Source organism: Alnus glutinosa, chromosome 2, assembly GCF_958979055.1.
Source record: "Alnus glutinosa chromosome 2, dhAlnGlut1.1, whole genome shotgun sequence".
Lineage (NCBI taxonomy): Eukaryota > Viridiplantae > Streptophyta > Magnoliopsida > Fagales > Betulaceae > Alnus > Alnus glutinosa.
The window spans coordinates 20,272,714-20,344,802 of NC_084887.1; the positions used below are offsets into that span (position 1 = coordinate 20,272,714).

Sequence of the window (72,089 nt, forward strand, 5' to 3'; positions counted from 1 at the left end):
CGAAAAGATTTATTTGATGACGGGTTTAAAGTTGAAGGAGCAATTAGATAAAATTTAAAACACAAGAAACGATTTGATGCAACCATAAACCACATGAATTACCTTAGCAACTTTTTACTTGGATAAAAGGGATAGGGATTCTCCCCTTCATTTATCCGGTTAGTGTAATTTGAATGGCAAAATTATCCACAAAAATGTGAAAAGATAATTTTATCCTTCACATTACACTAACCGGATACTCTCCGAGGATCCAAATCCAGATAAAAGGCGGTCGTTTAGGAACGAGGAAAAATAATGAATGGAACAAAGCTGCTCCACTGCAACATATCTGCTTCCTATTTTGCACAAGCAGCCTGTATTTTGTTTTTTTCCCAATTCCCCTCTCCCATATTGAATAGAAAAAATAATTTTTTTTTTAAAAAAAAATAGTAATAATAATAGCTTGTATTTTGTTTGCTTGGACGTCTAGCTAGCTGGATGACCAAATTTGACAAACTGGCATCATCAATATTGGCAGGAATAATGCTCTACAAAATGCAATTTTTTGACATTTTGTGATTTTAATAGAATTTGTTTTATTATTTGAGATTTGTTTTGGGCACAATGTTATTCATTTGATGACTGTATATATATATAGTCCATACTCCATAGTTGATAAAGACCTCGTCAATGTCCTCATCTTAATCCTCTTTGCTTGGCTTTACCTACTCTTGATGAAATGTTTAGGTTCTAAAGATTTTGTAAAAATATGCTTAAATCGTGCATTTGATCCATTTAATTTAAGTTTTAGTCTTAATAAATGTTATCGGTAATTAAGCTCAATTATAGTTAGAAGGTCATTTTATATTTTCGCCCATTTAAGCATCTCAAAAGCATAGGTAAATGACTCATAATAGTTAAATTTGACTATTATGGGCAATTTTTCGTCTCCAACAGAATAGGCAGAATATAATTTTTCCTTCTTTCACACACTCTCTCTTCCTCTTTCTTTCATTCTCTTCTACACAAAATAATATTTAAAAAAAAAATAAAGAGTAGAATAGAGAATGTGTCGAAGAGAGTATAAAAAAAAATAGAAGCTAAAGTAGAGAGTTGTAATTTTATTGGACTACTTTGGACCATTCCCCAATAAACAAAATTTTAGGAGTTAATTATAAATTTTTAGAAGTCTCCTAAAGAAAAGTAGTTCAAAAATGAGTTTTTAAATAAATAAAGGGTAACAAAAATATTTTTATAAAATAAATCTTTATTTTCGAAAAAAAAAAAAAAAAAAAAAAACGTTAAGCTTATGAAATAAGAGAAAATTCAATTATGAGATAAGAGAAGGTTTAAAAAAAAGTAAGGCATGCGTAAGGAGGTTTTTGTATATATATATTAATTAGCCTAAGAGATCAAAGAATGCACAAAGTAAAAGTTTATAAGCTCAATTTTATAAAAGAGTTATATGAAATTATTTCCACACTAAACTTAATTAGCATTTTAAAAGATAAAGGTTTTCAAGAAAAATATGATTCTAACCGTTTTTAACTAGCAAGGTAGAGCATTCTTAATAGCCTCACCAAATTTAACTAGCTAAAATAGTTAAAAATCATTTTTCTCTATTTTATACTTTTTTAAATTAAAACACCCCAGGAGCCTCGCTATTTTAGCTACCCACTATCACTATTTTATTTAAATAATCTTTTTCAAAATTGAGGTTGTGTGTGATACATGAAAAAATAAATAAATAAAAAATTAACAAAAAAAAAAAAAAAAGATTAAAAGTTTTAATAGTTTTTTATTGTTTTGGTGAGTGAACATCACTCACTATTATTGGTGAGTCTACTAAATATGCTCCTAGGAACATAACTTACTGAATCTTTTTTGTTCGAGGAATGCTAGAATTCCTTTTAGTGTTCTCTTGATGTCTATCTGAAATGACGTAAATATAATAAAAAATTTATATTTATACCCTTTTAGATAATATAGATATAATTTTTTTATTTTTTTATTATATTTATATCATTTTCAAATGGACATTAAAAAAATACTAAAATTAGCTCTAGCATTGCCGTTTTCACTCACTCATTTTGTTTCTCCCCCTGATTTCAGATCACGAGGAAGCAAGTGAAGAGTCCAGAAACGCAAGTAATTGGGATCATGGTTAGTGCATTCTATTTTATTAATTAATTATAAGTGTATGGGGGCACAAAGAACACACACTCTCTCTCTCTCTCTCCACCATCTTTTCAACAGAAGTTTGTAGCGCCATATGCACCGACTTATATTCAGCAAGAGAACATGCAGCCATGCAAACGGTAAACCAAACCGAGAAAAGAGTGACATTTGGAGCCAAAGAATCAATTTCCAACGGCTGCATGCATGCTCGATCACACTAATCACATTCATCCTTTGAGATGTATCCAACAATAATTGCAACTATAAATACCCTCATTCATTCACATCTTCCCTACCAAAACCATAAACAAAACAAGCTGATCGATCATATATTCCAAAAGCAGCTCAGGAAAAACCAGACGAAAATGAAGGTGAATGTAGCTATAGCTGTCATGGTGGCACTAACAGCGATGCTTTCCGTGGCAATGCCGGCACAGGCCGATGTCAGTTGCGAACAGGTGCGCGGGTTCCTCGCAACCTGCGTACCATATCTCACCGATGGCGGCGACAACGACCCGGCAGAAGAATGCTGCAATGGGGTGAGGAATCTGAAAGCAATGGCGCCGACTACTAACGACAGGCGCGCCGCCTGTGATTGCGTTAAGCAAGCTGCAAGCCGCTACCCAAACATAAACGACGATGCAGCCTCCTCGCTCCCGGCTAAGTGTGGTGTCCAAATAAGTTTCCCCATCTCCAGGAATGTCAACTGCAGGAAGTGAGTTCTTATTGATTCCCCTTCAATTTACTATCTTTTTTTAATTTTTTTGTTTTTTGTTTTCTTGTTTCCAAAGTTTAATTTGGCGAAACTTCACTTGCCTCTCAAACTCAAACTATCAGCGTTTTTGCAATCACGACTTCAAACGCTGATACTTCGAGGGTATGTGAAGTTTGCCGAGACTTTCATCTTCAATGGATATTAACCAACCTTTTTGCTTTTTCTTTTTTGTTTCCTTGGCAGCATTTCTTAGAATGGAGGGTATAGATTCGTGAATAAAGAGGAGAAATGGATGTTGCCCTTTCTCTATGCAGTTATATCTAGCTTGAATGTTGTCCATATATGGTTCTCGTTAGAGATCTGTGGGATGAACAGAAACTTATGTTGAATTTAATCTTAAGTTAATTAAATGAAATTAATAAGCTAAGCTTCAAATTTTATTGGGTCTCTCTTTTTCTCTTTCTCTTTCTCTTTCTCTCTCTACAAAGAACAATGCAACATCGATCAGTATATACTTCAAGCATATTACATAAATTGTTGAAAGCATTTGTATTCATTCTCATATGATAATATGAGTTTCATCACTCTCATATATTAAATGGTGAAGATCCCCTCATCTTGAATAAAAATCATTAAAGCACGTAGCTCTCAAAGAATTCTTTCAAATTCGGCATTCAACAATAAAGAATATTAATTAAAAAAATCGTACTAACAACTACCAACATATCCAACCAAAACATCAATACTAAAGTCAACTTCCTCTTCGATCTTTATCACGTTTTTGTGGCCAAACTTAATCGAGTCATAAATGTAAACAAATAAAACACACATCTCTATTATGAAATATAAGTAGAAAAGTTCAAAATCATTCTCCCTTGACAGTCAAATTACTACGCGTTAGCACAACGGCTTTCACGCTAGCATGCTTGGCTATTGCTTTTTGAATTAATTTTTTTTTTTTAATTCTGTGTGATTTTCGAATCCCCTTAACGACCTTTATGGCCCTTTGTCAAACGATATAATCTCATTCGTGATTAGACTTGCTTCTCTAGATAATTAGAGCTGGCGTCTCTTTTATGAATGCCATGACATGGGTTGGTTCCCGAGTCGTCGACCATCATCCTCTCTGAGTCTTGAGGTAGAGGTTGTTAGCTAGGGTAGAGGTCTGTAGTGTTAAAATATAATTAAATGATTAAATTTTTTCAATCCTATTAAGTTTAAGCTTTTGGGATAAGTGATGAATCAACATAGTATAAAATCAAAGGTTCTGAGTTCGAACCTAATTTATGTTATTCACTTATCATTTTATTTAAATATTCTACATGTTGAGTCTTACTTATTATAACACCCTAACAAATTAATGAATTGGTAATTAACTTCACTATTCGCCTCCCAGTCCCATTTCACAAGGAATAAGATTTAGAGATCTCTACTCCTCAAAAAGAAAATTCTACGTAGTAGAAACATATGCTATCACTACAAAAAAATCAAACCATCCAAAAATTGAAAAAAAATCGTCTGGAAAACGCTTCAGACGGTTATTTCTGGATGATTCCAAACCGTCCAGCACAAAGCGTCGCTAATTCGCGTTATGGACGGTTTGGGCCAAACCATCCGCAATTCCAGACGGTTTTGAAAAAATCGTCCATAATTTATATATATATATATTAATACCCATCGTCCATGAGAACGATAAGGGTATTTTCGTCCTAGGTCCATGAGATCGCCTTCCTCATCCTCGCCACCACCGACCGAGAAACCGGCTTCTTCTTCGGCCCCCCGCCACCTCTTCTTCCTCCGGCACCCTTCTTCTCCATCGAAACACTAAGGACAAAAAAATCCTTCACAAACCCACACTGAGCCTTCTGCACAAAAATCCTTCTTGTTCTTTTTCTAAAAACCATCAAGTATATGGCCTACACATCAAACCCAAAAATCATCACAATCTTTCAGCCGTGAATCATCACAATCCACACCTAAAACAAACACAAAATGTAAATCAAACCTAACAATTTCACTTACCCAAAAAAAAAAAAAAAAAAGATCTGGCGCCCGGATCTTTCTCTGTATTCCGGCCAGAGATCCTACCGAGTGTGGGATCTGGCCGGATCTGTCAAATGAGAGAGAGAGAGAAGGCATCGTCCAAGCCGTCGTCAAGCCAGGGCAGCTTCAAGGTTAGCTAAGCCGTCGTCCCGTTTCTGTCGTCCCGATCCCCGTCGACCGTCCAAATCCTGTCGCCCGTCTTTAATCGCCAACCGGAGAGAGGAAGAAGAACGAGAGAGAGAGAGAGAGAGAGAGAGAGAGAGAGAGAGAGAGAGAGAGAGAGAGAGAGAGAGAGAGAGAGAGAGAGAGAGAGAGATGGGTTTTGTTTTGAAAAGCCATCAATGGTTTTGTTTTAAATAGAAAGAAATAGGAAAAAAAAATGTTACAAACTCTGTAACTTACAGACCGTTTCAAAAAAACTGTCTCTTAAAACTGTCTATAAATTTACAGACGATTTTATAAAACCAACTGTAAAACCATAATTCTAGACGGTTTTCAAAACTGTCTAGAAAAAAATCATTAAGAAAATATGATTTTTTTTGTAGTGTATTCTATCAACAATAATTATAACCAGAGCATCTAATAAGAGTCATCACATTAACTGAAATTACTATATAATCATTGATATAAAAGATTTAAATTAAACCTTAATATACAATCAGACACGAATATTAAGCCTACAATATCTCCCAAAAGTACTAATTACTATGAACAACTTTTAAAATCCTACAATTAGTCCTCAAGTATTAACCAGATCGATATCACTACACCAAACAACCGCATCTACTTCAAGGTCCATCTCGAATCCAAAATCTAAAGGTAATCCAACTATAAAACAACACATGTTTTATAGGTGAAAAAAATACAAATATTGAATAATAATACACATGGCGTACATGTTATTACATGGTGAACTCAAGTATTTATAAATCACATACAAAAATGCAGAGTTACAATTCATTTTGGCAATGTTATCATGAATGCAATATAAATATAATATATGATGTAGTAAGAAGATCATTTCATAGTTCAACACCATATGGTCAACTCGAGAGATTAACACATTCCCGACAGCATTGGCGCTATCCCGATGGTCATATAATATAATATAAGTACCCGATCGAGTTCGACCTCAGTTGGCCCACGCTAATGACACCCATTTATAGTGACCACCAATCAAACATGATTACGCCAGTCACAATAACAATTGGATCTAAGGTCAAGCATAAAAATAAATTTTTGACCATAAGATTAACTTGTATAGTAAGCCCATGACCATTATCTCACACATACCGGTGTACCATATCATATGTTACAATTATTCTTCACTATCTTTTATATGCATGTGTTTACAAAACATCAATTTCACATCTTATTAATACATCACTCATTTTCACAAGTAGTGGAGTTCATAGTTGTCTAAAAGGTATTTCATATGAGTTGTAAACATGCACGTTTGATAATCATGCTTATGTGGAAAAATATAATAACAAATATTCGTGAATTTTACTCACTTGTGTCATAGGCTTCCTCCACAAAGTCTTCCTAAGGCTCTACAACCTCGAAATTTGAGAAAATACATACCATTAGTTCTAACCCCAAACTAAAACAAGCCCTAAACTCTATTACACTAAAAATAAGCTTCTTGTCTGACCTTTGAACATTCAGACACAAAGGTTCGAGCGTTCGGTCATGACATCGAACGTTCATCCAGGGAGGTTGAATGTTCAGTCCTAGATAGAAACCAATTTTCGAACCTAAAACCACCCAAAACTCTTCTAGGCAAGTCCTAATACCTTAATATGATCCCTAACAGAGTCCTAAGCCACAATAATATCATTATGCAACACATGGTACGTCTAATATCATTAATACGCTAAACCATCATTAAGTTAGTGTTAAGGCCAACAAAACCATTTAGAGGCTTAAACCTATGAGCTTATACTTTAAAAACAAACCAACAACAACAAATGAAACAAGTTGGTTTATGAATGTTACCTTATTTGAATAACAAAAACTAAGAGAGCTCATTTCCTATCTCTCCCCAAATCACTCTCTCACTCTTACTAGGAATGCCAAGCAGTAGAGGGGCAGAATGAAGGTGAAAGGGGCGTGGGGTGGGGTATTTATAGGGGATCAAGGGGCTCAGGATAAGGATGAAGTGTTTTTCACAGTACTACCACCTGTCGAACGGTGGAGCTAACTGTCAAACATTCGTGTACTATTAGGGTTTCCGGCAACATTCGGTGTACGACCTAACATACATATATGCCAAACACGTGGGCTGTACTTTCTAATATACCGGTAAATGAAAAAAGTTCGAACGTTCGGACTATAATGTTGAACGTTCTCATTCGATCTCAGGCCTCTTTCATTGAACATTTGGCATTAGGGTTTGACTTGAACTTTCAATTATCCCATTTTGAATATTCGGTCTGGAGAAAAAATCAAAATTCTCACTTCTAACGATCCCTAACGAACCTTATCAAACCCATTAACCATTCAAAAGCTCAATTAACCCTATATAATAATTGAGGTATTACACTTATTAAGGGTAAATGGGGTTTTAACAAGTAGATATTCCATTGTATGGATATATTAAAGTGTTGGGTTGCCCATCCACATATTATTTGTAGATAGGGTTCTTGACATGCTAGCAATGGAATTGTGAGTTTGTGCATAGGACATCAATACCAAATTCTCTTGATTTTTCTATATTGGGAAGCTTATCGGGCATTGGTATATGTTTCAAATGGCAGTGGTGATTCACACATGGCAATTCTCAAGCTTTTTACAGTTCCTTCAGCTACGCGATTTTGGTGCAATTCGTGTAAAGCATGTTTTACTTCAATTGGGGGCGGAACTATTAAGAGGTTTGGCAGGCTTTAATCATTCCCAACTTCAAAATGTTTTTGAATTTTTTTTAAATACTCATATAATTTTTTTTTTTTTTAAATCAAATTTTAACCCCCTCTTTTTTTTTTTTTTTAAGAAAACTTAACTTACCACTCTTGATCTTTCATCACTTTTGTAATCAAAACCATTAAACTTTAAAAAGTGTCAATTTAGTGCATTCATCTTTCAATTTTTTTCAATTTCACCCATCTGTTAGGATTTTTCGTTAAATTCTGTCAAAATTTTCAAAATACCCATATTATTTTTTTTAAAAAAAAATATATATAAAAAGATTTCAAAGATTAAGGCATGAGTATTTTTGCAAATTCCGTTAAATATTGACCAACGCCTAAATTGACACTTTTTAATTATCATTAGTTATTTGGCTTCCTCTAATAAGAGACTTGCTTATCAACCAAACGAATTAATTGATCTGAAACTGAGTCCATAAACACACTTGACGACCAATTTCCTGATTTCATAAGCAATTACAACTAACTTATAAGAGCATTTTCAGCAGAGTAGCTAAAAGGTTTAACTATTATGAAGCAACATGGGGGTATGGGCTTTAAAGATCTAGAAGTGTTCAACCTTGCCTTGCTTGCTAAACAAAGTTGGCGAATCCTTCAAGATCCAAATTCTTTGGTAGCTAGAATTTTAAAGGAAAAGCACTTCCCCTCGGGTTCCTTCTTATCGGCTAATTTGGGGAGGCGTTTGTCCTATGCTTGGCGAAGCATCTGTCAAGCTAGAGAGGTTTTGGAGGATGGTCTTTTGAGGAGGGTTGGTAACGGTCGAGGAAAGCATTAAAATCTGGGGCGATAAATGGCTTCCTTCTTCCTTTTCACATAAGATTCACACCCCGGTTAGGGGGTTGGATGGGAATGCACGTGACAATGATCTAATTGATTTGGGTACGGATTGGTGGAATATTTCTCTCATCAGGTCTATTTTTGATCCGAGGGAGGTAGACCTTATTTGTGGCATCCCTCTAAGTCCTCTTCGAAACCCAAACAAGCTGATTTGGCAAGGGACTAGTCATGACTTCTTTACCGTTAAAAGTGCTTATCACACGAAGAAGCAGCGGCGTAGTTCAGCAGAAAGCGAGTCTTCAAAGGTGGCAGAGGATAGCACTCCGTGAAGGAAGATCTAGTCCATCCTAGGACCGACTGTGTTGAAAATTTTTATATGGAAAATGTGTCAAAACATTCTACCTACAAAAGTCAATCTCTTCCACAAGAGAATAGTGTTTGACCCCCTTTGTCCCTGGTGCACTACAGAAACAGAATCCATAGGCCATATTTTATGGAGATGTCCATCTTCAGTAGCAGTTTGGCACCTTTTGGACAAATCACAGGTGGTTGAATTTGTTGAAGCTATGACAATAGCTGGCTTGCTGTGGATGAGGAGAAACAAATGGGTTTTTGAAGGTCAGATCTCTCCCCCTTCTCACGTGATCCAACAAGCCCAAGATGTTATGGAGTCCTACGCCCAAGCTCATTCCTCCTCGCACCATGTAACTCGATTCAGTGAAGATGATTGCCAAAAATGGACTAAGCCCCTCACAGGTGTTGAGGTGGTGGTGAGGGATGATCATGGTAGGGTGGTGGCTTCTTTGGCTCGTGCTGTTCCAGGTATAGACCATCCAACAATGGCCGAATCTTGGGCGGCTTGGCAGTCTGTGGAGTTGTGTTGTGTGTTAGGGTCTCAAAAAGTATCTTTTGAGGGGGATTCTATGATTGTAGTCTTTACCTTTAATAGAGAAGACCATTGCTGGAGTGCTTATGGCCAACTAATTGAGGATACCAAAATCAAGCTTAATTGTTTTTCTTCTAAGAGAGTTAAACATGTTCTTAGGGTAGCTAATAACGTGGCTCATTGTTTGGCCAAGTTTGCTCTATCTCAAAGGTTAGATAATGTTTTGATTGAGCAATGCCCTTTCTTTATTCAATGTGTGGTACTTGCTAAGCAAGAGGTTTAATCTTATAAATGATATTCATCATTTTCTAAAAAAAAAAATTATGAGCTCATTTTCTTCTCCAAGTCCAACAGATTAGTCTAGAGTAGGTAAAATACATTTTTTGCTAAGTGAATAGCAATAATTAAGTTGCTACTCACTGTAGTACAGTGTCCCAATTTTTTAATATTTTTTTCTCTCTACTCTCTCTCTCTCTCTGAAAATAATATTTAAATAAAATAGAGAATGAAATAAAGAATCTTCTAGAGTTTGTATGAAAAAATGAATAGGTAAAATAGAAAAATGTTTTTTTTTACTAGATAAAATACTTCCAACTGCTGGAGATGCTTCTACTCGCTGAAACCCAAAGCTCGGTCCAAAAGGCCTTTTATTGATTTATCTTAGCACTTAGAACAATTAATTTCTAAAGAATGCATGGATTATTCATTTATGCTATCCTTAAGTACCAGAAAAGAAAATGGACTAACAAATTCAATCAGCAAATATACATTACTGTTTTGCGAAGAAAATAAGAGTTGTAAAGAACCAACAAGAAACAATGGGTTTTGTGAGAAGTTTAATCAATGTGTTTATTCTTCCCGAAAATGAATAGTTATTTCTCTCTTTCTTTTTTTTTTTTTTTTTAGAAGAATAATAATTTTTAGGGAGAACTTCACTTAAGCGTACTGAACTTTCACCATTTTTGAAAGAATATACCTGAACTTCAAAACGTCTCAATTTTTTTCGGAAAGTCTCAATTAGGGGTCCTCCGTTAGGATTTTCCGTTTAATCCTATCAACCCTTGTGTGTGTGTGTTTTTTTTTTAAAAAAAAAATAAAAAATTGTCAAAATTTTTAAAGATTCAGGCATGAGTTTTTTTTGCAAATTCAATTAAATTCTAACTAACACCTAAATCCTAACAATTTTTTTTTTCTTTTTTTTTTCCTATAAAAAAAGAGGGGTATTTTAGAATTTTGATAGGATTTAATGAAAAATCTTAACGGAAGACTCCTAATTGAGACGTTTTGAAGTTTATGTATCTTTTTTAAAAAATGGTGAAAGTTTTGTACCCTTAAGTGAAGTTATCCATAATTTTTATTTTGGGAAGTAGTTATTATTATAGAATACATATTAATTTTTGGGCTAAAAAACTTATCTAATAATGGAATAGCTATTCTATTTCACGGGGTTTATTTCGCATACCAAATGTACGTTTTATTTTTTTAATAAATGAGTGAAAATAAAACAGGAAACTTTACTTAACCCCTTTTAACTTTCATCGCTTTTGTAATCTCCTCTCAAAGTTAATTAAAAAACTCTTAATTTAAAAAATTCTCAATCTCACCTCCCTCGTTAGGGTTTGGGTTAAATTAGACGGTCAAATTGTGAAATGACCATTATACTTTTGTAAATTTTATGAAATTACAAAAATTACCATTCAATTAAATTCTCAAAGAAAGTGAATCAACCAAAAAAAAAAAAAAGTTCGAGAAAATACAACGGTATTTTGGAAAATTTCGACCCCTCAGTTAGGATTTAACAGAAAATCCTAACGAAGGGGTCAGATTACAAAATTTGTCAAGTTCAGTACACTAAATTAAGAGTTTTTGAACTTTAGGGAATATATTGTAAAAATGATAAAAGTTTAAGAGATTAAGTGAAGTTTTTCGAAAATAAAATCACAATAGCAAACCAAAGCAAAAGAAAATTTCAGATAAGCAAAACAAAGGCAAAATAATAACACGATCTATTGCAACCATCTATTCTATATCCTCGAAGAGAAACTTCAAAATGAAAGGAGTAAGAAAAAAAGTTGCCAATGTAAAATTTGTAAGGGCATAAGACACTAAAATTAGTTGCAGAACTAGGGGTGGGCACCGGTTTGGTCGATTCGGTTAAGTTGGTTTTTGGTTCGGTTCGGTTAACTGGCTTCATTCCGACAAACTATATTTTCGAAATTCTCGATTAAAGCGGTTTAGTCGGTTTAGTTAGTTGGTAGGCGGTTGGTTAAGTCGAAACAACAAATACAAAGTTTTTATTGTAAAAACAACAAATCATGGGAAAATTAAACCTGTTTGACTTACCATATAACTAGATGCAACAGATCGAAGTCAGAAGCTGTATATCAAGGGGACGTTGTATATCATTATATCATTATATGCTTATTTTAAAGGAAAGGTACTTGATTTCAGATTTCCAGTCTTTTTTTCTCTTGATTCCAGCAAGGCCAACTTCACCAACCTTGTAACCAAACCAATGCAGCAATGAATCATTCATTTTCGTCAGTTTCTGAGGGGGAGGGGGTGGTAGGCCGCTGTGTCGACTTCGAAGAGATGAATATATAGTCTTTCAAAACTAGGTCGTTTCAATTGTAATGAAACGACGTTGTTTTGGTTTTTTTTTTTTTAAAAAAAAACCGATCGACTTCGTTTCGTTTGTGTTAACTCAGTTAATCGGTCAATTAAATGATGGTTCGGTTTGGTTCCGAACTGATTGTCAGAACAAAATTTTATATCGATTACCGAACCGAAATTAATTGATAGAGTCGGTAGGTGATCAATAACGATTCGGTGACAGTCAATAAGCAATCCGTAGACAGTAATCAAATATTTTGCCCACCTCTATACATAACAAGCCGTAAAAACTTAAAAAGAAAACATACAAAAAGTTAAGAAACAAATAATGCAACAGCGGTGTAATGTGTATCCTGAAGTGGAGACATGGAAGTGAAGTTTGTTTTACCTAGATAAAGCCAAAACTGTTTTTACTTTTCATCCCTTGGACGAAAGTTGACTCGTGTCCAAAAATAACCAGTGACGGGGGAGTCGACGTGTCCCCTTGCTGTATTGCTTCTGACAAATACGAGGACCCCACGTCCCAATCTCTCTCACTCTCTCATTTTCCAATATAAAAGTCTCATCCATCGCAATTATTACTTCTCCATTTTGTTCATATCCTTGACCAAACCACGCCCTCACCGAAGACTCCAAGCGGAGAAAAAAGCTCGGCGCCCAATCCCTATCTTCCACACCAAAAATCTCAACCCCACCACACAAAACGAGAGAGAGAGAGAGAAGCTCGACTTCGTCTTCTCTCAGTGAAGCTTCAGTGAGCTTCTTCCGGCTACTACTCTTCACCTGGGGCGGTCTCAATTTCGAGATCTGTTGGTGGGTTAGGGTTTGTTTGTATGGGAGCTTCGTGAAGTTGGAGGTTGTCAATTAGGGATTTCTGGAAGGTTTTGTTTTTAAAATTTCTTTTTTGGAGGGCTAGGGTTTGGTGGGAGAGGAAGATCTGGTGCGCATGAGGCTGAGAGGGGCTGTGTTCTGTATTGGCACTGACTTCGGATGATATTTGGGGAGGGTGTTGGTGAGATTCTCTGGTTCTTTGGGTGGTTCAGTGGGCGGGTGGGTGGGTGGGGGGGGGGGGTGGGGGGAGGGGGGGAGAGAGGGGGGCTTTGATGATATTTGATATTTGCATGATGAATGTGGTTCGGATAGTGGATAGTTGAATCTTGTTGGGGATAAGGGCGGGCTTTTTAGCTGGTGAAAGTAAGTGCATTTTTTTAATATTTTTTGGCTTTTGAAGAATGAGACACTCTTCTTCGTCGGGGTTTAATCAGCAGACTCAGGAAGGTGAGCTCTTCATTTTCCACAACTTTGGTTTAATTTTTCGGCTTATATATTTTACTTGCTAATTTGAGTATGAGGGGAAAGCTTGAGCTGATTGAAGCCACATTCCACCTGTTTATTATTATTTTCCTGCCAATCTGTATGCTGGGGTTTGGGAAGAAATGGGTAGATAAACTTGAGGCATGAACTGTGAAGAACCAATTAGTTCCATGTCTTTATCACAGATACTCTATTTTTGTAGCCTTGACTTCCAGTGCTGGGTTCTTAGCTTATCCATTTGAGATGTATAAATATGATGCTACAAATGTTGTGTGTATTCATGCAAGCATGGAAAATTTGTGCAGGGGAGAAGAAATGTTTGAATTCCGAGCTATGGCATGCATGTGCAGGCCCTTTGGTGTCTCTGCCTCTTGTAGGAAGCCGGGTGGTCTACTTTACCCAGGGTCACAGTGAGCAGGTTGGTGCTAGGGTACAATGTGTTATCTGCTGTTGAACTAGGATATTCATCGTTACCTTCTGATAGATATATGTTGGGTTTGCCTGTCCAGAAATAAGATATATGTTGGGTTTGTTACCTTCATTTCTCCCTAATTGGGGTTCTCTTTGTATACTTCTTGTTTCTTGTATGCTTCCTGTGTACTTGGGTTGCACCCCTTTTAATTGATTTACTCTATATATATATATATATAAAGAGAATAGGAACCTCAGTTTTTTGTTTTGTTTAAGGAACTAGTCCTGTTACCATCATCTAATTATGCCTGTAATGGCTCTATTCTACACTGTGTAGATCCTATTAGTGGGCAGCAGAGCAGGTAGAGCTGGTGAGATACAGAAATTCAAATCAAATTCGTGGTAGTTTTCTTAAAAGGATAGTAAGAGCACAAAGAGAGACCCTCTGGGTTGGGGGTTTGTGGAGATTGGTGATGGAAGCTAAATACGAGAGCATGTGGGAGGGTGGTGCTCCAATGCAGTGAAAGGGTCCTATGGGGTGGGGGTGTGGAAAAACAGGAGGGGATGGGGGGGTTATTTATTAATTTTTTTTTTCCAAATTCGTGAGATATGAGGTGGGAGATGGGTTTAAAATTCGGTTCTGGTATGATGTCTGGTGTAGAGATTAGACCTTGAAGGAAGCTTTCCCAATTTTATATGGTATTGCCCTTTTTAAGGAGGCCTTGGTGGCAGACCATATGGTGGTGGTGAACAACATCTGACAGTAGAATATCACCTTTATCAGACCCATACATGATTGGGAGTTAGAGATGATCACCTCTTTCTTCAACCTCGTGTACTCTATCAGATTGAACAAAGGGGGTGAGAATAGAATCTATTTGCTCCCATCTAAAAGGCTGACATTCGAGTTCAAATCTTTTTTCATGCTCTTAGCCCCTGCTGGTGCTTCTTTCCCTTGGAAGATCATAAAGAAAAAGAAGGCGCCTACAAGAGTGGCTTTCTTTGTATGGGCAACCCAATTATATATGAAGTATACAGAGAAACACCAACTAGGGAGAGGGAAAGGAATACATATTGAGAAACTCTACAAAGTTAGCAAAGCAATAACTATTGATAGCAACCATCCACCCATAGTCTTGAACAAAAAATCTTTTAAAGCTATCATTGTTATCTCACAATCTTCAAAGTTACGGGAATTGCGTTCTCTAGATGCAACACATTATGCAATGGCATCCTCCAAGCTTCTAAGTAATGATTTAAACCAAACTGGCCACTCCAACTAGCTAATAACTCTACCACCTGATTGGGCATTACCCACACTACTCCATAAGGACGGAAAACTCATGCCCACAACTCTCTAGCAACTTCGCAATGAAGCAGAAGATGATTGATGGATTCCCTGTTGTTCTCCTGGCTTCCTGTACATGCAACACTAATCCATCACTATTGAGTGCCTCTTTTTTAGATTTTTCGTTGGTTGTAACTTGTATGTGTGTAAATCAGTAAAATAATTTATTAATTGTTTTGAAGATAAGGTAAAAGGGCAAGATAAAAGAGTTATATATATATATATATGCCTAGGGGAAAGACCTCTTGCAGGCCCAATGGGCCTACAAATGAAAACAAAAATGTTTGAGGGTAAATCTATGAATCTGGGCGTACAAGAAGGGCTAATAGCTATCTCCGTCATTTATATATCGCTTAGGGTTAGATCATAACCCTCTATCGCCTAGGGTTAGAAGATCAGGGAAGAGGCGGATTCAAATTCGGCGTTAGGGTTTCCAGTTTATACATCCCGTTGAAGTTAGTCCTGTTGTTCCACGAGATTTATTCATCTAGCTTTTTTTTTTTTTTTTTTTTAAAAAAAAAAAAATCCAGAAAAAAGGTGTTCGATATGGGGCATCAGTTTGGCTCTTTGGCTAGCAAAGAAAGTGCCATAGAGATGAATATAGCCCTGATACTGAACTTTCAACCTTTCACCCTATCCGCTAAGGAATATCACTTTAAATGTAGCAATTCGCTTTGATTTGGCTGATACATTTTTATGAATCTTATTCATAACATAGGGTTTGCATTTCATAGTTTTTGGCTTATTCGCACGATTTTTTTTTTTTTTTTTGAGTAGTAATTCAGGCAGCCTCTTTGCAAGGTCTAATTGCAAAGAAGGTGTTAAACTGCTCGTAAATTAAATGTCTTTTGCTCTTCAGACTTGCTGAGATGTCTTTGAAGCTGGTCTAGTAAGCTCAAGTACATTCCCTTTTCTTTTGTGTTTTGCTCAAAACAGGTTAAGTTTAAGGTTTTTTGTGCGTACAAGATTAAGGTTGCTTTTGGGATTGCGATTTTGCAGACAAAAAGTGCAATTTTAAATCAAATCGCAGAAAATGTTTGGAAATTGTGTTTTTAAAAAATTGCGATTTGAAAACGCATAAATCTATTTTTTCAAATCGCATGTAAGATTGTGATTTTTTGAAAATTCTGAATTTTAAAGGTCAAACTGCGATTATGCCAAATGCTTTAACTCCATTTTTAAAAATAATTTTTTCAAATCGTATTTTTAAAATTGCTATTTTTAAATTGTACTTTTTAAATCGTAAACCCAAACGGGCTCCAAATTTTACGGATTTAATAGTGCGTATCTAATGGTGTGTAGATTGGTACGTGTTAAATATATTATCATCTTAAAAAATTTGAAATGACCTATCAAATGGGGTTTAAATACAAGATAAATTTATGAAAAATTTCACATATTCAACTCCATTTGTCTTACTTTATTATGGCCTTTTACTCATCAAAAAAAAAAAATTCACATATTCAATTCAAATGATGGTTGTTTCAATATTCTCCCAAAATTACAAAATACTGTCTAGACCTGAAAAAAGGCCAAAATGATTATGCAATTTTCTATAAATTTGAAAAGAAATAGTACAAAAAGAACTAATCAAAAAAAGAGAAAAAGAAAGAAAGAAAGAAAGAAAGGGGTGGTTGGGGAACCATCCTTGGTGTTTTATTGTAATGTTACCAACAAATTTCTTATGTATATATGTTCTGTTGTAAGTTTCAGTTAGTGTCTAATTTTTAGGTATTCCCATAGAAGTCATTGTCTTGCTGCTTATCTATCTTATAAACTTTTTTTTCTTTTTGATAGGTAAGAAATCAATTTTATATAAAAAGCGTAAGGCGCCCCTTAGTACACTGATAGTATATAGGGAAACACCTATCTAGAAATAGAAAAGCGAGTGAGGAAGTCAGAAAAAGAAATATACAGAGGATGGACATAAGCCGAGGCTCCTAACACAGAGATATCTCTTAGATTTGGTGGACTAAGGTTCCTTTGCGGGCAGCTTTTTTTGTTTGATCGGTGGCCCTAGGAAAGATCATTTCCATGCACAACCTTAGGAAGAGGCATTTCATTATGGTAGATAGGTGCTGTATGTGTAAGAAGAATGTGATGTTTGTGGACTATCTTCTTCTCCATTTTGAGGTTGTTTATGCCTTATGGAATGCATTTTTAATCGCTTTGTGCTATCTTGGGTTATGTCTAGACGAGTAGTTGATTTGTTTGCTTGTTGGGACTGCTCGTAGCACTCGAAGTGCCGTTGTGTAGAAGATGGTGCCTTCATGCCTTTTGTGGTATCTTTGGAGGGAAATGAATGATAAAAGTTTTGAAGACCGCGAGAGGATGTTGGAGAAGCTTAAATATTTTTTCTTCAATACTCTTTTTCTTTGGACGGCTGCATTTATATCTCTTTTGGTACTTAGTTTTCATGATTTATTTGTTCTTTTTTATCCTTCTAACTAGGTGCTTTCTTTTGTATATTTCATGTGTACCTGGAGGCATTTTATGCTTTTAATATTATTTTTATTACTTATAAAAATAATAATATCTCCTAAATATGCCATATTTTCTTCATTCCTAATTTTCCATTGTTCTGTCGGTTGCCTGTGTAGGTTGCTGCGTCAACCAACAAAGAAGTGGATGCACATATTCCCAATTACCCTAACTTGCCCCCACAACTTATTTGTCAGCTTCACAATGTGACCATGCATGTAAGTCTAGATCTGTTTGTTACATCTGCTTTAAACATTTTTGTGGGCTGCTCCTTCAACTGTGTGTGATGTACAGGCTGATGTGGAGACAGATGAAGTATATGCTCAAATGACCTTGCAACCACTGAGTCCGGTACTTCACTTCTCCTTATCTGGAATTATGAGAGTACTAGTTTTGTTCTTTCATGTTGTAACATAAACTATTTTGTAGCAAGAGCAAAAGGAAGTATACCTACTGCCTGCAGAATTGGGTACTCCCAGCAAACAGCCAAGCAACTATTTCTGTAAAACATTAACTGCAAGCGATACTAGCACTCATGGAGGATTCTCTGTTCCTCGTCGGGCTGCTGAAAAAGTTTTTCCTCCTCTTGTAGGTGACATTTCCTCATCATCTGATTTTCATGAACCAATTGTTTTTATTCATTATTGTTTTTTTCTTTTTCCTTCAGGACTACTCGCTGCAGCCTCCAGCTCAAGAATTAATTGCAAGGGATCTTCATGATAATGAATGGAAGTTCAGACATATATTTCGAGGTAGTTTTCTCAAATATGCCTTTGTTCAAAAATCTATTAACGGCCCTCAAATATATATCTTCAAACTTGCCTTTTTTGTCTATCATAGCACTTTATGATTGTTTATGCTGCTTCCTTCTCACATTCGGTTTGCCTAAGTTTTATGATATTGCTTTGGCTTTGAAAGTGAAGTAATATCAGTGACAGCTGTTGTGTTCCATATATTTTGCTCGAAGGTTCTAAGAGCACTCCCAATGGCTTATGTATTTTTCAATCTAGAATAGCTAATCAAAATCTATTTTATCTAGTTTAGCTAATGAGTTTTAAAATGTACTATACATCCGATTATCTATTCTTAACTCTATATTATTTTTTTATTATTTTTCATTAATTTTTTTTATTATAGTATTTTTTTTCCACGTGGGTCCCGCTTGATAACTCCACTACTTTACACACTTTCCCTTATATCTCCACTATAAATGAAGAAAAAAAAGGAAGAACATGGAGTGGTGGAGGGAAAAAGGAAAAAAATAAGGCTAAAAAGGTGGAGATAAAGAATAAAAAAAAATAGATAACTGAATAGTATAATTCTACTTGTAGAGTTGCACTATTTATGGAATTAAGAAAAATCTATGATAGAGTTGGAATACATAAGCTGGTGGAGTCTCTTTTTAGCACTTTTGTTATCTATTCTAACTTAAAGTTGCAAATAGATAATCCATTGGGAGTGCTCTAAGAACAAAAAATTTACAAAGAATAATCTATTTACTGGCATGAGCAACATCCATAGGGTTCTACTGTCTACAATAGTATTTTTGGGATTTGAAATTATGGAGTAACAGCCATTCTACTCTGTTGTTATTCATAATACTGTTGTTGTTCTTTACCTTTCTACTTGCTGTGTTCAGTTGGCATCATTCGAAGTGTGGCTGCATTGGATTGTTTGTATTTTGTTTTTTTATTTTTCAACGTAGTTGTTCTTTGGAAGTGGAGAAGCGCATACTCTTGGTTCATTGAAATCCTAGCCAACCTTGGGCATTAGCTAGAAACCTAGAATCCCAGTTGCATTGTCTGTGTGAGTACCTTCGTCTATGGTTATTATTTTTATTGAGTAGATGCACTAGAGGAGAACATAGTGAAATAGTTTTCTTGACCGGTATCAAATCCTATTGTTGACTTTGAATCCATCATGTGGGATTAGGTGTTCCTAAATCTTCCCATGTAGGTAAAGCAAACTATACAGTATCAAATCCTGTTGTTGGTTTTGAATCTGTCTTGTGGTGGGCTTAGATGTTCCTAAATTCTTCCCCCAAAGGATAAGTTAGTCCAATTTAGTGAAACTTCACGATGATGTGTCTATTGGGAAATTTCAGAATTCCTGTTAAATGGATGCTTTTACCCTTTTAACAAAAACGAAAATCTAATAGCAAAGAACAGGCTATCACCCTTCTTTAATTACATATGCCTTTGGTTGATAAATTCTTAAACTTACATCCCAACAGTTGAATCTGATAACTGAGTTGGGTCTTGGATGGTCTACTTTGGGTTGCTTGTTTGTTTTGCAAAATCCTATTAACAGCTAGACCAAACTAAAAGGGAAATGAATCCTCTCCTATTCCTGTTCAATCTATATCTCTGTTTGTCTGTCTGCCTGTCTTTCTCACGTCACTGCATGTAAGGAGTCGTAAAAGTGATGTCTAGTGTCAAAGATGTGGAGAAGTTGGGTGACAAATCCAGCAGAGAAAACAAAAAAGGAGACTGGTAGCAGTGATGAAGCAACTGAACCACATTCATAGCCAGTAAATTATTCCACTCTTCCTGCAGTCTCTTCTCTTTCTATGTTCTTGCACACAAGATGAAAGGATGTGGCTTTTCTTATTTAAATGTCTGTTTGATGGGTTAGAGGTTTCTTTGTTGTCCAAATGAATTGTTTAAAATCTTCACATTCTACTGGATTTTTCTATTATCATGGTAGAAAGGTGAGAGATGTTTCTATTATCGATCTTGACTGAATAAGACTTTCTTTCAATTATACTTAGATATAAATGAGCCAGTGTGAATGCTCAAAAAGCGATGAGATGTTGCTAGACTCTATTTTTTGCTTGAGCTGGACAATGACTTCAAAGCTAACTGATCAATTTTTATGTTATAGTCTATGAGGAAAGTGTGCATTCTCTGCCCAAATTAAGCATAGGGTGATCTTCTAAAGATATAGTTCCAGTTTCTAATTAGTCTTTCTTGTTGACTTTTGCAGGGCAGCCCAAGAGGCATCTTCTTACCACAGGATGGAGTGTGTTTGTGAGTGCAAAGAGACTTGTCGCTGGCGATTCAGTCCTTTTCATCTGGTAAAAATATCTCTGATCTGCCATGAGTTTGTTCTTTTGTTTTGTTTTTGGTAATTGGGACTTCTGTTGAGTCAAGCAGTATGAGGTGATTCAATAACTGTACAGTCCTTGCTAGAAATGATGCTGGGTATGAAATCTACATTGTACATGGTAGAAAAACCATTATTTAGAGGGTTTGGGTTAGAGGTATTATGCATATTATAGAGAATGTAATTTATTTTTATTTTTTTGTAAGGAATTCAATCTTATTAGGAAGTGCAAAGGGGCGTAACTTAAGTACACTAAAAGTATATGACGTAGCAAAAGCGATAGAACGTGAAAGAGAAACTGTGTTCTCAATACGCAATTACCAACACACGTTGATAGGGAAAACTGAGATATTATTGATAATAAACTTGATTGAATTTCCGATACAACTGTTCCTCTATTTATAATGAAACCATAAAGCTACTAAAAAGAAATAAAACTCCTGCAAATAAAACAAAAAGGAAAAATAAACTAGCTAGTTATGGAAAAACTTGGTGCCAAAGAAAATAAACTAGTTATCTTAAAACTTGGTGTCAAAGAAAATTTAAATATGAGATTTTTTTTTTTTTTTTTTGATAAGTGAGAATTATTATATGGATTATTCTATAATTGTAATCTCACTCGGCTCTTTTATTTCTTGATTAATATTCTGCAATTATATGGACGATTCTTTAATCGTTACCTCACTCGGCTCTTTCCTTTCTTGATTAATATTCTGCAATAACCTGTCCTACATCAGTATACAAGAGAGAACTGGGGAGAAATAGAAGAAAACAAATCCATAAATTCTAGAAAACTAGAAAAAGGAGAATTGTTGTAAGCTGCCACCCAAACATAAAGAGTTATGGTCCCCAACATGTAATCACAGGTTTGAAGTGGAGCAATTAAAATACATTACAATTTGGTGAGTCTTCCTCTTTTCCTTGGAAAAGCGTTTGGAAGGTGAAGGCTCCACCGCGTATTGCATTCTTCACTTGGATGGCAACTTTGGGTAAAATCCTTACAATTGACAACCTTAGAAGGCGGGGTCTTACCCTTGTCAACTTGTGTTGTCTTTGTAAGAAGAGCGAGGAGACTGTAAACCTCATTCTCATCCATTTCGAGTTTACTAGTGAGATATGACACTTGGTTCTCATTTTATTTGGAGTCTCGTGGGCAATGCTGGGCAATATTCTTGAGCTAAATGTTGAAAGATGTAGGGGCAAAGACAATCCACAGAGGCCATCTGGAAAGTCATCCATGTTTTGCTTATTTGGAGAGAAAGAATTAGATGTCTTTTTCAGGACTGCGAGTCTAATGTGGTGCAATTAAAAGCTTCTTTCCTGAGCTCCCTTTTAGAGTGGGCTGCGACTTTTCTTAATTTTTTTTTTGATAATTAATTGCAATTTATAAAAAAGCGTAGAGGGGCGTAACCCTTGTACATGAGAAGTATACGAGAGAACCCCTAAAAGGGACGAATAGAGAATAATTTTAATAAGTCTACATAAGTAAAAACATTCAAACTATGATGGGACGCTATCCAAATATATAACGTATTGAGCACCCGCTAGCCGCATATTCCACTCCCTCCAAATACAGCACAATAAGCACAGAGGAGCTAACCGCCAAGCTTCTTTAGCATGACCACACCCTATCGTCGGCCCCCAACTATTCAACAACTCCAACACCGATCGTGTCATAACCTACTCTACCCCAAATATCTCCTCTAACCTTTTAGATTTTGTTTACTTTTTAGATTTTCGACACCAATAGCATGTTAAAAAGATTTGACCTCAAATGTCCGCCTTTTGGAAGGGATCTAACAAATTTTAACCTCATCACCTCTTCTCAACTTGAGAGAGTACAAAAGATTAAAGAATGAAGTGGCTGGTTCCTCCTTCCAATCATGCACTAATCTGGTAAAAGTATATTCCACTGTAGAGTATCATCAGAAAATTGCACATATTTTGCCACTGATGCCTACTTACAACGAGCAATACTATACAACTCTAGAAAAGCTGCCTTCAAGTTCTTGTCCCCACAACGACAAATCATGCCAAAACCTAGTCTTGGTAAGTTCATCTACAACATTTGGTGATGCCCTCATGGGTACGTTCCTCTTTGGGTCAATCTAGTCTAATTGATGTCAACTGACTCACATGGGATACGTGGTGAGTTTTCACCGAGCTGATTGCTTGACTCTAGTGGTTGCTTTCTTCTATCCACTTCTCTCCAAGGTTTGCTTTCTTATTCCTCCAGACTAGGTCAAGCCTTTAGGTGGTTTAAGTAGGTTTGGGTTAGGTCGTTGCGCTCTTGCCATCTCTTGGCAAAGTAGGCTGATGGGAAAGCCCCCTCCCGTCGCCATGGTGTGAGGCGTCAGAGGTTGTTGCCCCGTGGCCAACTCGAAGGGGCTGAATTTTGACGCAGAGCTTTTTGGTTGCCACCTTATATCTGATAAATCTAGAGAAACCCCATGCCCCCTTCTAATGTTTTTTCACACCTCGACCCCGAAGAACCTAACAAATTCATTGGAACACCACCCTCCCCACATCCTGTCATATTTAACTTCCACTACCAATATCCACAATGCCTCCCTTCCCGTGGCAAAACGCCATAATCATTTCCTCAAGAGAGCTTGGTTAAACAAAATCAGGTTTCTAACCCCCAAGCCACCTAAGGAAATCAAGAGTACAAATCTTAGGCCAATTGACTTGATGGAATTTAAACTCGTCATTGAATCCACCCCTAAAAAATCCCGCTGAAGTTTCTCAATTTGGTTAGCAACACCAACGGGGATGGGGAAAAGGGATAGATAATAAGTGGGCAAATTGGAAATAGTGTTTTTAATCACTGTCAACCTACCACCCTTAGACAAATAAAGCATCTTCCTAGCCAAACTATGTTCCCTCTTTTCAATAATACCATCCCATATTGATTTAGCCTTATACGAAGGCCCCCAACGGAAGACCCAAATACTTCATAAGCAAAGATGACTGTTCAACCATGTATGCAAGCCAAACATCCAACATCTTTCATAGTGCCAACAGGGACTAACTCTGATTTAGATTAAGTTAATCTCCAACCATGAGACAGTTTCAAAGCATAAAAAGAGACAATGCAAAGGACGAAGATGATTTGGATCTACCTCACAAAAGATCAAAGTGTCATCTACAAATAAGAGATGAGATACAAGGAGATCGGCATTGCCAAATACCTCATTCCATTTTTTCAAATTGAGTTTAATCGATTGCAATTTGTACGTTAGAATAAAACTAGGGGAGCCTTGATAGCAGTAGGACATCTTTTCCACAAAGCCCCCATTTGTAGTCATCATGGAGGCTTTGAGCAAAATGTTTTCTATTACTGTTGACAGTGGTTGTCTCTTAGGCATTTCTGTAAGTTCTAGGCTTCCTATGGTTAATATCTCACACTTGTTTGCAGATGATACCTTGGTCTTCTGTGAGGCTAACCCTAGCCACCTTCGCCACCTGCGTGTTCTCTTATTATGTTTCGAAGTTGTCTCTGGCTTAAAGGTCAATCTAGCCAAATCCCTCTTGGTCCTTGTTAGCAACATGGATAATGTTGCTGAATTGGCAGTCATCTTGGGTTGCAGAACTTCCTCTCTGCCTCTAAAGTACCTTGATATGCCGCTTGGGGCGTGTTACAAGGCCAAGTCTATCTGGTTAAGATGGAGCGTCACTTGGCCAGTTGGAAAATGTTGTAGTTGTCCAAGGGTGGCAGGGTTACCCTTATCAAGACTACTCTCTCCAACCTTCCTATGTACTTGTCTCTCTTTCCCATTCCTGCTCGTGTGGCCAATCGCATTGAGAAGCTCTAAAGAGACTTTCTATGGGGTGTGACAGGCGATGAATTTAAATATTACTTGGTTAGTTGGGACAAGGTCTGCTCTCTGATCTCTGAAGGAGGCTTGGGGATCAGAAATTTGAGGGCGTTCAATCGCGCCCTGTTAGGCAAATGGCTATGGCGTTTTGGGTTTGAGAGAGATGCGTGGTGGATTCTAAATATGGCAGCCTATGGGGCGGGTGGTGCTCTCTCGAGCCGACAGGTGCCTTTGGGGTGGGTGTGTGGAAGAACATAAAAAAAGGTTGGTATTCTTTCTCAAGATTCACTAGATTTGTTGTAGGGGATGGTTCTAAGATCAATTTTTGGCATGATTTGTAGTGTGGGGACACGACTCTTAAAGTAGCTTTTTCAACTTTATTTGGTATTGCCCGTGTAAAGGACACCTTTGTTGCGGATAATTTGGAATTTTTGGGCGGTTTGAACTAGTGGAACGTGGCTTCACTAGGGAGGCTCAGGTTGGGAGGTGGATGATTTTGTTTCTTTCTTCTAGACGTTGCACTCAAACAAAGTGAGTAGAGGCAACGAAGCTAAGTTGTGGTGGGTCTTCTCCAAAAAAGGTTTGTTCAAGGTCAAGTCCTCCTTTTACTCCTTAGCTTGCTCTGGGAGTAGTCGTTTTCCTTGGAGTAGTGTTTGGCGCACTCAAGCTCCCTCAAGGGCTGCCTTTTTATTGTGGTTCGCGGCTCTTGGCAAGTCCTTACCCTGGACAACCTTAAGAAGCGGCATGTTATCATGATAAACAAATGCTATATGTGTAAGAAGACTGGAAGTCCGTGGATTTTCTTCTTCTTCACTGCGATGTGGCTTCTGCTTTGTGGAGTTCTCTTTTCAGTCGTTTTGGGATGTCTTGGGTTATGCCCAGACGGGTTATCGACTTGCTTGCTTGTTAGTGGTCATCTGAAAGGTCAAAGAGCGCTGTGGTTTGGAAAAAGATGCCTATTTGCTTCTTTTGGTGCTTATGGAGGGAAAGAAACAATATGAGTTTTGAGGATTTGGAAAGTACCCTGGAAGAGATTCTATTCTCTTTCTACCTTTGTACTTTTGGACAGCGGATTACGTCAACCCTTTGTCTTTTACTTTTGCTGCTTTCTCGCTCACTTTTCTCTTTCTAATTAGGTGTTTCTTTGTATATCCCCAGTGTACTAAGGAGCGCCTTGCGCTTTTTTAATGAGATTGGTTTCTTATAAAAAAACGACGCCACAATCGAGCAATATAGGAAAGTGATTCGAAAGAATTTTGGGGAGCCTCCTCTGAATGACATTAGGGAACTAGGCTTCCCAATCATGATGGAGTAGAAACCAGCCAATTTTGGACCACAATGGAGGATAACAATTATTTTTTTGATAAGTAAGTAATATAATTAAAAATGCAATGAGCAACCAAGTATGTAGGGAGTAAACAAGAGAAGCGTCTAAGGAGGAGGAGAAGGAAATAAAACAAGGAAATCATTAAAGCTAATCACTAAGGGAGTTAGGAACGCAGCAGTCCAAGAGAAAAGAGAATAGAAGAAAAAGGTTTTGAGCTCCTCAATCGACCTTTCTTGGTCCTCGAACTTTCTATCATTTCGCTCCCTCCACAAGCAGGATAACAATTATTAGATCATGTGACTCTACTTTTACTTGTCAAAAAAGTTATTAGACCCCGTGAAGTTCCCACCTACCAAAGGGATATCCATGAGACCTTGTTCAAAAATGAATTCTGAAAACTCAAACATTGCTAGGAAGGGTGGGTGTCGCTTGATCTCTCGCTTGGGTAGCGAATATTTAATTTGTCCCCAATAGACCACAGTAAGTCTCATCAACTAATCAAGCCAGCCAATTCACCCCAAAGCATTTTTCTATCATTATTGACATTAGGACCATGAACACCCCCAAAATCTCACTCAAAATTACCTTCAACATTTCTAAAGGAACATGCAATAGAAAATGCCCCCACGCATTCCTCAATTTTTCCCACCACCGTTCTATCCCATATTAACAAAATTCCCTTTAGAAGCCCCTCTTGAACCCAAATAACCCCACTCCACATGTTGATAGCCCCATAAGCTATGTACAACAGCCCTAGATACAAACTCCATTTTAGTTTCTTGGAATCAAACAATGTCAACCTTCCAATCTCTAAGAAGGTTTTTAACCCTAAACCTTTTATCCATCTCATTCAGCCCCCTCCTCACATTCTAATATATAATCTCAGGCTTCATTTAGAACATGTTGGATCCCTCTCCTTCCCTTTACCTTTGCTAGAATGACCTCCCTTAAGGTCATAATGGAGCAAGCTAATCTCTTTAGTTCATGATGTCCTCTGTTCACTAACTTAGAAAGAGAGCTAGGAGAACTAGCAGGATCATTCTGATGTCGACTTGCTTCAATGGCAGTAAACAAAGCCATCAACTCATCCTCAAACCCTCACAAGACAGCCCCAAAATGTGAAGTAAACTCTTCACTTTCTAAACCGCCCAATCTGAAGAAATTGATTTAGGTATAGTTGGTTCTTCAGTCACATGGAGGGAGATAGTTAAAGGCTCACTGTACCTAGGCTATTCCCCATAATAGTAAACACCATTTTCGAAGAAGAAGATGACGCCTCGTGGTAAGAGCCTTGGTCTTTGTGGGAGTCTCGTGAGGTCTAAGGTTTGAATCTCTTTAAGTGCACACAATTTCTTGAGGTTAATCCGTCGGCAAAGCTAGAGTATTACTCGATCCGTGTGGAGGGGTGCTTTACATGGGTCCAAGGTTTACTTGACAGGGGTGTGTACACGAAGTGACCCTGTCTTTGAGGGATTCCTTGTCATAAATAAAATAAAAAAGGATAAGAAGAAGATGCCTCCTCCCCACAACAGCTAAACAAGCTTGTTCCAACACCATTTCCTTCTAAAAGGGTTGCCCACATAAACTCTAGCTCTTGTCCAATGCTACTGCCCTCACCCAAACTTTTCACCAAATGAGAAATGATAGCACCCTAATTTAATCCATTAAAGGAAACTCTATTCTCATCTTTGAAGTCAAAAGCCCACTCTAGTACTTCAGGAACACCCATAATCAATACCTCACTGAAGCAAGGAATAATAGGCACCTCCTTGATAATGCCTCTGTCTGAGTGAGCACCCAATTCTTGAGTTCCATCAACCAACAACCTAAAATTTGAAATTTCTTCTCCCAAGCCACAGCCAGCGAGATCTAAACATATGACGTCTCTGATGAGAGACGGTGTCAACGGCTAGGCGACGAGGGTGACGCCTCAGACAAGGAGTTGACTGCAAGGCTCTCAGATCCTACGCCCATCGATTCTCCTAAACTCCCCTCCTAATCTCCTTAAGGATTGGCGGCATTGGTTGCGGGTGGTAGCGGCAAAGCTCCCAGAGGGCCCACGTGATGAGCAAAAGGGAGACCAAACCCACTACTGCACCTGAACTTGAGACAATGACCCCTACCCCTGATTTAATTCTCGGATTTGGGCCTGGCCTGAGGATGTCTTAAACCACGTGCATTAACTCATTCCCTGTCGGAATGGGCCAACACAGAAGAGGGAACTGGATAATGTGCGCCAGAGGTTGCAGATGAAGAAAACTGGGCCCTCCTAATTTGAGCGGGCTTCAGTTTTGAAAACCTGCAAGCCGATTAAAAAGAAATGTTAGGCCTGCTCTAGTACCTAAGCCCAAAGATGAGGCCCCCACGCCTAAGCTCTTTGATTGAACCTTACATGAAGCTCTAGACTCAATAACACAACCCAAGCCTAAGTCTGTGGCACTCGCCCCATTGGGCTGGACCATTACAGACGGGCATGGAATATTCAGACTTGAGGCATCGGGCGGATTGGATGGGGCCCTTTCACTGGGTTTGGGCTTCGGCTCCACATTTTCACCCTTCACACAGACTGCTCTACTCCCAAACCCACAAAAACCCTGCTCCACCTCCAGCGTGTCAATACAATGTTCGATTTCTACTTCGAGGAGCAACATGTCTTTGATTGTGCAAAAGTCCAAATTATCACCCAAATCATCTCTAGGAGCTTCAAACATGGTAGAGTCGGCGTGAAACTTGGAAAACCCTGACACTACCCCAGCCGCCCCCCATCGTTGCCATCCCATCCCCTCCTTTCTCTAAAATTTGAAATACCCTCACTACCCTTGCATGCTATATGAATTGCCGGAGACTGCCCTGACCCGACCGCATACAACCTTTTTCCGACAACCTCCACCAGTGCCTTGTCCTTTGCTGCTGTTTTGCTACCATCCACTCCCTTCAAAAGAAAGCCACCGAGAGGCTTACAGGGAGGCAGAACTCTGAACCCATCGCCAAAGGACAATTGAAAGAAGGAAAATGCCTTTCGCAACTTGAGTGTGCAGCTTCTCCAGCCCTTCCCTTCGCATCCTTTTGGTTTGATAATGAAAGCTCTCCGACCACCACCTCCATTTTTTGCAAGAGCCAGAAACTGGCCGTGACAATTAGTACATCCTTGTGCGATATGTGTGATAAAAGATCTACTCCCAACTCTGGAGGATTTCACAAATTCCTTCAGACCCTCCCCTTGTAATAGAGCCTCCACATTACCCAACAGCCACCCCACACTAACCTTACGGAGAAGAACTGCTTGAGAAACACCCCAACTCCTTTCAACGATTCATAATAGGAGACCCCTCAACTCACAAAAGCTCGAAAGCCTTAGATTCAACAAAGAACCTACTCGAATACCCCATGGTAAAACACCCTGAAAGGAGACCTAAGATGATGTCGTTGTCGGAATAACCAACAAAAAGGTTAGAGTGTTTTTTGATAAGTAATTTAAAATTCAATAAAAAGCGCAGAGGGGCGCAACCCTAATACACGGGAAGTATACAAGAGAGCCCCTAAAAAGGAGGAACAACTAATAAATTAAGAAAGTCTACAAAAGTAGAAACACCTAGGTGGCAAAGATGGGGAGCTATCCATAGATATAGCGTGTTAAGAAGACGCTTCCTTAAAACTACCATTACAGTCTCGACATCTTCAAAAAGCCTCGCATTCCGCTCCCTCCAAAAGCTCCACAAAACACAGTGAGGAACTAAACGCCAAACATTTTTTGCTAGGCCATGCCCTCGAAAAGCACCCCAAGTAGTCAACAAACCCATCACCGATTGTGGCATGACCCATTCAACTCCAAATAAAGAAAACATAAAACTCCACGGGTGATTTGCATGAAATAACATTAATTGTATCTGATGGGGAGGGAAATTTGCTTGAAATAACATTAATTATATCTGGAGGGAGGGAGGAAGACTTCAGGTGATGGGTACTATATCTAGACCGTTGAAGATCTATTGTGATAACTCAGCAGCCCTTGCCTTCTCCAACAACAAGAAGTTGTCTAGCAGGTTGAAACATATAGACGCAAAGTTCTACTATGTTTATTCCATTCAAAAAGTCTTTTTCGCCGGGCTACTCGTAGGAGGTGAGAAGGGCCCTTACTTCGTCCCACACAGTGTACTACTATCGGCCCGACCAGGCAACATCTACCTACACAAGCTCGATCAGGAGGGAGGGAGGGAAGTTTGCATGAAAAACATTAATTATATCTGTTCAGAGAATGTAATTAGATCTTTTTGGTAATTGCATGTTCCATATATGTAGCCAGCTTTCTCTTAATGTATTGAAAGAGAACAGTAATTATAAGATGAAATTCTGTATTGTGTTCACTTCCATCAGGAATGAAAAAAATCAACTGCTATTGGGCATCCGGCGAGCGAATCGTCCACAGACTTTCATGCCTTCGTCAGTTTTGTCAAGTGATAGCATGCATATTGGTCTTCTTGCTGCTGCAGCTCATGCAGCTGCCACAAATAGCCGCTTTACTATATTTTATAACCCAAGGTGGAGTATTTGTGAATGTTACAGGTTAGATAGGTTACTATATGCATCTTATTCATTCTCATTTCCTTTACTGCAGGGCTAGTCCATCAGAATTTGTCATACCCCTGGCCAAGTATGTAAAAGCGGTCTACCACACAAGGGTTTCTGTGGGCATGCGATTTAGAATGCTGTTTGAAACAGAAGAGTCAAGTGTTCGACGGTAGGTCTCAATTCTCCTTTTAATTTTCACAATGCTTATTGATAAATTTAATTCAAGTTAGCTTTCATAGAGATACTTAAACAGAAAAGTTGGTCTTTATATAGACTGTAAAGTATTAAAGATGTTAATGCATTCAGAATGTAGTGTGAGACATTGAATCCATTAATTTGGGTGTTCTACGTACTTTTCTGACTCTATTTTTGAGTTGGGGTGCCCTTTGTTTCGTGGCTTTATTATCCTGACCAATCTTCCTCAACTGCCCCTATGGTTGATGGAAGTCGGGGAAATTTATTTCCTTGAAATCTTACAGAGCCAACGATGAAGTGTATTGATGTTATATGAAGCAATAATCAATGTTCTTCCATACTAGTGGAAAATGAACCAGGATGACTTTCTATACTTTGTTTTCCTGTTGACGCGTAAAGAACAAAGTTAGCCTTCATATAGACTGTAGTAAAGATTTTAATGCATCCTGAAAGTATTTTTTGCGGCATTGGATCCAATAATTGAGTGCTCTACTTTTCTTTACTCTTTTTCAGTTGTGGTGGCCTCTCTCTCATGGTGTTACTTTTGTAATCAGTCTCTGTTTAACTTCTCCTACTGTTGACAAAGTTTGGGAAATATATTTACTTTAAATTTGACAGAGTAAACAAAAGCTTGTTGATGTTACATGAAGTGGTACTAGCACTATTCTGATGTAGTCTTTTAGAAGTAATTCATCGATTTGCTTGGATATATAATAATCACATCCTTCTGACGAAGTGCTATTGATTCATTGAGAAATAGAGTTCCTTTTCTGTTTGGCAATCCCGGGCTAATCTATTTTAGAATGGTTTTTGGCCTGGAATACTGATGTAACTTATTATTCTCTTTTTTTTTTTTTTTTTTTTTTTTTCCTGTTAACAATAACAATAGTAGTGATAAGTACTGTTCTGTTGGATTATTTTTATTTTTCTTCTCCCCTTTTTGGCTTTCGTTTCAATAATTTTGTTATGTTTATGGTAGATGCTTCCTCTCACCGCAATAATTTATCTTAAGGATTAAAATCACTATATATATATATATCGTTTCATATTTGTGCTAAGTGCCTCCCCCCCCCCCCCCCCCCCCCCCAATTAAGAAAAAACTACTTATTCTCTCTATTTCTCTCTCTCTTTTTTTATTTATTTATTTTTATTTTTTAACTAACTGCATGTACTCTGAAGTTTCTTTTGTTAATGTACCTGCTAGATTGCTTTCACCCAGTTCAATTTTTTTGTAAATTTAATTTTTTAAATCGATATGAACAAACCAAGTATCATTGCATATTGTGCTATGGGATTGACTTTTTTACTTTTGTCCTCTTTTCTTTCATTTCATTAAATTCATGTGCTCTGAAGTTCCACTTGCAAATTTAACTCAGTAGGTCCTACTCACTAGACTATAGTTTTGTTCAGATATATGGGTACTATAACTGGAATCAGTGATTTAGATCCTGTTCGCTGGCCGAGTTCACATTGGCGCTCTGTGAAGGTTGGTTGAAGCATTTGGTGTTTTGGATGCGCATAACTGTGAAATATTGATATTATAATTTTCTGAATTTTTGCACAAAATTTGGTCCTATTTTCAACTTTGTAATAGAAGTGTGTTTTGAACTTTTTTTCTTCCAAATGCAGGTTGGATGGGATGAATCTACTGCAGGGGAGAGGCAGCCGAGAGTCTCATTGTGGGAGATCGAACCATTAACAACATTCCCAATGTACCCATCCCCATTTTCCCTGAGATTGAAGCGACCATGGCCGTCAGGGCTACCCTCTTTCCATGGTTTGATTGGGTTACCTATTTCAAGCTGGAAAAGACATGATATATTCTTGACTTCTATCCCTGATTCTTTTTGTGATTTCCCTGAATCCTTTTAGTATGTGTACTTACAGGTCTCAAAGACGGTGATATGGGCATTAGTTCTCAACTGATGTGGCTCCAAGGTGGGGTTGGAGATCAGGGAATTCAATCTTTGAACTTCCAGGGTTTTGGGGTTACACCCTGGATGCAGCCAAGGCTTGATGCTTCTGTGCCAGGTCTACAACCAGATCTATACCAGGCAGTAGCAGCTGCTGCACTTCAGGAAATGAGGACAGTGGATCCTTCCAAATGTTCTTCTCAATCTTTTCTGCAGCTCCAGCAATCTCAGAATGTCTCCAATGGGCCTGCCTTGACTCAGAGGCAGATGTTACAGCACTCCCAATCTCAAAATAACTATCTTCAGAGCTTCCAAGAAAATCAGGTCCCCACCCAAGGTCAGCTTCTGCAACAACCATTGCAGCGGTACCACCCATATAATGATCAGCGGCAGCAGCAGCAGCAGCAACTTCAACAGTCCCAGCAACTGCACCATTTGTCTGTCCAGCAGCAGATCCCAAATGCCATCTCTGGTCTATCTAATTTCGCACCCAACCAGTCACATGCTTCATCTCTGCAGCCCATCTCTTCACAATGCCAGCAGCAGAGCTTTCCTGATCCTGTTGTGAACCCTATTTCCACCTCTGGCGTATCCCCTATCCACAGTATATTAGGTTCTCTATCCCAGGATGGAGCATCCCACTTACTTAACTTTAATGTATCCAACACTGCAATCTCTTCTTCTTCCATGTTACCCAAGCAAATTGCGGTTGAACCTCACCTTCCATCTGGAGCTGCTGAGTGTGTAGTGCCTCAGGTGGGACAGTTGGGAACTCAGTCGCATGTCTCTGAACTTGCTACTTTGCCTCCATTTCCTGGGAGGGAGTACTCTGCATACCAAGGTGCTACTGATCCGCAAAGCAATCTTTTGTTTGGGGTCAATATTGATTCCTCGATGCTGCAAAATGGGATGCCAAACCTGAGAAATATTGGCAGTGAACATGATTCACTGTCTATGCCATTTGCTGCTTCAAATTTTACAAGTGCTACAGGCACTGATTTTCCACTAAATTCGGATATGACAACTTCAAGTTGTGTAGATGAATCAGGTTTCTTGCAGTCTTCCGAAAATGTGGACCAAGTAAATCCATCTACCGGAACCTTTGTGAAGGTAACAAAATGTTCAATTTCTTTTGCAAGTCGTAGTCTATTATATTATAGATCGGTCATGTATCTAGGAGTCTGGCTGTTGGTAATGGGTAACTTTTTTTTGATAAGTAGTGAATTTTATAAAAAGCGTAAAGGTGCCCCTAAGCATACAGGAAGTATACCAAAAGGACACCAAAACAGAAAAGAGAGGGGAAGGGGAAACACCCGAAAAACCCAAACAGAAGGAAACCTAGAAAACCCCTACAAAACCAGCCCACAAAACCCAGAGACTAATACACCACATTAGGCCGCTTTGCCTTGCCTCAGCTAGAACCAAAACCTCTGGCATCATAATTAATCGAGCACTCTAGGTTCTTCATTTCACGAATCCCTTTAAACTTAGGAGAGGAAACTTGAGCCTCTAGACGATGCTCTGCATCAATTATATTCATGAAGTATAAAAAGCCCTTCACATTCCCCTCGTGGGAGACCCCCAAAGTATTAAAATAGAAGCTAAGATCAATCGCTGCCTCAAGAGGACCACCAATCTCTTCAAAACCACCTCCCCGCGAAGATTCACCTACCTCTGAGAAAGACATTAAAGGCGAACACCCAAGACAGACTGAACCGAAGAGAGTGGAACCACACCCACTTTTGACGGAGGAAGAGCCACGCCGCTTGGGAGAAGGAATCCACGCTGAAGGAGAGGTTGACAGCCCTTGTCTTGAGCAGGCATAGACTTTGCAGGAGCTGACAAGGGCTTGGAGACAACCCCACATAACGGCCCGGAAAGATCCTGGGAACTTTGAAAGTCTCAAGAGCCTCCGCAAGCAGATGCTTATCCAATTTGCCAACCTTGTTCTTCCGAGAGTATTTAAGCACCGACTTGGATTCCGACGGGTAAATAGGCGCGCCAGGCTCCGACATCACATGGAGTAAGTAACACAGCCTTTCACCTAGAGTGTTCGCGCCTGAAGAGCAGTCGCCAAGAGCTGGATCAAACCCAACTAGAGCCGAAGAAGGAGCCATCTCAGACGAAGGCGGCAAAGGAGGATCCCCACCCAGAGCTGACCTCACCAAAGCAGAGACAACCTGTCGAACACCCAGCGTTGCCGCCCCTGAAAGGACACCAAAGCCCTTGTAAACAGAAGTATTGGCCGTCGACGACACGTTTGAAGCTTCAAAACTGGACCGAGTAGAGGACTTTTCCATGAGTACCTCCGTGGTAGAAAAAACCGGAGGATAGGGAGAGGAATGCTCTTTTAACGCCGGAAAAGAGGCTGACGAAAAGCCCACAGCTTCCGGCGCTGGGGCACCCAAGCCCGAAGGAACAGAACCCATACCCACGTCAGATCCATGAACTGGAGCTAACCCACATTTCTTAGCCTTAATGTAATCCACTCTGGCAATGGGTAACTCTTCTCTGGTAATGGGTAACTTGTAGTCTGCTTATTAAGTTTTCTAGCTGTAGAAGTCATTGCAGATGCAGATCCTATGGCAATCTTTTCCGAGGGCTGCTACACTCACACCCAAATCCCCACAACCAAATCTCCACAACCTGATGTGGAATGCCACATCAGATTTTTTTTTTTTTTCCCCCTCCACCTCCTCCCTCCATCTTCTCTCCCCTCCCATCTCCCACCTCCGGCCACCCGATCTAGCCCTTCCCCGGCCAGAATAGCTGGATTCCGGCCGATCTGGCCGAGAAAGGGCAGGATCCCCGGCCGTTCTGGCCGGGGAATGACTAGATCCCGGCCAGCCGGCCGGGAAAGGGCCAGATGGGCCGGGGAACGGCCAGATCCTAGGATCCCCCGCCAGAACGGCCGGGGAACGACCAGATCCTGGCCAGCCGGCCGGGATCCGGCCGTTCTAGCCGGGAAAGTCCCAGATCCCGTCCAGCTCCGGCTCTCTCCGTCTCCGTTTGCAGTTGCCGACCGGAAGAGAGAGAGAGAGAGAGAGAGAGAGAGAGAGAGAGAGAGAGAGATTTAATTTTAGAAAAGAAAAAAAAAAAATCTAATGCGGAAATTCCACATCAGGTTGTGAAAAAATGTTGTGGGAGTTTGGGTGTGAGTATAGCATTTTCCATCTTTTCCCCTTAATCTTTCTTCTGGGTTTGTCGCCTTGTGTTTTCCCGAAGATTTTCATTAGGGTCGCCCTCAGTTTCTGACATTAACTTCTTGGCTTCTAAATGCTTCCAATGTAATAAATGATCTGCTTTCTTTACAAATAAAATTTTTCTAGAGGATTGTACCTCTACCAGCTGTTTGCAATATTTATGATATCTTCTATTGAAACTTGACCTAGCTCAGTTATTTCTATCGACTGAAAGCTCTATTTGTACCTTGATGTGCATAATTTATTGCCAAATGGATGATTGTCTGTCTGCTCATTGATCCCTGAATTTTTTTGTTCAAATTATAGTGACCGTTACTTTTTACTCTGGTTCTATTATGCAAATGCTGGATTAAGGCAAATAGTTTTTGGTCGTTCATCAGTGGTGTAATTTCGGCAGGTTCACAAGTTAGGGTCCTATGGGAGGTCACTGGATATTTCCAAATTCAGCAGCTATGATGAGCTGCGCAGTGAGCTCGCTCGCATGTTTGGCCTTGAAGGCCAATTAGAGGACCCGCAGAGATCAGGCTGGCAGCTTGTATTCGTTGACCGGGAGAATGATGTTCTTCTCCTGGGTGATGACCCTTGGCAGTAAGTCGCAAACTATACGGTCATTTTCTTATGTTTTCATAATTGTACTGCAAAGCTATCTACTTTTTCATTCTCTCGGATTTTCTTGAATTGTTGTTTTTGTGATTGTTACACATTAATTGTTGATAACCGCCTGTGAGTATGGTGCTTGAACCATTTAAGGATATTCTTCTTTGTTGTCAAAATGAAATATTAGGGACAGCTTACACATGAAATTCTTAGTTTCTAGCTCTCTTTTTATGATTCTTTGACGAATCATACATCTTTGATGACCGAGTGCCTGTATTTTGCTAATCGGAGAATGTAGGATAACTTGTATCATCTTGTTTGTTGGAATGGTATCATGACACAAATTAACTAGGCAATTCATGTTCGCACAACAAAACACTTAATTAATAACACACTAAATGCATGAATTTAAAATCCTTTATTAAACATAAATGAGAAAACTTAAAGGTCTAAACATAGCATAAAAGTGTCTGAAATGAATCCCCTATCTAAGTTGCATCTGGCCTCTTACTACATCTCAACCTGACCTGAAAACATGAAAAGAAAACGAGTGAGCGAAAAAGCTCGGTAAAAATAATGTTCCCAACCAATTTAAAACCGGTTGGTTAAAACATTTTTCTGTGAATACGACATTTAAATGTTAGTGCTGTTCTAACCTATTTTTGGTTTTGATTTAGCTAATATGTACTCTTTTCCCTGCAGGGAGTTTGTAAACAATGTATGGTATATAAAAATACTCTCTCCACTTGAAGTGCAACAAATGGGCAGAGAAGGCATCAACCCTGGAAGTTCTGCTAAACTCTCTCACGGCAGCAACAGTTGCGATGACTATGTGAGCCGACAGGGCTTGAGGAATTCAAACAATGGGATTGCATCAATGGGGCCTCTTGACTACTAAAGCAAAATGCTTTTGAAAACAGAGTCAAGAATTAGCTGCTAATGAAATTTTAAAAATATCAGGTACTGTTTCTTTTTGGATGGATTAGCGGCGTTCTTATTATAGACCCGTTGTGGTCGTCAGTAAGTGATGGTGCTTTGAGACGTGTATTAAAAACTTGTATATCGCTATTGTTGTATATTATATAATAGGGCACTGTTGTTTCTGTTCCAACCAAGATAGTGCTTAGTACAAGATGTATTGATTAGGTGGATGAAATTTTAATTAATACTATATTATGTTGTAGTTTCTGTAATATGAGATTAAAAGGCTTCAACACATTTAAGGGGAGAGAGAGCGAAGCATTTAGGTTTGTCTCATTGATTAGTTATACATTTTGAAATGAACTTTGAAGACCCAAAGTAATATTGGTGAGTTTCATTTCTCTTATTTCAAATTGAGTTTCTATACGTCCGGATATTATTTATTGGTTTACATCATATTTAATGTTTATCACATGCATTGCAGCCCTTAATCTTATTAAGGGTGCGTTTGAGATTGCGATTTCGTAGAGAAAAAATGCGTTTTTAAATCAAATCCCAGAAAATGAATCGTTTGCGATTTGAAATCGTAGAAAAATGTTTATTCAAATCATAGGTAATGTGATACTTTTTTGAAAATGTAGTATCTTAAAAGGCTAACCTGCGATTTTAAAGGCCAAACTGCGATTTTGTCAATCACTTAATTGTATTTTTAAAAATTATTTTTTTAAATCGTATATTTTAAATTCGTTATTTTTAAATCGTACTTTTTAAAATTGTAAACCCTAAGAGTACTGACATCATAGCCTTTAACCGAGTGCAAAAGCTTTTAGGTTTAGCTCAGGTGAACTTTTGAACCAAAAACTAACTTGATTACTGGTAAATTACATTCTGTTATTTGAAAGCTTAAATATTTAAAACTCCAGAGATTATGATTTTAAATTTGGTTGGTGTATGATTTAAAGTTTCAAGGGTCATCAAGTTATCGAGGATGAGGTGGATTGTGTACGTACAAATTATGAAAATTTTTGAGCTGGCAAGTATTGAAACTCTTTTTTTAAAGGAAAATGTTAGATTTATAACACCAATATAACAACTGTACAACAATCTCTCACTTGAGGGTGAGTTCCACATACTGGGGCTCACCCTCATGTGAGGGGTTGTTGTACAATTGTTGCATTGGTGTTGTACAAGAATCAAATCCCTTTTTAAAACATGCATGGTCGAACTGGCAAGACCTAAAATACCCCCCACCAACCTTCATAAATATATCTATCAAAACAACATACTGGCTGCAGCAACATTACCTCACCTCACAATCATCGCCTAACCTCAGCAAAGTGCCACTACCATTTTGGTCAACATGACACCGGACCCCAAGGTTTTTTTTTTTTTTTTTTCTAAGGCCGTAGGTGAATCTTTTGTTCCTGCCTCTGCCACCGCATGCGAATATTTTTGAGTTAACAGGCATCCATCCATCCATGCAAGACGAAAAAGAAAGAACGTAGTAGTAGGTGCACGTGTTGACCTAATTTAGCAGATGGAAAGGTGAATCCAAACCACACTACTGTACCCCACGCACAAAAACACAGAGTAAAAAGAGAAAGAAGCCCCTTTCTTTCTCTTATGTGGGCTCCGACTCCGAGAATGCCCTTTTCTCTGACCCCCTGACAGTCTTGGCTCCCAAGTTCAAGTTCCCATTTGAATTTAATTTCCACATCATTCCCTCTTTTCGGACCAAAATATTAATAATAATAGTATAGTAATGACAAATACCACAATCCATTTCTGATTGATGTGCCACTTTCTATCAAACAGCTCTTGTTAAAAAAAAAAAAAATCTCACTCTGCTTCCATCCCATTAACTTAATATGGCATTGCTCATCAACTTTAAGAACAATTATTGATAAAAAAAAAAAAAAATCAAGAACTGCTTGCACGCAATAGCAAGTCAGCAACCAATGGGATAAAGGTTAGAATGGGGGTATAGTACGTATTTCAATTAATAATAATAATAACAAAAACATTAAAAAACTTCCAGGTGCTTAAGTCTTAATATAGGGGGTTAGCTTTAGCTACTCGTCAATCTCCCCCGACTTGCACGTGAATAAACTGGTTGGTACCAGACCCCGACTAATGGAATAGTAGTTATAAACTCTTCTATTCCTTCGTACCAATCGATATTAATAGTACTCCCTTGTCTCATTTCACCTCTCACTCTAAATTATCCGCTCTACTTGTTTCCAATACCAAGTGTGCCTAAAATTAGACTGCTGAAGTAGTAGAGGGGGCACTGCCGTGGGGCTTCCAATTATGGGCTCTGCAGAGTACCAGACGCTGCTACTCGGCCTTGACTCACATTCCCGGATTCCCGACTTATCGTCCGTCGCAGTTGAAGAGTTCTTGGAACACCGGCCAGTGGCGATCCGATGGTGGCCGCGATTAGTCGGGTGGGAGTCGAGGCTCCTCTGGATTCTATCTGGGGCATCCATTATTGTTTCCATCTTCAATTACATGCTAAGCTTTGTCACCCTCATGTTCACTGGCCATTTGGGAGCGCTGGAGCTTGCTGGGGCCTCAGTAGCCAGCGTTGGAATTCAGGGTCTTGCTTATGGCATTATGGTATGCTTTATATTCTCGATCGAATAATGCTATTTAGTAGACTATCGTACGAATACAACTAAGATAACATGATAGTGAAAATTAAGTGCTGGTTTTCACCGGCACAGTCTGCTAAATAGCATTTTTAATCTTAATTTGTTCAAGCAGATCCGCTGCATGTTTGATGAATACTTGTATGTATGTATGTATGTTTAACTTTTGGCTTGTAAAAAACACAGTTGGGCATGGCCAGTGCTGTTCAAACGGTGTGTGGACAAGCGTATGGGGCAAAAAAGTACGCGGCAATGGGCATCATATGCCAAAGAGCAATCATTTTGCACCTGGGAGCAGCAGTCCTCCTTACCTTCCTCTACTGGTACTCTGGCCCAATCCTCGTAGCCATTGGGCAGTCAGCGAGCATAGCCGAGCAAGGCCAGATTTTTGCGCGCGGTTTGATACCCCAGATTTATGCATTTGCAATAAGCTGCCCAATGCAGAGGTTCCTGCAAGCACAGAACATTGTAAATCCTCTGGCATACATGTCTGTGGGAGTGTTCCTGCTGCACACTCTGCTCACATGGTTGGTAGTCTATGTTTTGGACTACGGCCTTTGGGGGGCTGCTCTCACACTGAGCTTCTCTTGGTGGCTTCTTGTCATTGTCAATGGGCTTTACATTCTTTTAAGCCCCTATTGCAAGGAAACATGGACTGGTTTCTCCATGAAAGCCTTCAGAGGAATTTGGCCTTATTTCAAGCTCACTGTAGCTTCTGCTGTCATGTTGTGGTATGTATGTTACAAACATTTAATTTTGCCTCTCTGTCTCTGTCTCTCTCTACATTCTAATAGTTACCATGATGTTTTTTAATTTAGTTTGGAGATATGGTACAACCAAGGATTAGTACTCATATCAGGGCTCCTGCCTGACCCTACAATCTCATTGGACTCCATTTCTATTTGGTATGTCAAACCCTATCTCTGCTTCATTTTGTTTATTTTTTATTTTGTTTTGTTTTGCGTAATGCTGTTATACGACAGTCATCCAACTAGGATGACGTGACAATGACAATCAATCCTTTTTTTCTCTTTTCTTTTTTTTTTCTTTTCACGAGTGCTGAGCTAGTGGTTGATTTCAGTACCACATCATCAAGTTGTACAACAGTCGTATAACAATTTACTAAATAACATTATTCTTTTTGTTTTCCGTTTTGCGAACATTGTTAACTAACTTGACAAAGTTGTAATGTGAATATAATGCAGCATGAATTACTTGAACTGGGACATGCAATTTATGTTGGGGCTGGCTGCTGCAGCCAGTGTTCGAGTGAGTAATGAGCTTGGGGCAGGGCATCCGAGTGTTGCAAAATTTTCAGTATTGGTGGTGAATGGAACCAGCATCCTGATTAGCATAGTTTTCAGTGCAATTGTTCTGATTTTCCGCGTTGGATTGAGCCAACTCTTTACATCTGACACTGAGGTTATTGAGGCAGTGTCAGCTTTGACTCCATTGCTTGCCATTTCTGTTTTCTTGAATGGCATTCAACCTATACTCTCAGGTATTGTTATTATTAACATGCTATCCTATCCTCTCAGAGTAGATAAAATGAAATAAGATAACTATTATCTAGTGTACTGCTATATGACTGTTATGCAATTACGATAATGTGACAGTGAAAATCAGTCTTTAAATTTTTCTTTTTTTTAAGTATTTATTGATCCCAAGGCCGATTTGCATTGACACTTCATCCTAGTTGTGTTGCAGTTGTACGACGGTCTACTACATAACATTACTCATGAAATAAACCGGGCTTTATGGACCAAATAAAAATAAAATAAAAAAAGAAAAGAAGGAAAATATAGATAGATAAGCATCATTATTTATTTATTTTTGCTTTGAGATTTCAGGTGTGGCAATTGGGAGTGGATGGCAAGGTGTGGTGGCTTATGTTAACCTGGCCACTTACTATGTTATTGGTCTTCCAATTGGGTGTGTTCTTGGCTTCAAAACCAGTCTAGGAGTGGCAGTAAGTCCAATCTCTACCTTCCTCTCTCTCTCTAGTAATGAAACAGGGTTAAATTATCACTTATTCTAAGAGTTTAAGCCGATAGAAAATCATTTAATTAACATTCTAACAACGGGATGATGGTGGGATTTGTCAGGGGATTTGGTGGGGAATGATCATTGGAGTTATTTTGCAAACGGCAACTCTAATCATTCTTACGGTCAGAACAAATTGGAATACTGAGGTAATTATTCAGGCTTCTTGAACAGTTCCTGAGTGCTCTCTTTTAATGAACTTACTTTTATCATATTTGGATTGCATTGGACATGTTTTTCTCATACACAATGCTTTTTGCAGGTTGAAAGAGCAGCTGAAAGGTTGAAGAAATCTGCAGAGGAAGATAATTTAGACTTGGTGGCAGACATTTAAGAGATGATCTATATATTCTAGGCAAACCCAACTTTTACAGTTTTTTTTTGGATTTTTCTGTATTTTAGATATAATTTTTTTTTTTTTTTTTTTTTTTTTGATGAATTAGATATTAGTTTTGGCGCATAGGGTTTCCTTTTTTTGTGCATTTCGTTTTGAATGAGTTACTTGTGAATGAGAAAAAAGTCTAACTTGTGTCAAATATATCATCCCCATGTCTCTTTCTATACACATGCTTTACAAGGACCAAGATCCTCTGGAGTTCCTAACCAAAATAAAGGATCAAGATTACGCCACCTCATCAACCCGTTAACACAACCCTATGATAATGATTAAAAAAAAAAAACACAAAACAAATTTTATTATCAAACTCCTTATGATTGGGTCGAGGTTCAACTCCTACAACTGCTCCCAATTAATGCAAAATGATCTTCCTCCTCTTCTTCTTCTTCATTTTTTTTTTCTAATAAATACAAAATTATCTTTATTTGCAAGCATTCACAACTTTTTTCACTTTGAGAAAACAAATGTTTTCATGAAATTTTCCAATTTGTTTCGTTAATGGCGGCGTATACTCGACTCCATTGATTAAAAAAAAAGAAAAAGGAAGAGAACATTTTCTAGAAAGGGTGTTATGTGTGTTAAAGTATTGGTTAAATAATTAAATTTATCTTTTCCTATCAGTTTAAGCTTTTAGGACAAGTGGTAATTTAACATTGTATCAGAGCAGAGGTCTTGAGTTCGAATCCTATCCAACAGGCCGACAGGGGATAGATCCGATCCTTAAGTCAATGTAACCTAAGTGCATAATCTTAAGAAAACAAAATATAGCGTCTAAGAGGAGACGAAAGTCTCATTTTTTATATGGTGTTTGCTGCCTTTTATAAAATATTTACCGTAACTACTAGCCACATGGCACGCCTTCATTGGAGGCCTCCCAATTGTTGTGTTCCCTAAGTCTTGCAACTCTTATAACTGTACAGCAAATTGCTGAGAATCCGAATCCTACTTTTCTATAGTTGCATTAATTGGTATAACGAAATTAAAATAGTTCCAAAACTCACCTAGTTATTGAATGCACAATTCATCATTTTGCATTAGAGCATCTCGAATAAATTAGGCAAACTCCTCATAATAGTTATTTTTAGCTAATATCACCCAATTTTCATCTCCAGCAAATTAGGTTTAGAAGAGGTAGAATACAATTTTTGCTTCAGTGAATAGCAATATCTTGTTATTCATTGTAGCATACTATAAGAATAAGTATCATTTTTCTTGTTGGAGAAAGAACCGTGTGCTCCCTATCTCTTTACTCTTATCTTTATTCTTAGAACACCGAAAAATAATATTTATAAAAAACAGAGTAAAATAGATAATTTGTTGGAATTTGTATTGAAAGTTAGTAGCTAAAATAAAAAAAAAAATGATGTATTTTGAATAACTAAAATATTGCTGTCGACGCTCTTAGAAGTGAAGGAGGCTCAAATTTTCCAGCTGCAGTTGGAGCAAAGATATGCAATAAGCAGTGTGGTTTTTGAAGATATCCACTCGCCATGAGAAATGACTTAGTTTTTGTATCATGAAGAGCAGAGTGGACTCTCCTTCACATGCCATTAAGGTACATAACTCTCAACCTCATGCCATCGCTGATTTAATTTTCAAGGGTGAGTAATACAACTTTAACACAAAATACAGCAATTTCAAATTCACAAATGCAAAGAGTGTAAAGTATGTAGATCTTCTAAACTGTTTCTATGATCACCATTGATAGCCTCTTCTGCGTCATCATCATATACATCCTCATTATCGTCCTCGTAATCCTCATCGATAAACCTGGAAACCCTGTTTGCTCTTTGTTCGTTGCCAGATTGATCCAAATTTCTTGCAAGTTGGTCAGCTTCCTCTTGTTCTTCTGCTGTTTTAGCCAAAGACAAAAGAATATTCTTTGCTTTCTGATCAGGAGAAAACCCACAAGATTCCATTTCTTTGTACCAAACAACAGCACTGCCAAAATCCCTGTTCTTGCCATATGCATCCATGATCGAGGTTAAGACAGTTTGATTTGCTTTGACACCGCATGCCTGCATTTCCTCATATTTCTCCATCATCTTCTCAAGATTATTTGTCTTTGCATACCCTTTGATCAATGCCCCATAAGTCACAACATTGGGTTCATATCCATCTTGCTTTAGTCTTCTGAAGAATTTTTCAGCACCCTCCATGTCAGAAGCATTGACATAAGCAGATAACATAGTCGTATAAGAGCAAAGATCTGGGGTAAATCTGCAAATAAGAAACGATGATAAGAGTAGTGCACCCTTCTCATTGTAAAACAGAGCAAATCGACAGGGGTAGATATTCCTGCTATTAATATGGCAATATCCAGACTCCTTGACATTATTTCCCATCAAGATGTACATGCATTTGGTCATTGACTCGTTGCATCAATACTTCCTCATTCTTTACAGAAAATAAGAGTCATATTGTATGATCCTTTGCTTCGTCACACATTTGAAAGGATTACAACAGAGAACATTTTTTGAGGCTTTCTACTTGCCAAATATAAATAGGGGTGATTGAATTTATCTGACTAATCAACATTTTAAATGAACTTCTACAGGGAATCCTTGTGCTTGAAAGACAAGGTACAAATAGTTGACTAAATTGAAACATAAAGGAGAATGACAAAATGAATCAGGTCACCACATTTTTTGTTTTATAAGTAATCAATCTTATTAGAAAAGCACAAAGGGACGCAAACCTAGTACACAAAAAGTATACAAGAGAAACCTCCTATTAGAGAGAGAGAGAGAGAGAGAGAATTGAAGTAAAAAATTAGACATGTTAGAATATTGCAGACTAACTTATAAAATATATAAAAAAAAAAAAGAGAATATTGCAGACTATTAAACATCACTATCCATGTATAAAGGGATTTAAACATAATATTTTTTTGTTCTACCAGCGAAGTCTCTCGGTCTACAAAGCTCCTTACATTTTGTTCTCACCAAATGCATCACATTAAACACAAAGGAGTCAATCCTCTAAACTTCCAAAATGTTACGGCTTCCCACCTGACCTCTCCAACTCACCAACTCTCTTACCATTCTAGGTATAACTCAATCAACACCAAAAAGATGGAAAAGCAAACTCCATAAATCTCTTGCCACTTCACAGTGATGAAGAAAGATCAATGGACTCCAAACTCCTTACATATATAACACAAGCCAACCACTATGACGCTTGTCTTCCTCAGGTTGTTCAAAGTCAAGATTCTCCCTAATGCCATCGTCCGCACAAGGAATGCCACTCTCAAAGGAGACTCAACTCTCCGAATCCTCTTCCAAGGAAACTGGGAACTAGCAGCAATGGATAACACATGATAATAGAAGCTCACTTCAAACTTCTCCCTTTCGGAAGGGATCCATCCAACATATTCTTCTATCTTCACTTCCTTGTCTCAATCTGATAGAGGATACAACAACTCAAATGAAGAAGAGACCAAATCCACCTCCTAATCATGCACTGGTCTGCTAAAAAATATATTCCACTGAAGATTTTCATTTCAAAATTGCATATGATCCACCACCCACCCGCCCTTACAACTTGCAATACCAAACAAGTCTGGAAAAAAAATCTTCAGGGGTTGTTCCCCACACCACAGATTATGCCAAAACCTAACCTTGGACCCTTCTCCCACCTCATATCTAACAAAACTCGAGAAAACTTCTCACCCCCTCTTTATATATTTTCATACACCCAATCCAAAAGGCCCCGCTACCTACTTGGAACACCAACCTCTACTCAAACTATCCTATTTAGTTTCCACTACTGATCTCCACAAAGCCTCCTTTTTCGTAGCATAACACCATAACCATTTTTCTAGAAGAGCTCGGTTAAACTGAATTATGTTTTTTACCCCCAAACCAGCTGATTTCATTAGAGTATAAGTTCTCAACCATTTAACTAAATGAAACTTAAACTCATCACCAATTCTTCCCCATAAAAAAATCCCTCTTAAGTTTTTCAAACCTATTGGCTGCTAGAGGAATATGGAAGAGAGACAAATAATTAGGAAATTGGAAAGAGTGTTTTTATTATTATTATTATTATCAAAGTCAATCTACTTCTCTTAGACAAATAAAGTCTCTTCCAAATAGCCAAACGATGCTCCATTTTTTTCAACAATACAATTCCAAATAGATGTAGCCTTATAGAAAGCTCCCGAGGGAATACCCAACTACTTCATCGGTAAAGATGCCACTCTACAACCAAGAATACGAGCTAGACCTTCTACATCACCCACATCTCCAACAGGAACTAGCTCTGACTTGGCCAAATTAATCTTCAATCCCAAAAACGCTTCAAAACATACGAATAGACATAGCATATGACGGAGTTGTTCACAATTTGTCTAACAAAAATCAAAGTATCATCCGCAAACATAGATAAGACACTATAAGTTCTACATTATTCCTCGATCCCACTGAAAAACCTGATAAGAGTCCCCTATCCATTGTAGCAGACATCATCTAACTTAGAGCCTCCATAACAACCACAAACAATAACAGTGATAAAATATCTCCTTGTCTCCATCCACAAGAATTGCTAAAGAATCTAGAAAGAGGCCCATTAATAAGAATGGAGAAACACACCGTAAAAAATCCAAATCCACATCTCTTCAATAAGTATAGCAAAAACTCCAAATTCGCATGATCATAAGCCTTCTCCAAGCCCAATTTACATATCACACCAAGTTCCCCAAATTTAATCCGATTGTCCAGACATTCATTAGCTACCATAACTCAATCCAAAATTTCGTCCATGATCCACCATCTGCGACATCTGTGGTTACCAACATATGCCTTTCTGTCCCTACTTCCAATAGCACCACACAACTCGAGATAATTGACCACCTTCCTCATCTGTAGGACACAATTGCCCCACCACCCTCTACCTTCTTGGCCCTCCAGAATGATGATGAAGCTTCTCCACTCTCCTACACAGTATTCTGATAGCTCCAAGAACCTTCCATGACTATCCACACACTTCTGCACAACGTACACTATGCTACCAACCCTCAAAGTACGGTAGAATTCTCTCAACTTCTCTCTTCTAATCAACTCCTCCACCGTATTCAGCAACCACACCACGCTCGGCTTGTCCGGAATCATCGCTTGATATACTCCTCTGGTCCTCTCGGCAAAACGGATACCTATGTTCCCCTCCTCTGGACGAAGCTCGAAAGATTTTGCTTCAACATAGAAATAACTCAAATAACCCATCACTAACAAACAAAAAGGCAAAACTGCCAAAAAAAACCCATGACTACCTCGTCAGGACGCCCTCACTCGCTGACCATCGCCGAACACCCAATGCACTTCAAATTATCCATTCTGCTCTTATTCTATTTTACATCACAAAGAAGATGGAGAGATATTCAGAATAGGTTGTCTTTCTTACCCACACACTCAATCTTTGAGCACCATAGCCAACCGTAGGAGCAACAACAATACATTCTTTTCACTACTACTCTCCTCTAAAACCATTGTCCCCCATACTAAACTGCCAGCTATTAAATACTGTGACCTTGGCCACAAAACCCAAGAGCCTCCTCCAAAAGCACCCACTCTATATAACCCAACCCTTGCAAACGTCTCCCTCCAAATCAAAAAGAATGTATTGCTATGGCTATAGGAGAAAGGGAGGGGGGGTTAAGGGGAAGGACCAGTGAATGCACCATGAACACTGTCTAAGGAGAAACTTACGCTAGAAAGAAAGTGAAATAAATAGGGGAAAGTGGGAAAATAAATCTGAAGTAAACAATAAAAAACAAAAAGAAAATACCTGGGGGGGAGGGGGGCCAACAGGATTGAGTGAAAGGTTGATGGAAGCAATAACACATGGACAGACAGACGGTACAGACAGGTTTTATCATTCGAATGTCACCTGTCACAGCACATTTGCATGCATGTCCATCCATGTCTGTCTGTACTGTCTGTCTGTCCATGTGTTATTGCTTCCATCGACCTGCCACTCATGGACATGCATGCAAATGTGCTGTGACAAGTGACATTTGAATGATAAAACCTGTCTTTTAGAAATGATTCACCAAGGCAATTTCCCGGCTGATATCAAACAAGCTCTTAAAAATTAAAAAATTAGCACAGGAGAGACTTAAGACTGAGGCAGTAATGCCTAAACATGGATGGCCTCACGGAGGACACATACCAAACAACTGCTAGGCCCCTACCTAGAATATATTTTAATGACATCAACCTATGTACTTCATTTATCTGAACAGAGCTTGACAGAAAGAAAGAAAGATACAGTTGAAATATCTAGTTAAAATATTTTATCTAATTTCTGAAACAGGTTGCCGCCTAAAAAAAGTCCATGCTGATGCAGCATAGGTTATCATCTATTGTTCATTATCAAGCACAATGGAAAGACTCCTGTCTTTGAGAAATCAACCACAATAAGCCTCAACATTTTTCAATGAATGAATTCTTTACTTGTCAAAGTGTATATAGCAACACGGGTTAGAAAATAAAGAGTGACCACAATGCAGGTAATGAAAACTTCACCTGTCCCTTCTCATACTCTTAAACACGGTGCGAGCTTGCTCCACCATCCCAGAGATAGCAAATGCATCAAGCAGAATGTTATAAGCTTTGCGGCTTGGTCTGTGGAAAAGACATAATGATAGGTATTGTAATCTTCAAAAGCAATGGTGATCTCTAATAAAAAAATTGTAGTTGGCCATTAATTGGCTAGTCAGTTTCCACCAGCTTGACTCAGCAAAGTATTTAGAATAATGTAACCCCAGCCCAGAAACAAAAAGTTCAGAGTTTTGCATAACAAATAATGACCACAAACAAGGCTGACCACTCCTAACACAATTCTAGATAAAGGTTGTAATATAAAGGTTTTAACTGGAGTTCATAACGCAATTATAGATTGGGTTCTGTTTCATTGCCATCACTTGAGGGGATTGGATTTCATAGACTTTCCGGAGTGCCAGAAGATACAAAACAGAGATGATAAGCCAAGTTTATTCCTTCAAATACAGAAAGTAAACACCACCCACAAACCCAACACAAAATTAGAGGGTTATGGTTTAGTGTAATCGGGTTTGGGCTCGGGTCATGATGGGTCCAACCGGTTAAACCCGACTAATAAACATGTCAAATTCATGTCAACCCGCAATTGACCCGTATAATTAAATTACAAATTGATTGTTAATTATAGTTACAGATACCAATTATCAAATTGATCGACATGAATCTAGTTGTGAATGTACATAATTGATAGTATCAGATATGAAATTGTGTGAATTAGGTCAGATCAAGTATTTGTGTCAATTCAGCCCATTTATATTAAACGGGTTGAAACAGGTCAACCCAACACGATCGGTTTATTAAACGAGATCAGTTTATTAAATGAGTTAGGTGAGTCATGTCGTGTCACCCATTTAGTTAAATGGGTTGTGTCAGGGTTCAAGGGTTTAGTACGATTAATTAAATGGATCGAGTTCAGATTGACCCATACAGTCCTATAGCCATGCCTTAACACAACACAAACCCGACCCATGAACCCGAATTGCCATGCTACAAAATATGTGCAAAGGAGCCAACCAACCAAATTAGCTTCACTAAGTTCAGTGAGCTTGGGGTTATATGAGTTTAATTGATACAACCCATTTCTCCTCAGATTTGAACTTTCAAAACCTCAGTCCCTGTAATAGAAGAAAAGTTATGAATGTGCCTACACACCTGACACCAGCATCAAGCATCTCCTCAAAAACGGCTAGTGCTTCTTCCTCCCTTCTTGCTTTCCCATAAGCATTAATAAGTAAGGCATAGCTGACAACATCAGGTCGAAGACCAGCTCTTTGCATCTAAAATTCAGGCATATACTTCAAAAATCTGATGAATTTAATATTAACAAAAGATTAAAAGATGGGGGAGGGCCGAACGATGAAAAATCAAGGAGTATTAAAAACAAAAGCAGGAAAAAAAAAGAAAAAAAAAAAAAAACTAACGGCTCCCTCATATTTACAACTTTGTCATGAGATAATAGCATGTGCGTCCCTTATGACTTGTGACTACACGAAGTCAATCACTTGTGCCACAGGATAAGAGATTCAGTGCTTTAAAATTCTGGTTGGTATTTTGTATCAATTTCCACAAAACATGTCAACTTGATTACCATTAAAAAACTAGTTCTCTTCACCTGAATATGTGTTTCTGCTTCTATTTACATAGAATTATGATAAGCCTTTTCCTCTTTTCATGATAAGTGTAAAAACCATGAGTAACTTATCATGTTTCCATGTCTACCACGTAAAGATGTTGCTAATTCTAGTTGATGAAAAAGGCCCTTAAAAATTTTAACTTACAAAGGCTTGCACATCCCTCAAATCTCATTGCAAACCTTTTGTATTCCTTACCTACACACTGCATTTTAGAAAAAACAATAAAAATAAACGCCAAACCCATTTTCCCATATTGTTCTGCTATATTAATTGTCTCCATCAAGAACAAAAACGCCACCCATCTTGTTTAGAATAAAAACAACAGAGAGGATCTCCTCCCAAATTTTCATATGCCCTATATGAGAACTTCACCAAAGAACATGTTATCAGAATGTTGACTAGAGCAAGTATGAGGGAACTATATTTCATTGTTGACTGTTACTTCATGTCATATTTCAGCTATATGAAGTCAGAAAGTATTTTAACTTTACCTTGTCATAGATCTTTGAAACTTCTTTGTAATTTGTCTCGAATGACATTAAGCTATTATAAGTAACTGTCGATTGCTGAACTCCTTGCTCAGCCATCACTGCAAATATTTTTCGAGCTTTATCATAACTCCCAGCCTTCTTATGCATATAAATTATCATGTGAAACATCTTTTGGTCTGGCTTCAAAGGTGGTTTTTCTTCATTCAAAAGGGTCTCAAAAATTTCTTCAGCTTCCTTGAACTTACCTGCCTGTAGTAGCTCCAGTTAGTCATGAAATTGCAAGATGGAGACAAATAAATCCATATATTAAGTTGTAAATATTGGTGGCTTTTATAAAGATAATCCAAATTCTAAATTATATTCAGGTTACGAGTCACTCCCACTGTCAAAAACAACTTACAAAGAGGGAAAATTAAAAAAAAACAAAACAAAACAAAAAAAAACAGAAACTCATCCCATCTATGCGTATATTGTGGTGCCATAAATATACTGTGATCTACATGGAGTTGAGCATGGGTGTCAGGTATGCAACATGCCCAGGTGTTCAATTTGTGTGTTTTGAAAAAGTTGTCACCATTTTGGGCACACTAGCCATAACCCAAACATGTCAGGTCTTTATCCAGTCAAACTTGGATACAGAGATTGCCTCAATTTATTGTTCTCAAATTTTTGAAATTGAACCACAAATAGAACATGGTATTACTGAATATCAATCAATATTCCCTTCTGTTCGTTCTCTGATGGAATTAACAAAAGCACGAACCTTTGTGCAAAATCAGGATTCGAAGGGAATAATTTTTTTTAGGCATTTTAGGTATGATTTTAGAGGATGTGCAAAATCGGATTCTACTGTAAATCTAGAATTTCTAGGTTGACAACAGCAATGACGAAGATAAAAAAAAAAATTGTGGAGGGCAAAAGACATGCACAAAAATTACAAAATTCATGACGGTGTTAGTTCATACATAATAGAACAAGTTTGTAAAATTTCATGATATTTTGAGGTCAATTGATAAGGTTCCGAATTTCCAAAGTTAGGGTTAGTTTTCTATTACTGCACTGGCAGAGACCAATGACCAGAGGGTATTTCCAGATTTTCTGGCAATGATTTGGATTGAAATCATAAAATTTTGTGGAGTTATAACTAACAGTTGAATTATCGACCAGATTTAATTTGGTGATTTTAAAAGCACGGGTTAGATCAATTTTCAAAGATAAAACAAAAATCTGGATTGTTCTAGCTATGCAGCAGAAAACCTGAAATTTCAACAGAGACTTTGGATAGGCAATTCTTACAAGGGTTTTACAAAATTAGTAAGGATATTTATCTGAGAGGGTCAGGAATTAAAAATTTTGTTTGATGCAATTCAGAGTTAAGATGAATTAATATTAATTTTAGAAGCAGTAAAGGTCATGCCATCATACTGTTGGAATATCATAACTTGGATTTTAATGCCTACGCACTATTTTATGTAACAAATGATATCGGAACACAACGATTTTCGAATATGTTGTAGCCTTTGATACTAGGAAGGATTTGGCTGAAGTCTCGTTGGATTCCAGCGAGAGGAAAGGGGTGAAACGTCGAGAGAATCGAACCAGGACAGTAAGTGAAGCAGGGTCCAAGGTCGCTAACCCTCGTAAGTTATCGCTTATAACCCTTAAGTACCCCCTTAAGAGTGTTGTATAAGGTTGAATGGCAAATAGTAAAGGACTTATGAACACCATATTTTAAAGTCTCAAAAGCATAATTCATGCATAATCCCTAAAAACGCATCATTATCAATGTTCTAAAAAGGTGACTTTACGTCTAGGTAAAGGAAGTTTAAATGGCTCTCAGAAGGGTATCGAGGTAAGTAGTAATCCCTACCCCTTTAAAATGTTTACAATTCTCAACATTTATATTATCATGTTTTATCTTAGAAATGTCTTCAATTTCAAAATCTATTTTATCATGCTTATTCTGCGTTAGGATACATTGTAAAATGCTTTCAAGTGTTTTAAATGTTACCAATTCAAATCTCTATGCTACATTTATTATACATTGTTAAATGCTTTTAAAATGTTTAAATGTTACAATGTTTTACAAATAAGTTTGTCACTCATAAATGGGTACATATGCTCAAGTATGAAAGAGGATGTCCAAACAAGGAGAGTTTTATGCAAGGAAATGGTACCCCTCTTCACATGCTAAGTTTATATGATAATTGAAAGTTTAAAGTAAGAATAAGCATGTGTAAGGTTTAACCATATTTTTTGAAGAAACTTTTTGGCCTAATAGAAAGAAAGAAGCTTGGTACTGGGATGGAATGGCGTATATCACACTTAAGTACGTTGAGATGGTGTGGCAATCACTATGTTTACCATGCTGAGTGCATCGAGTAGTTAATCAACTGGCTATGGCACATCGGCAGCCACAGGTGTTGCTAGATCCTCGAAGGTTGGATCACACGACCCATGCATGCGGGGCGCAATAACATGCGAAGCCATAATTAACAAGAGAAAGAAGAAACCTTTATTGGTTTAGAAAAATTATAATTTAGGTCAAGTTTGATGATAGGAAGTTAATCTTATGAAATCTTTTTCTGAACTTAAAACTTTTATTTAGAAAGATTTATAATGGAAATGTTTTAAGTTCATGTTTGTTTATATGTTATATGTATTATGTCAACTGAACTCTTGTCTCATTTTGTTAAATGATCTTTCTAAACCTACCATTTTAAAATCAGTTTGGAGTATTACTTGTTGGGCCTTTCGCTCATGTTTTGTTTTCCCCCTTTCAGGTTATGAGACGAACGAGATAGGAGGCCAGAATGCTTAGGCTTAATTGGGGAAAATAGCATTCTCATGTTATGTTTCTTTACTTATGTAACAACTTTAAGTATTTAAATTTTTATTATGACATTTGATATGTTTTGACCTTACACTTCTGACATAAACTTTTCATGTCATGCATTTTAGTGGTTCTTTAAATGCTCTGAGTTATCTAATATGTAACATTAGCGCCTCTGAGGCTTTAGGGTTAACAAACCTAGCCTTAATGGGCTGGGGGTGTTACAAAAATCACATAGGAATGTTATATGCATACTCACACACACAGCCAACCACCCACACACACACTCAAAACAATCTAGCAAAACATAATTAGATCATATACTATTTTGTTTATGAGCAGAAAAAAGTTTATAGAATAGAACAGGTTAAACAATATTAGATATTGTTTATTATAGTTTATAAGAGCAATCGCTTATATTTATCTTATTGCAATTACTGTGTTGAATTGATTATAAACACAACCCATACTCCGAAATGGCACTTAATTCATCAAGTGCAAAAGGAGAAAAGGTAATTGAGGAATCAAGCACCTGAATCATCAAGATATCTAGTGCAGAATAAAAAATTTAAGGTTAGAGCTTAAATTAGAGACTTTTAGAGATGATAAGAAGTTCAGTTGAAGAAGGTTTTGGAGCTATAGGCTAAAAAGTATTACCTCAACAAATGTCTTCAGTATTATTTGATATGTCAAAGCTGAAGGTTCAGGGCCTGAAGACTGCATCCTTCGAAATATTGCTTCTGCATTATTGCATCTGCCTCCTCTTCCATACGCTTCCATAAGAGCAGTCTGGGAAATCACACTCGGTGCATACCCTTTCTTACTCATCAAGCCCAAAACTCTCTCTGCCCCGTTGAAGTTCCCATTCTTTCCATAAGCCGTAATAAGCATGAGGAAGTCCATTTCACTGAATTCCCACCAGCCCTGAGTCCTGAGCCATTCAAGGATCTAGAAGACAAGCAAAATTAGCATTTGACAAGCTATTAGATCATCAAAAGGATATCAACCACCAAAACAACAAGTTTAAGAACAGCATAAGCCATTGTCCTTTATAGAAAGAATGAATTGCAAATAAAATCCAAATGATCAAAAATGAATGATAAAGTTAAAGAGCACCATTACCATTTCGGCAAGAAGTTACAAAATGACTTCAAGAAGGTATCTCGAATCCTTTTTCACAACATTGTGGTCCAAGATAAACAAATTTGGTTTACCATTTCGTGCATTTCTTCAAGTACACTCCAATTCCAATTACTAAAAGATTAACATTCTTAGAAAAGCAAAAAAAGATACCTCACTAACAAGGTTCCATTTCTTTAGCTGCTTTAATCTGACCAAGGTCCCAATCACCACGTCTCTAGAAATGGCCAGCTTTCCAGCCCTCTCACGTTTCAGCACCAAAACCGCAGAGCCCGTCTCCTCAATTTCAGTCATCAGTCTCCTCCAATTCTTCTGGTCCGCTTCGTCGGCGGCGTCCCGGAAAACCTCCGCTTTCTTCCGCTTCTGCAACAACTTCCTCGGCGCCAACATTCCCATGCTAACCACCGAAACTCTTCCCCGCATCTTAACATTGGCGTCCAAAGAATTCACATTTAAACTTGATTTCCTGAAAGAAATAAAGAAACCCACAAATGAATTCCTATATATTGAAAATTACTTTTTCAATTACTTTTTTCACTTCTTTTTCTGGGTTTTGTTGGGGTTTATCAAAATGAAGAGAGAGAACCTCCAATTATTAAGAAGAGGAGCTGAAGAAATGAAGGGCTTGAGAAACAGCGTTTGAGGCATTGAAGACGCTGCAGACTCCGAGAGTGGCGTCTGATATTTATTGGAAGAATCTTATCCGTTAGACACCACCACGCTTCTTGCCGTTTCTTCGGGCGCGTTTTCCTTTGTCTGATTATTTTTTTTTTAGAATTTTTTTGGATCAAATATTGCTGGTAACTCTCTCACACGTCTTGCGAAATTATATTTATCAATTCAGTATTTATTGTAAATTAAAAAATAAAAATAATAATAAACACTTAAATATAAAATCTAAATCTTAACCTAAAGATAAATTATGCCTATGATTCTATTAAACGCTATTATTTAAGATGGGGAGGGGGAGGGGAAGAAAAAAAATATCTTTTATACAAGGGTTAAATACCCTACACACCCCTGTGGTTTGCAAACTTTATTTTTTGTCTCATGAGTTTTCTTTTTTATCAAATGTGAGGCGACTTGATGATGCCATTCGTTCGATTGTTCAGCAGTTGCTTAGAAGAAACGGTGTGGGACGCCACAGAAATATGCGTCAGCTTTATCTACTTCAGTTCCTAAGCTTGATTTAGAGAGATTCGTCGGGTTGAAGCTGGTTAGGGTTAGGGGTCAGGGTTTTCAAACATTTGCATCGGCCTAAGATGGAAATGGTATCTCCGTTCAATTTTTCGTCCAAAACTAACGTCCAGTCATGTCATCTTACATGTGTTGGCGTATATGTGCGACACCTGTCCCCGTGCACACCTCAGACATCCTACGTGCTTATGAAAATCCACATAATCACATACTATTATTTCAAAAATAGGGAAATTTAAAAACTAAACAAGTTGTCTTCCTCTTCCCCTGTTTTCCCAAATGTCTGAAAATCCTGACCCCTAACCCTAACCAGCTCCAGCCCGACGAATCTCCCCAAGTCAAGCTTAGGAACTGAAGCAGATAAGGCCGACGCATATTTCTGTGGCGTCCCATATGTCCTGGACGACCGTTTCTCCTGAGCAACTGCTGAACAATCGGACGAATGACATCATCAAGTCGCCTACGAGATTCGGGAGGGAAAGAAGTTTCCCGTTCTTCAGACATGGTGCGTTCTTAACCCATTGGTTTGTTTTTGAGTTAGGATTTTTTTTTATTATTTTTTTTATTTTTGCATCAGGCTGTTAAAAAAAAAAATTATCTTTTGTTTTGTTGTTTTGACATTTGAATCGAACGTAGTTATCAACTGAATTTTTCTCGGTGGGGCGTGCTGGGATGTCATACATATGTTATTGCGATTTACCAACACCATTAAAGATCTCCTGGACTGAGGAAAACCCTGGAAAAAGATTTTGGGGTTGCGTCACCTACAACAAGAGTAAGCAGTTCCAAACAATTTCATGTATGCTTTGTTGTTATTATGATTGAAGAACTTCCACAAGATAATTTGAGCGAGTTCTTACTGACTTCCTATACTTCAACATGCAGACAAAATCTGCATGCAAAATTTTCAAATTGTTGGACAAACCAACTTGTTCAAGGGGTGTGGAGGTCTTAAAACAGATTATGAAGAAGGTTAATGACCTGAAGGATGAAAATGGTACATTGGTGGCAATGACGAAAGATTTGGAGAATGAAATAGAAAGTTGCATGGAAAGGGCTAAGCAATCGGAGAAGGTGGATGATAAACACATGGAAATCATCAAGTGTCTAGAGAAGGAAAATGGCATATATAGGGCAAGAGAGAAAATTTTTATGTATGCTTTGTTGTTGTCATGGTTTACAATGTTGTTAGTTGCTTGTGTTGCACTTTTAAAGTGACTTGGTAGTTTGACATATGTATGTGAATTATGTAAGTTTTAAATTATCTAAGTTTGAATTGTCTTGTATCAAACTGACATTTTGAAACAAAACAATTCATCCATTTGTAAGCAAAAAATGAACAAGACACAATCAATCATATGTAACAATTGGGAACACAATGTAATATGCGTGGCCACTTAATTGTATTTCTATAAAATGTCTATATAAAAAATAAATAAATAAATTGGTCAAATGTATTTCAAGTTGTAACACAAATGGCCCCTTGGGTTTTCAAATGTATCCAAAATGGTACCTTGGTTTTTAAAAGTTACAATAAATGGTACCTTAGTTTTGGTACATTTATCATAAATGGTACATTTTTACACAAAATTATTTATTTACGTTTGGTATGCATGTTTTGCAACATGTTGTGTAACAAAGTAGCATTTTGAAACAAAACATATATCAAAGTATCACAAATGATACCTGGGTTTTTCAAATGTATCACAAATGGTACCTCGATTTTTTACTTTTATCATAAATGATATCTATTTACACAAAATAACCTGTTCAGAAACTAACATGATGAAACAATTCATTCTGTAAACAAAAATATGAACAAAGCACAATCAATCCTGATTCAAAAAATGAACAAAAACAATAATAACATGTCCACATGTTTCACAACTTCACATTCATTCACATTCAATGTATAGATCTCAAAATGTACATATACCACTTTGAATGACCAAAACCAATAACAACTTGCCCAACTGGTTCATAACTTCACATTCATTCACATTCAATGTCTAGATTCTCAAAATTTACATTCACCACTTTGAATGACCAAAACCAATAATAACCTGTTACAATTAAAACTGTTCAAAAAAGGACCAATTTGTTACACACATTCAACCTGTTACACTTAAACCTGTTTAGAAAATGACCAACCTGTGCACTACTCTACATATCCACCACTAACGGACCAAATGTCAAAGACACGACCAGTTTTCTAATCCTAATGCGATCCTCCTTGCAGCTGATGCACTGGGTTTAAATTTTGTTCCCGAAGCTGCAAGCAATTAGTAACAAATTAATATTTTGTCCCTAAAGGAAAAATCCACACAAACTTTATGAGAAGCTCACCTGTGCCATCTTCCGGTATAGGTCAGAGACCTGCCTTTCTCTATTCCTAATGGGTTGAGATGTAGTCTGAGGATTGCCTGATGGTTGACCTGTAGTGTGAAGGTTGCTTGATGGTTGACTTGTAGATGGTTGACCAATAGTGTTTCTAGGGGCAGTGTTTCCAGGGGTAGATACTGTTTTCAAGGGTCCTCCCTGAGACATAGAAAACACATAACATTAAATTATAAATTAATTTATGGTTATTTCGTAAAGTTTAATATATATATATATATATATATTATAACTCACATTTGTTGGCTTCGGCTTCGGCTTCCTAACCCTCTTGGGATACTTCTTCCTGTTTGGATTTTCAGGTTGGCTGCAGCTTCTAGCATTATGGCATTTTTTACCACAATTTCCATAGCATACACCGTAACCCTTTCGAGTGACCTTATCACTTTCATCTAGTTCCATCTCATCAATGCCTCTTTTCTTGAGCGTTTTTGGCCTACCGCGTTGTAGCTTTGGAATCGGTGGCTCTATAGGGTCTACATCGTGGTCAATGGGCCAATCACTGGGTCCAGGCATTGGATGAATACTAGAAGCATATGACAATCTATATGTGTCCATTAAGTACCATTTGCTGATGTACTCTTTAAGGTATCGCCTATTTCTATATATTGCACAAATTGCATGAGGGCAGGGAATACCATTCAGCTGCCACCGGCCACATCCACAAGTTTTTGCTTCAAGGTCAACGATCCTCCTGGGCTCATGGCTGTGGTCAATCTCAAACTGTAGGTTATTACTCCAATGACATATGTAATCATCAGCCTCCTTCTTATTTCACTCCAGCTTTTTCACGATCTTAGGACACATTATATTAGTTGCATTTGTTGCACCGGCCATTTTCTTATCAAACCGATTCATCAGCTGCCTCCGTATTGTCTCCAAACAAGATAGAATCGGCTTGTCCCTCACTTCCATCACCCATGCATTGAAGCTCTCCGCAATGTTGTTCAACAATATGTCACTGCAGCTGCTCGTTCTGAAAGCATGGCGTGACCACATCTTAGGGTCAACCTTCTCAAGGTAGTTGTATGCACCTTGGTCCATTCCTTTGATTACCTCAATGAAATGCTTGAATTGTATCTCGTTGGGTCCCCTGACAGCACCACAAAGAGCATCCTTGTACTCCTTCCCCTTAAAGCCTTTCCTCTTCAGGTTGGCATGTAAGTACTTAACATAATATCTGTTGTCCAAGCCAGACATCAGTTCCTCTAAAGCCTAAATCAACCCCTGTTTGTAGGAGCACAAGATAATTACACTAAATATTACCTTTTGAATGTCAGACATGAATGACCACATATGCTCACGAGGGTACCCAATATCTTCCAACAATGCCTACAAGAACCAGGTCCATGTGTCCCTGGTTTCAGACTAGCATATAGCATATGTTAGCGGAAAGATGTCATCATTTGCATCCCTTGCAACTGCTGCATGCAGCTGACCTCCCCATTTCCCCTTCAAGAAACAAGCATCTACACAGATCATCGACCTATAGCTAACCAAGAAGCCTTGCTTGCAGGCAGCCAACAAGACTTACATCCGCTGGAAGAACACTCCATCTCGATGAATGTACGCTGAGGAACCTTGATTTCAATGCAGTAATGCATTGGCGTACTCCCTGGTGTGATTGTACTGCTCACCATCTATACCATCCAAGAGCTTCAGTGCCATTCTTTTTGCACGGTGGCAGCTTAACAGTTTCATCTCAACACGGTAATCCTTCCTGATCATCTCCCTCTGAGCTTTCGGTTTCAAGTCTCTCTGGTCCCGAAAACCGTCTATATATCTACTAGCAGCCCAAGGTATTGTTGCCTGCTTGTTGTGGTAATGAATACCACAATTATGAACTGGGTGGAAGGTTTTGATCTGGAAGAATGATTTGCAGTTGGACCAGCTCGTGTGTATTCTCCATGGGCAATTTTTCTTGCAGACTGCGGAGACCCTCGTCTTCTCATTGTGCTGGTATTTGTAGTCAAATGAATTTTGTACCGCAAACATTTGTAAGGTTTTCTTGAACTCAATAGTGTTGCTGAACTTCAACCTTACTGATAATTGCACTATTTTTTTAAGGTCCGGCTTCGGCTTCCACTCAGGATACCTCTCCACTCTTCTTGAAGAATGTTCACTTTCATCATCATCCTCACTACCCATACTGTCAAATGTCTCACTATTTGAGGACATGTCATTTGGGTCATTTATTGCATCACATCCCTCCTTTGATGTAGATGTTTTATCCCATGAGTGATACCATTTGCTAGTTTCTTCCCTCGCCTGACGTGAAACATTTTCTTCACTTTCAGTGAAGATGTCTTCTTCTTCTCCATCAGTGACTTCAAAGTCACTCAACTCAAGGTACTCATCATCATCCTCCTCCTCATCCTCATCTTGAGGCTGCTGCTGTGGCTGATGTCGAGGCTGCCGGACTGACTGCCTCCGAGGTTCTCTGGCAGGTTGCTGTGCTGGTTATGAACTTTGATTTGTCACATCATCCTCGAAATATTGAATCTCCACCTTTGAAGAAGTCTGAAAGAGAAGCAACATTGGGGCCACCACTTCAATCGGGACCGGTTCAACTGGTTTCTCCTCTTCATGGTATACAAACACATGCAGCATCTTCCTGCGACCATTTATGATCCCATTTATCATATTCTCAAAATCTTTGTTTGAATTCAGACCGTGTATATCTTTGTTATTTTGAACGTCGTACTTGTAGTACATTGCCGGTATTTCATTGTATCGGTACCCCAAGTATTCTTCTAGTACATTTGTAATGTCCCAACTGGCAAACTTGTCTGCATCCAGTTGTTGAATTTCCATAGTGTCTCCTTCTATATACTCCATCCTGTGTCCAGCCAGGGACCCATGATGGTAAATGATTAGATCAAACACTAGATCCATTTATGCACAAAGTACAAAAATGATATTATGAAGAATTGAAGCAGCACTAAGTTATCAAGTAATTGACACATTTTTATATAGTAAATACAATCTAGGACAAGGACAAGGAGAGAAAATGTCCTAACAAGTTTCAATGTTTTCAAAAATTGTAGTCTCCCAATTATCAAAAAGTTGGAAGTTAATGAGCATATTCCAATTGCAATACCAGGCAACAAATTAGCACACCATATTACATATTATATCTGGTATCCATTATTTAACAAATGCTACTTAGTATTGAATGTGTGGATGAGCATCCACTTAATAGAATTTGTATTCTTGGACACTTAACTCTAATAAAGTGGACCTATTAACCAAAAGATCAGTCATTCCTCACTAGTCACTTCTCATTATTTACTTTACTTTCATAAATATTGATAAAATTAAATAACTAAATTAAGAGTAATAAAGTATAAACTTACACTCATTTTCACTCACAAAAACAACAAGTGCCTCCTCTATTCCAAAAAGAAGAAGAAGAAGAAGAAGCCAAATTGGGATGAGATTTGTCCTAAATAGCCTTTGTCAACCAATAATAACATATATATACTCTCTTTATTTTAATCTTTAGTGTAAAGTAATGGCAAGATTGGGATGTTAATCTAACACAGTGCATTGGGGACCATATGACATACGAATTCAAGACCTTTTATTACCTTTTATTCAAAACCTTTTAAGAAACATAATGTTAAACCTACCATACCCACATTTTCAAAACTAGCATCAATGAGTGGGGACCTTTTAGAGTCTCTCACTTAACTACATCCACCTTTTTGAAAGTTGGGAGACCTAAAAATTTGAAGCCCAGGCCCAATTCTTTACACATCGTTTTCAACAACCTTTAGACAAGAACATGACAAAAAATACCAAAAGTTACAACTAACAAAAACACACAAAACACAGTGCATTGGGGACCCTACATAAAGCTCGACACTTTATGCTTTGCTCACAAAACCAAACTCATATATATATATATATATATATAAATTACTTTACCTAACAACCAACCCCAACACAAAATATATATATAAAGCTTTTTGGGTTTCCGCATATCATAAAGAAAGTTCATACAAAGCATCATGAAATATCACATTCGAGTCTCAAAAATACCTTATGTCTTTTGCTGGTACTCTGTCACGAGTGGGTTCCGAGAAGGTTGGCCAAGTGGGTTATGGGAGAAGATTGGCCTAGTGGGTTCCAGAAAAATTTAACTGGAAATCTACTTCAGCTACCTTCGACAACGAATCCGGCCTAAATGCTGGAACTAGCTTTGGGGGGAGATTGATCGGGGCGAGAAGGAACGAAAGAGATTTAGGGGAGAAAGATGAACTTTAAGGATTTAGGGCTACAAATTAGCGGAAGTTAAGAAAAATGGTACCGTCTGCATCAAAAAGAAATATTTACTCTTTGTTTTTTTGAAAATTCGCCATTTTAGTTTCTCTCTTAAGTGATGTGGCAGTGGAGAGGCTGAAGTGGATGTCTCTCCCACGGTGAGGTGTGCACAGGGACAGGTGTCGCGCATGTACGCTGACACCTATAGGATGACATAGCTGGACATTAGTTTTGGATGAGAAATTGGACGGAGGTACCATTTTCGTCTTTTCGCATACCACATGTACCACATTTGATAAAAAAGAAAACTCATGGGACAGAAAATAAATTTTGCATACCACATAGGGCAATTAGGTATTTAACCCATCGTTTTTTACATAAAATGACATGAAAAATGTTACATATTATAGATATAATTTGTTATGAAAATAACTAAAAAAAATAAATTGAAAGTCTTTTTCTTATTTTTAAAAAGATACTTTCTCTTTACTATATCAAAAGATAGTTTTTTGCTCAAAACATTTATACGACATGAAGTTCAAAAAATTTTAAAAAAATATATTTAATTCTCATTATTAATATATTACATTTTTAATATATATATTTTTCATGCTTCAATGCAAGAAACTATATAAATTCACAACAATAAATATCCTGATCCAACAACCACTGCAGTTTTTTAGCCATTGGGCAATGTGTGATACAACAGAATTTTGTATATGTAAGCATGATTTCTGAATTCTGAGTACCGGCCAGCTTTACTTTTTCAACTTTACTCTTCTCCTAGAAGATATTCACGTAAAAAAGCAGACTTGGGCTCTGTTTAGTAAATCCCTCCCCCTTCCCCTCCCCCCCTTTCCTCCTGTTTACTGCCAATACGGGTAACCAACAATTAAGAAATTTCTGGCTTCTTGAAAAAGCCAACGTGTATTGAATTCCTATTTTACTGTCAGTACAGGTATGTAAACTGTAATACATCGAGATTGTGGGGGTAAAATAGGAATTCAGTACACGTTGACTTCTTTAAGAAGTTAGAAATTTCAGTCTTACTGGTTACCCGTACCGACAATAAACAAGGGGAAAGGGAGGGGGAGGGGTTTACTAAACAGGGCCTTGATGTCCTTTGTATCTCACTCATAATAATCGTCTCTTTCCTCTTGATTCTGCCATTGATTTTCTTCTGCAAGCTTTCTTCCTTTCTCATGAAACTTGTTTCTTTTTTAATTTTCTTCCCCCTTTCTTTTCTTAACGATCTTGAAAGGCTTTTCAAGTGAGTTTTTTCTAACAATTATTATATTTGAATACTGTTAAACAAATTATCGTTTCATCAAAATTTAAAAATAATTTATTATAATTTTAATTGTAATAAGCTAATCAATTTTAAAAAGATAACAAATACATTGAGGCATGCATACTTTTAGTATCACTCTTTATATTATAAATACATTATTAGCACCTTAAGTATTGACAGGCTCTTATTTATTATTTTATTACAAAATATTTTTTTGTTCTTTTTATATTATAGATAGGATCTTATTTTGTAATTTATATTTTTTTTAGAAAAAAAAACGCATATTAATAAAAAGAGAAATGATTCCTGCACTCTTCCTTCACAACAACGGCACAACAAGCTGACGTGGAACGCTATTTTTATTTTGTTTTTTCATTTTTCATTTTTTTTTGCTTCAAAACTAGTTGGAGGGGGAAATGAAATGAATTTCATTTCCCCTCCAACGTAGCCCCCCCTCCCCCTCTCTTTGAAATTTCTAGCGGCCAGATCGGTCGTGGGTCGTCTCTTTGCCGGTGCTGCTTCACCGGAGTTCTCCTCCGTCGAAACCGCTGCCTACAGCCTCTCTCTCTCTCTGGCGGTCCCTCCCTCCCTCTCTCTCTCGCCCGATCTGCCTCCTACTCACCTTTCTCTCTCTCTCTGGCCTGATCAGCCTCCTCCGTCCGTCGTCCCGGTCATCCCCTTCCCGGTGCCTCTTCACTGGAGTTTTGCCTCCTCCGTCAGAAATCGCCGCCCCCCCCCTCTCTCTCTCTCTCTCTCTCTCCCACTCGCTCCGGTGTCGGTCGTCCCCGTCCCTCTCGGCGGCTTCTCTCTTGGCGGTCGGCCACCCTCCACAGTCCTTCACTGGCGTTCTGTCTCCGGCAGATTTAGTGGCCAGATCTGTCTCCAGCGACGCTAAAAACAAAGGTACTCCGACTCTCTCTCTCTCTCTCTCTCTCTCTCTCTCTCTCTCTCTCTCTCTCTCTCTCTCTCTCTCTCTCTCTCTCTCTCTCTCTCTCTCTCTCTCTCTCTCTCTGTTTCCTCGTTGAGCTAACATTTTTATGGGTATAATGTTTAATTACTAAACATTGGTTGATGATTAGCCTACATTGGTTGGTAAATGCTCACAACAGGGTATCTCAAACATTAAAAGCAGGGTATCCCACATATGGGCATCACAGTACTTTATTACATCCAATCCTTCTTACATTTCTCTTTATTTGATCAACAATATATACAATAATTATAAAAACCATCCATAGTACTGTGATGCCCATAACATTCCTTTAAGTTTTGAGTTGCCTTTTCCATTTACATGATTCAATCTTTTTGAGTTGATTAGTTCCATAGTATTGTGATGCCCATAGCAGCATGTGCCCTCTTTGACTCAAACAGTAATGGAATCTCCAGGCTGCATATTCCCAAAATCTATCTCTGCATTCATAGATAGCACTGCTTGAAACCTAGGAAAATCTAAGTTTTTCCATGACTCTAAAACATTTTTCAAGACAAAGTTGTATTTAAAGCCTTATTTCTCTAAAAAATAATCATACAAATACAACACTATAGAACTTAACCACCAAATATTTCAACAAGAGTTACTTTAATTCCATGTAATCTATTCCTGAACTAAACTTAAATTGGCCTGTAATCTTCTCTCTACATGTACAGCCTATAACATTTTAAGGAGAACTAAAAAATATTCAGTCAGTCCCTTCTCGAAATCACACCTTTACAAAACTGACAATTGATATTAACTCTCAACAGAAGTCTCTTGCAAGCTGGCCTGTGTGGAACCATATTATGTTTCAAGACAAGCTAAATAGTCTATCTTTTACCAAGTAAACAGGAAAAGTGCCATAGAGAGAAAATCTGTGTGCAGTTTTCATGAGGTGGTTTCTTGATCCATTTTGTTTTTGGGTTTTTAATTTCTTGGTCTTGGTGTGATGTAGTGCTTGAATCATTGAAGATACATTTGAACTCTACAATTATGAGGCTGTAATGGGCTTGTTGGGATTATTGTTGCCTTTTTTTTTAATTGTTGGGGGTTTGTGATACTTGCACTTATCTGCTGAAATTTATGAATATGCCAAAGACATTTTTCATTTAGTTTAATAGAAGTTCATTGTCTTCGTACATCTGAACTCTAAAATTATGATGCTGTAATGGGCTTGTAGGGATTATTGTTGCTTCTTCTTTTCTTTTTTAATTGTTGGGGGTTTGTGATACTTGCACTTATTTGCTGAAATTTATGAAAATGTCAAAGACATTTTTCATTCAGTTTAATAGAAGTTCATCCGCACTACATGAAGATGTGATATTAATATAAAGATCATTGCAGTACTACCATCATGTTTATTTTCTTGGTTGGATCTGAACTTGAGTACTACCTTTGAGGTTGACCCTGCATTGAAATATGAATGTTTTTAAATGCTTTTTTTTTTTTTTTTGATAAGTATGAATGTTTTTAAATGCTATTCAATTCAGTTTCTCTGAGGTTGACCCTGTAATTCTTCAATTCAATTAAGGTTTCTTAGTTCCATACTTCATATTCTACCATTTCCATTGCCTCTCAGTTTATATTCTAATCTAGTCCACGGTGCTGCCACAGGCAAAACCCTCCAGAGTCGGACCTCGTTAGAAGGGACCAGTTTTTCTGATTAGTTCTTTTAGGTTGCCTGGGACAGAATGCTTTTAGGTTGTCCTGGACAGAATTGTTCTAAGTTTGTCGATGCTAAAAAATGAGCTTTTTGCAGTGTGAAAGTAGCTCCAATAGAATGCTCACTGTAGCTTTTTAAAATTAAAATGTCATAGAGAAGTTGATGGTTTTAAAGTTTGAAAGCTTGTGTTTATTTAGTAATTAAACTGCAATTGTGTTCATTTCCCCTTCCAATCGGTTTGAAGCAAAAAAAAAATGAAAAATGAAAAAACTAAATAAAAACAGCCTTCCACGTTAGCTTGTTGTGCCGTTGTTTTAAACTAAGAGTGCATGAATCATTTCTCCAGGCCCAATAACCACGGCTAACAAGTCGTTGGGCAATGTCTGGTACAACAGGATTTTGTATTTGTAAGCATGATTTTTGAGTACCGCCAGCTTTACTTTTTCAACTTTACTCTTCTCCTAAAAGACAGTCAACTTTACTTTTTCCGCTTGCATGATTTCTGACTAGCTTCAGCTTGAGAGGGTTTGCAAAGGAAATCAGATATTGAAATGATTTTTGAAAAAGCAGACTGGATGTCCTTTGTGTCCCTCATCGTCGATCTCTTTCCTCTTGATTCTGCCTTTGCTTTTCTTCTGCAACCTTTCCTTTCACACGAAACTTGTTTCTTTTTTTAATTTTCTTCCGCTTTTCTTTTATGAACGATCCTGAAAGGCTTTTCAACTGAGTTTTCTTAGGCAACCCTCTACTCTTCCTTTTCTTTTTCTTTTTTTCTTTTCTTTTTTTCCACTTTTTTTTTTTTTAAAAAAAAAAAATAGATATAATAACTCCAAAACATTTGCCCAACGAAAAGTGAAAAGGGAGGTAAAATTTAAATTTGGGATAAATATTTTTACACTACAAAAATTTACATAACATATGCACAATAAGACATATAAATGAGATCATGCATGTGGGTAATGGGTATTACTCCTCTTAAATTTGTATTTATATTTTAATGTTGTATCCTCATTATTCTCTCAACCGCCTCAAATGCATGTGCATTTATGTGTTTTTAACTTTTTATTGCTCGAAACGTTTTAAATAATATAAATAATATTTAGTGCTTTTCAAACATAAATGAAACGCTGAGAAAGTTTTGACTTTCCTTTCTTTAACGATTTAAATTGTGTTAGAGTCAGAGTTAATAATACATTTTAAAATGGTATAGCAATTTGTAATCGATAAATTGTTTGAAGAAATTTTTGGTTATTAACCGGCTCCTTCTGTTCCATGAGTCACCCCCGGCCCAGAGTGGCCGCGAGCCACTCCCCCTCCAACCGGGTGGCTCCCCAAATCTCTCTTTTTTATTTTTTATTTTTAAATAAAAAAATAATATAATATAATAAAAATAATAATATTTTAAAATGGTGTAGGGAAAATGTTGACGTGACATTTGTTGAAAAATAAAGATGTGGAATTACAGAAAATTGAAGAAAGCAGAAAAATAAAAATTGTATAGAAAAAACACTAGATAGTAAAGCGATTATTAATTTGTCTTTTAGACAGATTGCCTCTCACTTGAATAGTAAGTTTTGCAAAAATGAATACAACAATTTTGTGATACAGGATACAATACTGTTCGAATGTAGCGTGCAGATTGCAAATTCTGAACAATACTCTAAATTTATAAATTCTGTAACAGCAGAGAAGATGAAAAAGAAGAGAAGAAAAGAGATACCTAAAAATATGCTGGAAAAATATAGTTTTATCTAAATTTCAGAAACAGTTTATAGTAGTTTTAATACAGTCTCGAACTGTTGAAAACACAGTTTATGACTATTTAAAAAGCAGTTAGAAAATATAGTTTCTGACAGTTTAGAAAAACAGTTAAGTATTAAAAAATATTATTGTTAGAAAAGCAGTTGTACACATTATAAAAAATACACGTAACTAATAACCTCGTGTGCGACGATGCGAAGTGTTAAGTGCGTCTAAAGGGACTAAGCGACACATGTGCGAACACAACAAGCACATGTATACTCAAAAATCTTATCTAGTATAAGAGCATGACAAATGTTTATAAAGCACACAAAATACTTATAACTTTTCAATATGGGACAAAGAGTGATAAAAGAAATAGAGGGAAAGTTAAAAAATATTCAAATTTAAGATAAACTTAAATTTTCATATATTCAAATTAGAGATGGAGTGCTAATTTGAATGAGGCAGGTGCCCAATAAGCCCAAAGAGAGAGAGAGAGAGAGAGAGAGAGAGAGAGAGAGAGAGAGAGAGAGAGAGAGAGAGAGAGAGAGAGAGAGAGAGAGAGAGAGAGAGAGAGAGAGAGAGAGAGAGAGAGAGAGAGAGAGAGAGAGAGAGAGAGAGAGAGAGAGAGAGAGAGAGAGAGAGCATTGTTGTGTTGGGGGAGGGAGGCTTCACGCCACCCTCCTCCTGGAGCTGGTTTCCCCCTAGCCTCTGCAAGGCTAGGGTGGCTGTTTTGTACCAGTGGAAGCTAGGAGTCTCCCAGCCTCTAGGGCTGTGGAGTTTTGTTTCCCCCGGCTTGTTCCGGTTGTGGCTATTTTACTCCTAGCTTTGAGCTACAGAGTTTTTTTCTTTCTGTTTGCTTTCTCTTTTTTGGTTTTTCTGGCAGAAGCTACACTAGCAGTTGGTTGAGGGGAGCGGTTGTTCGTGGTGTCTCCGGCGATGGTATTGTCTGGCTGTGCAAATTTTGAGGGCATCTTTGGAGCTAGATCTGTGGACCTCGGCGGGTTTTTTTATTGACACACGCTCTTCCGTTCTGGTCGCCGGCTTCCTCCAGTCCGGTTGTGTCAAGCCACGGCCGTGGTGGTCCCTCCTGCTCGACGCGTGGCCAGCACGCGCCAGGGAGATTTCTCCCGCTGAACTGGCGTGTGAGGGCCACAGCATGTCGTTCCGATGGTGGTTGATGGAGATCGCGCAGTGGTTTCGGGCGTCTTCCGCTTCTTAAGAGCTTTTGACGACAGAGCGTGCTCTGCATGCGCCAGCTCCCGTGAAGGCGCGTGTCGTACACACGCCGGCTCCAGTGACAACGCTCCCCGACACTGGCTGTTTGTGTGGTTTCTGTTTTGTGTTATTTCTGTGTTTCTCTGGTCACAGTCTGTCTTTGTAATGCTGAAATTTGTACTAGACTATTTATTAGCATGTTGCTAGATTGACCCTCTTTTTTTTAGAAGTGTGCGTTATTGTAAAGAGAGGCCCAAACGTTGTCCTTGTATTGTTTCTATATTGTTTAGGCAGCTGTTTTTAAGTCAGATCCTTTTGACTTATGATGTAGGGGGTCTTGTACCTCTTTTTCATGTAATTACCCTTGGGTTTTTAGCAATATATTGTAGCACATGCTACTTAATCGAAAAAAAAATTAGAGATAAACTTAATTTTTCATGAAATATTTTTTAACAACATTAACGAGATTTGCGAAATAGACGGAAAAATCACAGAAGAATTGATTTCAAGTTCGCGAAAAAGTTAAACAGTGAATATTGATTTTCAAAAAGTGAGAGATCAATTTCAAATCGCTCTCCACCTCAAAAATTTATTAGACATTTACCCTATAATATTTGTACTTTACAATCTTAAGATGTTGCGTGAAGGAGAGTGCTTTATATTCTGACTTATGCACCATGCTTGTGCACCATGCTTTGGAGGATTTCATGAAGCAGAAGATTCATTTTCTATCAAATTTCTTTTTATGTTATTTTGGCCCAGAGCTCTGTGACAAAGTGGGCGAGCTTCTAGCAATGAGTATAGATGATCTTAATTCGAGCATTGGCTCCTATGTGGCTTTCAAAAGCAGGAGTACGAGAAGATAGAGCCCGCTCGCCACCAATTTAACTGGTGACATCTATGGGAAAGGGTGGATCAGTGAGATGTACAGACAGCCTTTTGGTGCAGCAGAAGTAAGTTGGGTTGAATTCCTTTAAAGTTTCCGCTCTTTTCTAAGCTAGATTTGAACCAAGACTTATCTCAACTCCAACCTAGCTAGCTAGCTACCCATCTACGACTTGAGCTGCAATGCTTGACGTCTTAACTTTTCTTGTAATTGTTTTAATTATCTTTGGGGGTTTTTCAGGTCGGACTTCGGCACAAGATCAATGATAATCTGATGATCTACCCAGGCTATATCCCTCGAGAAGGAGTTGAGCCTATTCTTCTTCACTATGGCTTGCCATTTAGTGTCGGAAATTGGTCTTTTAGTAAATTAGATCACCATGAGGATGATATAGTTTATGACTGTGGCTGCATGGCTCTTTCATGAACCTTCATGTCCCAGAGAGTTATATTAACCAATAATATGTATTCATGTCTCGACATAACAAGAATTCAGAAACAAAAGTGAAATTCTTTCAAATATTTTTGTAAAGCTGAATAGTTAAAGTTAATCCCTCTCCCCATCCCCTACTTAAAAACAAGCAGAACAAAGAGAAATGTCTAGAGAATTAGATGGAATGACATGGATTGCTTGTAGATAAGGATAAAAATCTCGCTTTTGTTTGTTCTATGCCAGGTATCCAGCAATCAATAAACCAGCTGCGGTCCTTCATTGGCTCAATCATGCAAATATTGATGCCAAGTTCGTAGTAATTCTTGATGCTGATATGATCTTAATTCAGAGGCCCAATTACTCCGTGGGAGTAAAGCGCAGAACGCGGGCGGCCAGTTTCAACCCCCATAGGAGTAAGATATATAGATATACTGTAATATATACGTCCCTAATGCATACAGATGATCTCCGGAATTTTGCTATGCTATGGCTGCATAAAACTGAGGATGTCTGTGCTGACAAAGCTCATTATGCGACAAATATCGCAGGAGATATAATGAATCTGGGTGGATTAGTGAGATGTATGGTTATTCATTCGGTGCAGCTAGCAGAGGTACTTTGTTTCTCGTGAAGCAATTTATAATCTACATTATTGTTTCGTACACTTTACATTGCTGTTCATTGAATTAATGTGGCAAAATAATCTATGTGCTTGAAGGAGTTTTAGTTTTCTATGAATTACTATTCTGATAAGTGCCCTCCTTCCCTCTTTCTCTTCTTCCTTTTCCATGCAGTTGCAATTAAGGCATCTCATTAACAGGGAGATATTGCTATATATACCCAGGATATGTTCTTCCTGAAACTGGTGTCAGATATCGAGCTTTCCCCTACGGATTGGAGTTCCGTGTCGACAAGGCAAATTATAGAAATGTCGACATGATTAGTAGATGCTGG

The 72,089-nt window shown here is 37.9% G+C and overlaps 4 protein-coding genes and 1 non-coding gene across 5 annotated transcripts; 4 read left to right on the forward strand and 1 right to left on the reverse strand.

Moving 5' to 3' along the window:
• The first annotated feature begins 2,522 nt into the window (after positions 1-2,522).
• LOC133860344 (non-specific lipid-transfer protein A-like) lies at positions 2,523-2,876 on the forward strand. Its single transcript, XM_062295970.1, has one exon. The coding sequence runs from the start codon at positions 2,523-2,525 to the stop codon at positions 2,874-2,876; it is 354 nt and encodes a 117-aa protein (XP_062151954.1).
• A 10,336-nt stretch (positions 2,877-13,212) lies between these two features.
• On the forward strand, positions 13,213-37,592 carry LOC133861594 (auxin response factor 6-like). The gene is made up of 14 exons (XM_062297383.1): positions 13,213-13,396; positions 13,738-13,850; positions 17,792-17,890; positions 17,967-18,023; positions 18,102-18,260; positions 18,340-18,424; positions 20,658-20,748; positions 30,297-30,461; positions 30,538-30,660; positions 32,097-32,172; positions 32,316-32,463; positions 32,574-33,709; positions 36,200-36,390; positions 37,102-37,592. Exons 1-14 carry the CDS (start codon positions 13,351-13,353, stop codon positions 37,295-37,297), a joined length of 2,685 nt encoding a protein of 894 aa, XP_062153367.1. The 5' UTR covers positions 13,213-13,350; the 3' UTR covers positions 37,298-37,592.
• Positions 15,975-16,097, forward strand: LOC133862148 (small nucleolar RNA snoR77). Its single transcript, XR_009899169.1, has one exon. It is a non-coding gene; the product is annotated as a small nucleolar RNA snoR77 (small nucleolar RNA).
• Positions 37,593-39,518: 1,926 nt separating the features above from the next.
• LOC133861595 (protein DETOXIFICATION 41) lies at positions 39,519-42,577 on the forward strand. The gene is made up of 7 exons (XM_062297384.1): positions 39,519-39,939; positions 40,158-40,702; positions 40,790-40,876; positions 41,177-41,472; positions 41,822-41,940; positions 42,077-42,163; positions 42,277-42,577. The coding sequence occupies exons 1-7, from the start codon at positions 39,631-39,633 to the stop codon at positions 42,346-42,348; spliced, it is 1,515 nt and encodes a 504-aa protein (XP_062153368.1). The 5' UTR covers positions 39,519-39,630; the 3' UTR covers positions 42,349-42,577.
• Positions 42,578-43,819: 1,242 nt separating this feature from the next.
• LOC133861596 (pentatricopeptide repeat-containing protein At3g59040) lies at positions 43,820-55,848 on the reverse strand. Its single transcript, XM_062297386.1, has 7 exons — positions 55,656-55,848; positions 55,223-55,535; positions 54,587-54,877; positions 51,097-51,345; positions 50,124-50,248; positions 48,936-49,034; positions 43,820-44,631 (listed from the first exon to the last, which is right to left on the reverse strand). Exons 1-7 carry the CDS (start codon positions 55,715-55,717, stop codon positions 44,055-44,057), a joined length of 1,716 nt encoding a protein of 571 aa, XP_062153370.1. The 5' UTR covers positions 55,718-55,848; the 3' UTR covers positions 43,820-44,054.
• Between the last annotated feature and the right edge of the window lie 16,241 nt (positions 55,849-72,089).

Coding starts and splice junctions, on each gene's coding strand:
- LOC133860344 (XM_062295970.1), top strand. CDS start 2,523: ATGAAGGTGAATGTAGCTATAGCTGTCATGGTGGCACTAACAGCGATG.
- LOC133861594 (XM_062297383.1), top strand. CDS start 13,351: ATGAGACACTCTTCTTCGTCGGGGTTTAATCAGCAGACTCAGGAAG. Junction 18,261..18,339: donor AAAAAGTTTTTCCTCCTCTT/GTAGGTGACATT, acceptor TTTTTCCTTCAG/GACTACTCGCTGCAGCCTCC. Junction 32,464..32,573: donor AGGGCTACCCTCTTTCCATG/GTTTGATTGGGT, acceptor GTGTACTTACAG/GTCTCAAAGACGGTGATATG.
- LOC133861595 (XM_062297384.1), top strand. CDS start 39,631: ATGGGCTCTGCAGAGTACCAGACGCTGCTACTCGGCCTTGACTCACAT. Junction 40,877..41,176: donor TTGGACTCCATTTCTATTTG/GTATGTCAAACC, acceptor AATATAATGCAG/CATGAATTACTTGAACTGGG. Junction 41,941..42,076: donor AAACCAGTCTAGGAGTGGCA/GTAAGTCCAATC, acceptor GGGATTTGTCAG/GGGATTTGGTGGGGAATGAT.
- LOC133861596 (XM_062297386.1), bottom strand. CDS start 55,717: ATGCCTCAAACGCTGTTTCTCAAGCCCTTCATTTCTTCAGCTCCTCTT. Junction 55,536..55,655: donor CCTCTTCTTAATAATTGGAG/GTTCTCTCTCTT, acceptor TATTTCTTTCAG/GAAATCAAGTTTAAATGTGA. Junction 49,035..50,123: donor ATGCTTGATGCTGGTGTCAG/GTGTGTAGGCAC, acceptor TCTTTTCCACAG/ACCAAGCCGCAAAGCTTATA.